We start from the raw sequence: 69,727 nt of genomic DNA on the forward strand, positions 1-69,727 counted from the left end.
CAGCACGAGCTCCGTGGGGATGTACACCATCGCAACCAAGGCTGCTGCTGCGACTCGATCGTCGTTTGTTTCGATTTTGCTCCGCCCGCAGTGGGTTTTGTTTGCGTCTCCTTGCTTGTTACCGGGACGGAATCGTACGTAAGCGTCAAGTTTGTCCCGGATAGCCTCGTCCCACACGTTACGGCAGGATGGCCCTGTGGACATAGGCTCACGGTTTCACTTTTCATTTTGTTTAGAGATAATAAGGTTTTCACTTTTCATTTTGGCGACGTTCAAGACCTCGATACACGGCATGAAAATTGTACTGTAGTTTATAAAGGCTCACTTTTTAACTGTACACTCTACATTGCTACTACTATTATAATATTTTGGTGGGCAGATAAAAAACATGTATCTTTGCCGATGCGTGGCTAATAGAAACAATACTTCACCCTATTTCAAACAAAAAGAAACAATACTTCACCCTGTTTCAGCCCTCCTCAATAGTTTTCGAGACGTTCATTTTATCTGCGTTTCCGTAAATGGGTACGGTTTATTGCCACCAAGTCAACGCACAGAAATAACCTATCTGCGTTTCCAGTTTATATGGCGCCGGCCAATTTTGGAGCCCAATAAAATCGCCGGCAACCCCGTGCCGGCCCCTTCACCAAGGGCGCGAATCGGGCGCGCCGGCGCCTCGCGGGACTGAAATTTTTGGGCGGGGAGCCGCCTGTCAGCCACACATCCCAAAACTCGACGCCAGCGGGAAGTGGCGGGGCCGACGCGTCAGCGGCTCATTCAATTTTAACCTAACTGTCGGCTACCTCGCGACGGGAGTTATTGGGGTGCAGCGGCGGTGCAGTTTCCGCAGACACGCAGCGAACCGTCCCGTCGCGCGCGCCTTGCTCTTTGTGCCGTCGTTAATGAGCGCCACCGCTCCCCTCGCCTCCCTTCGGCCTAAAAAAGGGTTGCCTCTCATCGTTCCTCTCACACACAAACCCTAGCGCCTCTCTCCCCAACCCTAGCCGCCACCATCTGAAAAGACGACGCCATGTCTGGTCGAGGCCGAAGTCATGGCCGTGGTCGTGGTCGTGGCCGTGGCCACGGCAGAGGTGCGCGCATGCCGTCGCCTGTGACGCCGTCGTCTTCATCGTCGAACATGGACGAGGAGGGGCCTATGCTGTTCGAGTTCGTCCTCGTCCTCAAGGGCAACCCACGCGGCATCCAGACGCTGCCAGACGCCTTCGCCGACTTCGTCGCCGGCGACGACCACCCGGGCATGCTGCATCTGCGGGAGGCTGCGTGCGGATACTACCGGTGGATCGTGGACGTGATCTACGACGCGCGCGGCAAGATGTACCTCCACATCGGCTGGGAGAAGTTCGCGCGCCGCCACAGGCTCCAAGCCGGCTTCGTGCTCGTGTTCTCCTACTTTGGCGACAGGGACATGAGCGTCTAGGTGTTCGACGAGATGCGTTGCCGCCGGAACTACCACGGCGACAGCGCCGAGGATAACGACGACTGACGAGTGTTGTTTCTTCCCAGCGAATATCGGCTCGCATGTTTTTGGATGTTCTTCCTCGAAAGAACCAACAGGGGCACCCTCGCCAGCTGGATTTCCAGTTTGGGTGACCGGGTGTGCCCTTGAGTGTTCTTTCTTGGCAGCAAACACATGAAACCTGCGATGACCGGCCTAGTTAGGTTTAGTTTTTTTTTGCAATGTTTCATATTTGTGTCAACCATGGTTCAAACTATGTATTAGTTTGTGGAAAACCATGTTCCAAACTATATCTTCATGTAAACCATGTTCCCAATTATGTATTAGTTTCTCGAATAAAATATTTCTTATTCAATTTCCTATGTATTTATTTATGGTTTTAATTCAAAACATCTATCGGGGCCGCCGTTTTGAACGCGCCAGTGTGGGAACAGTTCTCCGAAATAGAGGATACAGTGCCGGCACCCCCCAAACGGAGGTGCTGGCGCCCCTGCCGTGCCTGCGCCTATTTGGGGGCTGCCGGTGGAGATGCTCTAAGGGGGCGTAGCTCTCCTCTGCCTCACAACTATTGGCAAATGCCGTCACAACTATTGGCAAATGCCGCCAACAGATATGTGGCTTGGCCGTGGGCCGGAATGGGGCCCAAGAAGAGGGCAGTTTCATCTTTGTGGCGGCAAGGCATGTGTGGAAATCTCAACAATCTCGATAAGAATATATCACGAGAGTGATGGGAAGCGATGAGATGGTGCATGTCTTCCCTCCCAACATGTGTACTTCTTTAGCTGACTAGTTACGTTTAATTAGGTCTTAGAGTGGCAAATCACTAACATGCTTTAGAGCATGTACAATGCAGAGTGTACAATTAACCGATTTTTCCTAATTAGGTCTTAGAGTGTACTCAATAAAATTAACCGATTTTTCTTAAGCACTAGTATTTATTTACACTATGTAGATGCCTAAATAAGCGCCAGTCTTATAGAAATAAATACTACGTGGCTATGTGAATCAGTTGATGCATATTTTGAGGGTTGGTAGTAAATTTCATAAGAAATCTGAGTATCCGTTTGAGTGTCGGAGTGAACATTTTAGGTCTACCTTTGTTGTTTCCAAACATTAAACATTATGCTGACATTGCATTGTTGTAGAGGTCGGGTGAGCTTGTACCAACTTGATATTCAAGGAAAGAAAAATGAAAGGGACAGGTTGCATTTTTTGAACGTCTGTTGGAAAAGTGCAACATTTTTCTAAGTTAGTGGCCGGTGATATATGGCCTGCAGGAGATGCTACTGCACGTTCAATAAAGCGCCACAAGTTCACTTGTGGTTCGTTGGTCGAGTCGACCATACAATCTACACATAGAGCGTAGAAGAAAAATGAAAAACCGAAATTAATGGAGCATCACGGATCACTCAGTTTGACACACATACTCCGAGAGTAATCCATGGCCGGCGACCACCGGCTCCTGGCCCTCAAGGCGTTCGATGGCACCAAGGCCGGCGTCAAAGGTCGTCGTCAAAGGCGTCAAAGGCACCAAGACGGTGGTACATATATGAAATAAGGGAAATAAATGCAGTTTTCTGAAATAAGAGTCTATACTATCTCTATCCTTGCCAGGGTGTGGTTGTGTCTGTAATGGCTGATTCCGGAGAGCTAGTGGTGTTATGGTCTTGCGGATTGATGGAAATCGCTTGGCTTCTTTTTTTTGATGTGTTGGCCTGACTTTGGTTGCACTAGCATTGATAGCAATGCTGAGTCTATTTAGGAAACCGATTCGTCTGTCATGCCGACCTACTTTTCTTTTTTTATCGAGGATTACTGGGTGGGGGTGGGGGGGTGGGGGGGATAAATCCTCATTGCTTTTTATATTACTCTAGGTGACTTGGCGGTTGTACCGTTCGTACAGATTGGAGAGAGGTACAAGGGGGATAGGGGGAGAAAAATACAGTCATTTACATATCAACGGACATAATGAACCTACGAGAAGCATCAAGCCGCCCACGGTCATGTATCTTATAACTCCACCTCCAAAGGGAAAGGTCATCGCCAGCCCTACGAACCACGACGCTCGCAGAGGAAGCCTTGGCGTTGAAGACTTGGTGCTCGAAGATCAATAGGGCCAGGCCACCTTTATTCTTCGATGCAGACAAGAAGGCCCCCACACCGCCATCCGCCACCCATCAGGTCCGGCCACCTCGATCTTCCCCGCAGACAACATATGCAATAAGCAGGGGAGAAGACGACCCGCCTGCCCATAGTTTGTGCCAAGGGGCCGCCCAGACCGCGAGCATGCTATGTGACCACCACCGCGCCATCGATGGAGAAGACGGGCACGCGACGCCCCCATCGATGCATGACGCCGGCCTCGCCTCGCCGAGCGCCGCATCCCCGCTAGCCGTCACATCCCGTGCTGCCAACCAAGGAGGGTTGGGAGCCCCACCGCCACCGATGTTGGCCGGGCTTCGGCCGACGACGGCGAGGATTGGTGGGCTAAGGGAAGGGCCTAAAGGGAGGTGACGGGAGAAGGATTCCCAGCTGCTCGTAGGAGTCACATGGAAACCCTAGATCTTTTTTTAAAAAAATGGGGGAATTATAGGACCGTTAGTGGCCGGCCGGTGAAATATGGCCGGCAGGAGATGCTAGTGCACGTTCAGTAAAGTGCCACGAGTTGAGTTGTGGTTCGTTGGTCGAGTCGACGATCCAATCCACACATAGTAGAGAGTATAGAACAGAAAAGAAAAACCGAAATTGATGGAGTACTCCATGGCCGGCGAGCACCGGCTCCTCGCGCTCAAGGCGTTTGACGGCACCAAGGCCGGCGTGAAAGGCCTGGTCGACGCCGGCATAACCGCCGTCCCGTCCATCTTCCACCACCAACCCGACCACCGCCACCGCCACTTCACCGTCCCGGTGATCGACCTGTCCTCCATGAGCTCCCGACGAGCCGCTGTGGTGGCGCAGGTGAAGGCGGCCGCGGAGACGGTGGGCTTCTTCCAGGTGGTGAACCACGGGGTGCCGGAGGGTGCCATGTCGGCGATGGTGGCGGCGGTGCGGAGCTTCAACGAGGAGCCCGTGGAGGCGAAGGCTCCGTACTACACTCGGGACCGTGGGCGGCGCGTGAGGTACCAGAGCAACGTGGACCTGTTCACGTCGCCGGCGGCGCAGTGGCGCGACACGCTCTTCATGGAGATGCCGGCGGAGCCGCAGGAGCTGCCGGCGGCGTGCAGGGGCGTCGCGCCGGAGTACGCGGGGCTGGTGCGGGAGCGGCTAGGGCGCACGCTGCTGGGGCTGCTGTCGGAGGCGCTGGGGCTCCGGCGCGGGTACCTGGAGGAGGAGCAGGGGTGCCTGGAGGGGGTGAGCGTGGCCGGGCACTACTACCCTGCCTGCCCGGAGCCGGAGCTCACCCTGGGAACCATCGGCCACTCCGACACCACCTTCTTCACCGTGCTCCTGCAGGACGCCGTGGGCGGCCTCCAGGTGCTCGTGGAGGATGACGAAGACCGGAAGCAGTCGGCGTGGGCGGACGTGCCGCCGGCGGCGGGCGCGCTGGTGGTGAACGTGGGCGACTTCCTGCAGCTCATGTCCAACGACAGGTTCAAGAGCGTGGAGCACCGCGTGGTGGCCAACAGCGTGGGTCCTCGGGTCTCGGTGGCGTGCTTCTTCCGGCCGGCCGGCGCGGCCTCGTCGACGAGGGTGCTGGCGCCGATCGTACCCGACGGCGACGGCGGCAGCGCGCGGTACCGGAGCACGACCATGGAGGAGCTGATCCAGCAGCACTACAGGCTCAAGGGCCAACGCGGCACCTCTCTGCTCGACCACTTCAGGCTCTGAATCTCATCCAAAATGTATCTCTACTTGATCGATTTCAAATAAACCGTTGGAGCTTTCACATGCTCTTCTCTGCACCGTCCGTTCCCCTGCCGACTTAATTTTGAATCCTAGTTTTTGGTTGGTCTGACATTTTTGTCAAACAAGTTTTAGCAGACTTGTTTATTCGCTATGAGGAGGCTACTATCAACACGGTGATTGCTTGGAGCATCCAATGGAGCGCCCTCACCTTCAATGGCGTTGTGGTCTTGTGGAGTACATCCCTCTGGTCATGCGGCGCTGCATGGCTTTTCCCTGCAATATTCCCTCCTCAACCTCCCTTCTTAATTCTTGGTGTAACGGCTATGATCCATCCTGAGATCTTGTGTGCTCCCTAATCCCCTCTGCCCTCTAATTTTTTTCGTAATGATCCCCCTAAACTGTTTTGAGTGTTGTTATACAAGTTCAAGCTGGCATAAGCCCGCCGTAGCCCGGGTCAAAAAAAGACAGACTTATCTGTTGATCTTGTTCTTCCATAGCTGTCAATATACCCAAGTCATGCAAGTTGTGGAGCTTACACAATTAATACCAATTTTGACATGTCAGTTTCTCCAAATTTAGACGAAATAATAGTTACTACAAGTTCAGTGCATCGATAGAAAAACGAATTAAAGCACTGGATTTGGTGCTTAATTTAATTGCAAGTGAAATTCAGTCATTCTGAACGAGTAGAGGAAAGTAAGAAGAAACTGATCAGAACAATGCATGAGTCTGAACTGTGGACAGCTCGAGCAAGTCTGAGATCAGAAGCATCAGTTCAGAGTTTTAAAAATCCAGGCTGCGATCCATCACTTGCTCATACTGCCTTTCTCGCTTTGTAATCCTTTTGGCAAAAGCTGGCTAGCTTACCATGTCTGATGAGCAACTACCTGTTAATTACAGGTTGAGAGAGATTCTCAGGTTCATTAGTTTGGGGGACCGTAATATTGAATAGCATCGCAAGGTGCCCATGTAGCCCAAAGCGCATCATTTGATCAAAGTGTACTTTCTGAAGATGATGCTGATCCATGATGAATCTTCCTGAGATCAACTGCCTGTCTGTCCTTGATGTGGTGTCATCATCATATTCATGTATGTGTTCTGTTTGTGATGTCCAGCCTCCACCGCGGTTCACCTTTTCTTTCAAATTTTGGCTAAACTTGAATTACTCCTGAAACTTACTCGAATCCAGGGCTTGCTGATGACGGACACCCTGAAACGTCGGTAAAATTTCAGGGAACAATTTCTCTTTAACTTCTTGTGTTAGTATAGTCAACAATCCACTAGCACAGCATACCTTTCATCTTGGAGGCCAAGAAAACCACGCCGGAGCCGGCCAGTAGGCAGCAAATAACACATGGTAAATAACTACCATTCAAATTACTGGATCCTCAGAAAAGCCCGGGAAACCATTCAAAGCATGTCCTATTTTTGGTTTCCTCACTGTCCCCAGCTTGTTGATGTCCATCTAATTTTCCCAGCTCCTCTGCTCTACAAATAGCCCCTTCCTCCTCGGCAGTCGTAACCTCCAAACCATTCTTCCCCCCTTTCGCTGCCGAGGCACCAACGCACCGGTTGGTGCTGGCAGCGATTGACAACCGGGGCAATTAATAATACGCAATGGGTGCATGTGCCAGTCGCCCAAAAGGTTTCCCTGAAGGGGAGAAACCTGTGGAAACTGACACGATGGTCGTCCCAAGGGTCGCTGCACCCGTTGAAACCGATGCTCCGATTGTCGTGGACAAGCACGAGGTCATCGAAGCGCCATTGGTTGACCTCTCGACACCGAAAGCTGGGGATATTTGCAAGGTGAACGAAGAGCTTGCCCCCGGGATCAGCGAGCTGCTGCTGCCGATGGTTGAGGAGGCCGACAAGGATACCGATGTCGTCATTGTCGAGAAGATGATTGTGGCTGCAGAGAAGCAGAACTGACTGTCAGCTAGCTCAGTGCTTTGAGGCGCAGACTAACATTTTTCTTATAATTGTTGTAATGTATGTTCGTGTACTAATATATGGGAAATGGGGGATGGCCAAAATACAATTGACCTGGCTTGGTAATCCATATTGCATTCGAGACTTCATATCATAATTTTCAGAACACTAAGATCTGACTCTGAACAGTCCCCAAAATGTTTGATATCTCTAATGGAGATGATGAACACATTCAGATACACAAATTAACTTCATTTCATAATTATACACCATTAGCAGGTGAGCGTGCTGCATAATACAGTTAATTACATGTAAACAGAGCAAACGAGCAAAGCAAGACACAACAAGAAGGTACAACACGGCGAGCAGCCCGGAAAAAGGAACAGGACCAACACAAAGTACACCTGGAACCTAGGTCTCCTTCTGCTTTGGTTCAGGGATGGCCTTCCTGAACCAGGGGATCAAAACAGAGGTCCTCTTCTGGTACAGCTTGTAGGCCTCTGCTCGGTGCTCCTGCTTCAGCATGCGCCGCTCGACGAGCACAGTGACATAGCCAAGGCACATGCTGTTGACAAGTGCCCCAATGAACATCCACTGCTGCCCCAGGTTCCAGGCGAATAGGTACAGCCCCCACCACCACAGCTGCTCCCCAAAGTAGTTAGGGTGGCGCGAGTAACCCCACAGGCCATCTTCGAGGGTAGGGACCGTCGGTTCACCAAGCTGCTTCAGTTTTTCATTGCTGGTGACAAACTCGTGCAGCTGGGTATCAGCAAAGTAAGCGATGACAACTCCGGCGATGCAGGCAACTGTCGCCACAAGGTCCCATATGACCAATGGCTGGTCGCTGGAGTGAACGGCGTACATTGGCAAGCATATGCCAATCAGAAATATCTGCATCCCACAAACATTCCACTTTGTCGATCAGGACTCAGGAATAGTAAAGCATATACAACCATTAATTTTACCAAAGCTGATTATGTAAACAAAATTCTGCCGCAAGATGTTCCTTCAAACACATTGCATTTTTCAAATCAAAAGGTGCGAAAACAAGCAAAGCATTCTATGATTGGCCGAAGCGCCTGAATTACCTGCTGGGAGACGTAGACGGCGAAGAAGGACATCCACCACCAAGTCTTGCCGTACTGTTTGCGCAAATCGGAGAACCTCCAGTCCTCCCGCTTGCCCAACACCCACCCTTCCCTCCTCAAGTAGTTATGCGTCAGCCTGGCGCTCCAGACCCAAGTCAGCGCCACCACCACCGCCGATCTCACCGCGTTCGCCACGGCAGTCGGGTGGTCACGGAAGTAGTGCAGCAGCATCACCGGGATGACGGTCCAGTACAGGTCGATGAGCTGCAAGCGACACAGACCCCGGGAGCAGCATTTCGTCAAACAGGTTCCGGGCAAGAACGGGTGACCACACCCCACAGGAGCAATCATTGGCGGGGGCGAGCATGTGGTGTCTGAGATGGGATCGCTTACCCAGTTGTTGTTGAGGAGGAGCCCGATGAACCAGAAGAGGACGTTGACGTTGAGGAGGAAGAGGACGTTGGCCAGGAGAAGCGGATGCGCGGCGCACCAGGAGGTCACCGGGCTTGGGCTGCCGCTCTGGTCGTCCTGCGGGCGGACGAAGGTGAGGTAGAAGAAGATGGACGGGAGCGGGACGAGGAAGGCGATGACCATGTTCTTCAGGTTGCCGCCGCGACCACCATCGCTGCCGGCGCCCATGGTGGCGGTGACCGGCTGATCGCGCAGCGAGTGTCTTGGTGGCGAGTGGCGTGGTGTGCGTGTTCGAAGTGTCTCTGGGAATGGGATGTGTCGCTGAGTGCCAACTGACTTCGGCCCCGGTCTTTATAGCGCTGGATTCAATCGAACTTTGAATTTTTAATTCCTCTTCTTTTTGCAGGATAAATTCTTAGTATTTTCTTTTGGTGTTAACATTCCTGTAAGTATCTTGTTCACAGCATGTCTAATGACAATAGACTATACGTATTTTGTTCGCAACATTTCCATGAGATATATTTGCATTGCCACAGAATTGTGACACTAAATTTCAATCCACAAGTTGAAGAATTGAAAACATTAATGTTATTATGAATAGTAAACAATAGCAACTACTATAACAAGCTTGAGCCTGTCATTGTACCATAGGGTCTCCTTTAGCATACGTGGAAACTAGTGGCTAAAAGACAAGTTCTCCGATCTCGGAGTGTTAGAGATGGTGATTGGCAAGATCCACTCTATTTATGATGTCGTTAGGGTTGAATTGGAGTAGCTCGAATTCATGCTACATGTTATTTGTTCTTGTTTTCTGGTTGGCTTTTTCCTGTACATGATACCTGCTACTTATTGGTGTGTTGTGTGTGGTGTCGTGTTTGAAATATTTGCTATCGTTATGCCGGTTTGTGGTCCTATTAATTTAAAGTCTGGCTTTTTTCGAGCCTGTCGTCTAAAAAAGACCACCTGGTTGCATTTTCATTTCTCAGAGTGTGGATTGATTAGATTCTTTCACCGTCATAACATATATATGTTGTAAATGTTATGAAAAAAATCTAATTTGCATAATTATTAGCATGTTAATTCGGTTTGTGCACTAGCGTACAATACATGTCCCTAGAGAAAACAATGGTTCATTTTTTTTTAACAGATAACATGATAATGGATCTACGTGATACAAAAATGTCTTCTCCACAACACAGTGTCAAGAGCTTGTGAAGACCATGAGGGTGAACATAGACGAATCATACCCAAAAAGGATAGAAACTAATTGGTTGTTTGCAACTAGAGCATTAACACACACAATAACGATATTCAACTTGGTTCCCCACCTTTGGCAGCGCCCGTACTACTAGATTAGTTCTCCAATTGTTAGAAGCGGACCGGGTTGCAACATAGCTTGTCGAGGACGAAGAAGAAGCATTGGTATTTATTTTGGCAGCAAGATCCTTTTATGATTCGATGATGGCATTGTCGACATATGTGCATGGCAAACGTCATGGCACATTGCTACAATGTAGACAATACCACGGATCATTCTAGTACAAGCACAATCATTGTCTATACATATCTAGGATAGTTCCTTAAGCAAATGATTCAAACTTGAGGCAATGAATAGAGGGATCGATGAACAAAAAATATCACAAGAACATATCAGAGTGAAGTCATTAAACTAAATAGAATGAAATCCTAAGACTATCTTATTCGAGTAGAAATGGGCGTCATGGCACTGAATTCACACAAACTGCGACCACCCGAGTGCAGAGAAGAATTTGTGTAGTAATTAAGCATCATCCCATCTTTGTGACTTCTGAGATGTGAGTAAGCAAAATCATTGGGTGTTTGTTCTTCTCCAAATTTTGGGTGGTAGGAATTTTCCCTCAACGGCATGATCGAGATAATTCCCAATTCGTGGCCGGGTTGCTATGAAACTTAAGCGTGGTTTCTATCCTGGTATGTTCCTTTTTTCCCAGAAACATAAAGCTCGTATCCCTAATTAATGTACCGATGGGAAGGAGTAATAAATAAGTTCCGTTTATGTTTTTATTTTCTTTTAGTTCTCCCATATGATTTTCTTCAATCTTTTCTTTATTTTTGAAGGTTATTTCACATAAAAGTTCAGTTTTTTTTCCCATTAGAAGTCTTCAATAATTATATTTTTCTCCACAACTTTGAACACGGTTTTACTCCATGTTAATGTCTTGCTTGTTTTGTTAGATATGACCGGCATGTTCCATCGATGTGGTGCGGAAGGCGTTATTGAAAAATATGTTCAGACTTCTTTTATCCATTTGCTCCATTTCTCATCGTCGTTCTGATATTTTTGAACCCCGGTCATCAACTCACCCCTTGCCATGTGCACACACATAAAAAACTGGAGCATTTATAAGGGGTAATTTAGACGACTTTTCACTGAATTGGATAATTAGTGTCACAAATACATAACTAGTAGATAAAAGGTGGAATTCTCTCTTTCATTTACTTATTTTTGTTTCATATTTTCGGGAAGGAGAGGTGAATGGGCTGCCACCTGACACAGTCCTACAATGCTTTCGCACCACTCTGCTCCACTTCTTTCTGAAAAGAAATCCAACAAACGGCCGCTGCCAGGCACAGGTGCCGTGTGATGATCAAGGTAGCTTAATTAAGCTAGGTTTCGGCGTGGGTGTAATGATGGGTTTAGCACCCTTTAGTTACCTAGGACCACACTGACAGGCTCATCGCTGCAGGTGTACGCCTAAGTACCTTCAGTTCTTTCTTTTTTTGAGATTGTATCTTCAGTTCTTCACTGTAGATTATATCTTCAGCAGTGCGCACCCACGCTACGCTCTAGCACGCCGCATGCATGCGGTCCCGGGATTGTTAGCATCAGATCAGGCTATGTAATTTTACTTTGAATTTTTTGCTTACTTTAACAAGATCATGCATTCATGTGTGAACAACTTTCAGGTTAACATGTGTATACTTTATACAGTGTGTATACTTATACAGTGTGGTGCACGCAATGATCACTGATCACTGATCAGGGTGAAGTAGGAACCAATTAGCAGATGATGATTGCTCTCGACGGCGCCGGCCGGGGATCCGAGTGGCCGAAGTCATCACCATGCTGGGGATTTGCTCTTTTCCTGCTCTTTTTTTTTTGTTTATATGGCCATGATTGTTTTTCTGATATAAATTAGGGAGATTGAGGGATCAGCTAATTAAAGGTGCAATCGATCGGTGCTGGCTTGGGCTAACATAATTATGCAAAGGGGGCCGCCATTCAGATCGGCTCATGCTTATCTGCCAAGTGCCACCAAATTTGTAATAATTCAAGTTTCTTCGATGTTAACTTGTACATATGTTAGGCAAGGTAACCAAGTTTAGTTAGATCATACAATAACAACAAAATAATATGTTTCTACATTCTTTGTGCAACCAATATTATTGTATGTGGATGCAGAGAATAGAGAGAAAAATGTCGGTAGAACAACACGGATAACTAGGAAAAGTGTTCCTTTAAAAAAAAGTAGGAAATGATAAATTTGATCCAGATTGAACTCAAAACCAAAGGTAAATTTACGACTCGGTGATTTATCGTTTTCTTTATTTCCTAGATATACATCAAGTGTATAGAAATTCAAGTTTCTTCGATGTTAACTTGTACATATGTTAATCAAGGTCAGTTAGAACTTACCATAAAAATAAAAGCATTTGTTGACATTGAATAGGGGGTCTTCTATCCCAAAAAGACCCACACTTCCGATCTGAGATTTTCTCACAAGTGGTGACATTGAAAATCTTTATTTTTTCCTCTCCCTCTCATTAATCTTGCATCCGAGCGAGGGAAAACAAAGAGAAGACCTAGATCTGTTATTCAACAGAGAAAAAATGATCCCACCTTCGAGTTTTTTTAGCTTGCAATTTCTTCTTAATTTTGTGGGGAACCCTAGATGTTGGACTCCACTAATTTTTTCATATTTTTAGATTTTCTCCAATGAAGTTCGATGAGAATAGCTTCAAGATTTCCTCCTAGTGGAGAAGTTTGTGCTTTGTATGGCAAGCTCACGGGAGAAGAAAACTGGATCCACATGATCATGTGGGCTTAATTTGTTTGTCGCTGCCTCTCCACGGGAGATAAGAAAGCCCGAGGACTTGAACTTCGAGATACATCACTCCATAGTCGGGCCACTTATATCATCTCTATCCTTGTTATAATGTTTCTTGGTGTTGCTTCTATCTTGTTTACCTTGTGTATCTTGTTTCTAGACTACCACTTTGTCGTATAGGATTGTATCACATTGGTGTATTCTAGTGGTACTTTAACACCAAATTTCTCCAAAATCAACAAAAGATAAAGTTGTAGCCATCTAGTCACCACCTCTCTAGTAGACATCCTTGATCCTTCATGTACCTGTTCACATAAATGTTTGAATTTTTATATGCAAATTTAAAATTTTCATAAAAAATAATTTTAAAATGGTACAAACTGTGAATCCCGTAAAAATCATGTTATTTATGGACATCGTAGCAAAGACCACGAGATAGTAGTTGTGATCTAGAAGGTTCTAAGTACCCCAAAAAAATAGGTGTAAATTCTCCAAACTCGGTTGAAATTGTTTAATTTCAGATAAAAGCTCTAAGCATATAAATGAAAGCTCCACCTAGTTTAGTTAGTTTACTGTGATTAATTACTCTTCCGAGTCATATTACTTGATGCTAATATAGATGTACGTAGACATATTTTAGTTGTAGATACATCTATTTTAGGATCAACTAATATGGATCGGAGGAGTAGCTAAAAGTAATGAATGTTTGCCTAGCATTTGATTCATCTTTGTTTTCCAACCGCGGATCTGCAGCTAGCCGGTGAGGGCGAGCACACCAAAACAATGAGGTTGAAGGAAGGTTAAGAAACAAAGAAAAAAAAGGAATGGCTTGGAAGCCCTTGGTTTCGAGAGTTCATGTCAATACAAACTCATGCTGTCCTTCTACCGTTGGATACAATACAACCATCCATAATAGACTATCACCGCAGTTGACGCATTCGTAACTATTTGATTCGCTCACTTTTGCCCTGGTAACCCAAATTCACGTGGATACTTCATTCATGTAACTTATATGTACGAATCTTGTCAGATCCTTATTATGTTCTAGGCACGATTTTGCCCTTTCAGAAACTGGCCACGGGGTTAAAGTGCTCAAAGATAATTAAGTAGTACAAGAACATAGGGTGAAAATAGTGAGACTGAAACACATTGCTTCCAGCACACTGCAGAATCCAAATGGAGCAGGAAGCAAAGTTACATAACATACAAATATGTTTGTATAGTAGTATGACATTAGGACGTGTATATGAACGAAATTAAACCATAAACATGCATATACGCATGATCAAACGCTTACAATATATAATTACTCCAAACGACGACAGAGTAGCGACAGATATGGACCAAATCGACTACAAGCAGGACGTACGTGCACACGAGCTCCTGTAACTCTCGACCATGGTTCGAAATCAGTGTCACCTTGCACCTGCACCACTTCACTTCTCCACCTCCTCCCCGTCCTCGAAGATCTCGCAGTCGCGGATGTAGTCGACGTGCTCGACGATGACAACGTGCACGCCGGGGTCCCTGACGGCGCAGCTGCCGGCGACGAGGACCGAGTTGTTCACCGCCTGGTAGTTGCTGTTGGTGTAGGCGCTCACCTCCACCTCCTCGTCCTCACCGTCGTCGTCCCCGTCGTGGTCGCCGCCGCCCGCCTCGACGACCACGAGGTCCTCCGCGTCGGCCGCCTCCATCGCGGCGCCGTGGTTCTCCCCTGCCAGCGTGATGATGGTGTTGGTCTTCCCGCTGGCCTCGTCGCCAGAGAGGGCGGTGGCGAGGTGGTCGTTGAGGTTGGTGACGGCGCCGTTCACCTCGGAGGCCACGTTGTTGGAAGCCATGGAAGCTAGCTTGGGTGATTAAGCTCGGTGGAAAGATCGAGTAATTGAGTAGCTGGCAATGGCGATGGATGGGTGAACTGATTGGAGTAGTACTGGGTATATATAGCAGAGTTGCCATGGAAGACGCGCAGGTAGCTTGCGTGCGCAAGGAGAGGAAGAATGTCATGGCAGGGCTTGCAAGTGATTCGAGGCTTGAGGGCGCGAGCAAAGGATCGATCAGCTGAGTTCAGATGGACGATTCGATATGTCGTTGGTTAAGTGACTTTGTCTGAAAGCAAAGGATTGTTCTGTCTGCTTCTAACAGGGCCTCACTGGGCCCGGCCAACTTAAGCAGTACGGACAATGGTTCGACCTGTACAGATGGGTACTGACGACATTCGTTCGAACTGTACAGCTGAGTGAAAAGTTGCTTAAGTTTCAAAACCAAAAACAAAAACAGGCCATTTCGTGTGCAGAAATGTCCAGCAGAAAGTAAAAGACATGCTAAACAAAACATTCTATTTACTAGCTTCAGTGCAACTGCAATTTACATTCTCTTGTCTCCTTCAGAAATGCCGAACATACTTTCTACTCCTTGCCACATGATACTGAATAGTTCCTTCCATACTGTAAAATAAAATATACAAAATAAGAGTTTGCATCCTGGCCATGAAAAATTATGGTCCTTTTTCTTGCCGGGCCGACAACCTTTCTTTTACTATTATAAACGTTTATGGGCCCTGTCTCCATGATAAAAAAACAGGATTTCCTGAACTCCCTCTCCCTCCTTTACTCCTCGACCTCTGGGCCTACTGCCATCATGGGAGATTTCAACCTTGTCCGGGGGCCCCGTGACAAGTCTAACGGCAATTTCAACCCTTCCGAAGCCACCTTATTCAATGACTTCGTTAATAACCTCGGCCTTATGGAAATCCCGCTCCTTGACCGCCAATTCACCTGGTCTAACCAGCAAAACCCCCCTATCTTGGCTCGCCTTGACAGAGTCCTGGTCAACCAAGACTGGAGCCTCGCGCTGCCAGATTCCACTCTCACATCCTCAGCTCGCCCCACCTCTGACCACGTCCCCCTCCACCTTACTGCTTCGTCTAAAGCTCCCCGCAGCACCGTTTTCCGTTTGGAGAACTCCTGGCTTACACACCACTCCTTCGCCGCCATTGTGCATGCCAATTGGAATAGTGTTGGCTCCAGACATTCCCACCTCTCTCCGGTTAGCACTCTTTGCCTCAGGCTTAAGAGAGTCCGCTCGGCTGCTAGAGCTTGGGCAAAGGAGCGTAAGCTCCCGCCCATCTATCTTCTAAACTGTCGTGCGGTCATCTCTTTCCTAGATCGTCTCGAAGAGCACCGGAACCTCTCTACCCTGGAATGTCGCCTCCGATCCCTTGCAAAAACCAACCTGAGCCAAAAAGTCACCAACAAAGCCACTTACTGGCGACAGCGCGCAAAAATAAAAAATTGCACCCTTGGAGATGAAAACACCAAATATTTCCATCTGTGCGCCTCCGGCCGCCTTCGAAAAAACCAAATCAAAAATCTTGATGACCTGGATGGTAATGTGGTCTTCGCCCATCCGGCAAAGGCTGCAATCCTCCACGATTTCTTTAAAAATCTCCTTGGCACCCCTGTCGTTTCTTCTGATCAGCTTGACCTGGACTCCCTTGTTTCCTCCACTTCCCTCACAGCCTCTCAAGCCGCTTCCCTGACTCGACCTTTCTCACTTGATGAGATCCGTTCCGCCATTTTTTCCATGAATGACAACTCCAGCCCCGGGCCGGATGGCTTTGGGCCTGCCTTCTTCAAAAAGAATTGGGACTTGGTCAAAACAAACCTCCTTGATTCCCTCTCTAGTTTCCACAACCTTTCTACTGACCTGAGGCCCATCAACAAATCCCATATTGTTCTCCTACCCAAGAAAGAAGGGGCTAATAAGCCGGATAACTTCCGACCTATCTCCCTTCAAAACTGTTGCCTCAAGGTCCACACCAAATGCCTTACCCTTAGGCTTCGTGACCTCATCCCCTACCTTGTCCACCCTGACCAAACTGGTTTTATTTCTGGACGCTCTATCGCGGAAAACTTTGTCTACGCGGCTGACATCGTGCAGAGTTGTCACAAACGTGCAACTCCTGCCGCTGTTTTTAAGCTGGATTTCCGCAAAGCCTTTGACTCCATCAGCTGGGACGCCCTGGACCGCATTCTCCTTGCAAAAGGGTTCCCGCAGCTCTGGCGATGTTGGATAAAAATGCTCAACCAGACAAGCCAGACTGCGGTCCTGCTCAACGGGGTCCCCGGTAGATGGATTCAATGCCGCCGTGGCCTCCGGCAGGGCGACCCCCTCTCCCCTTTCTTGTTTAATATCATCGTCGATGTCCTGCAGCAGATGATCCTCCAGGCCTCCCGCGACGGCCTTCTCCTGCACCCCCTCGTCGATGACCTTCCTTGCCCCGTCCTTCAATACGCGGATGACACCCTTATCATCGTCCGGGCTATCCCCCAGCATGTTGCGAATCTTAAAAAGGTCCTTGATGACTTCTCCGCCGCCACTGGCCTCGTCATTAACTTCCACAAAAGTACCTTCGTCCCAATCGCGACTGACCAATCCACAGCCCTCTCCATGGCCCATTCCTTTGGATGCGCTGTCTCCACCTTCCCCCAGACCTACCTGGGGCTCCCCCTCTCTATCTACAAACTCCGCCCTGGAGATTTCGCCCCCATTATTCACAAAAGCGACATGCGCCTTTCGGGTTGGCGCGGCCGGTGCCTCCCCATAGGGGGACGTCTGATTCTGGTAAACTCTGTCCTCACGGCCATGCTCGCCCATGCCATGGCTGTTGGCCTTCTCCCTGCCGGGGTTATTGAGGCCATCGACAAAAGACGTAGGGCCTTCCTCTGGACTGGCGAGGAAACCTGTCATGGCGGAAACTGCAAAGTCGCCTGGCGGGATGTCTGCGCTCCAAAGAAATTTGGTGGCCTGGGCATCCTCTCCATCAGGGCTCAAAACTCTGCCCTCCTGTCTAAGTTCCTCACGAAACTCCACTCTGACACCACTGCCCCTGGGCCTCCTGGTTTCGTCGACAGTATGGCTGGAACAACTCCAGGGACCTCGGTGACGCGCATTACCTCGATACCCCCGTTTGGAAAGATATTGCTGCTGGCCTCGGGGCTTTTCGCTCCATCACCAAAGTCTCTATCGGCAATGGAGCTTTCGCGGCTTTCTGGACTGACCTTTGGGCTGGCAATACCCCCCTGAGCGAGCGGTTCCCTGCCCTTCACTCTCATTCCACCCGGCTTAACATTAGCGTCGCCACGGCTCTGACCTCTAACCTTCGTGACACCCTTGGACCGCGCCTCTCTCTGGCCGCGGAGGCTGACCTTCGCGCCCTTGCCAACGAGCTGAGCTCTGTGGTTCTACGCTACGACACCCCGGACTCCCGTTGCGACCGCCTCACTAAGGGCATCTCCAACCGGGCGACCCAAACGGACGGCCCAGCGCGTCCGTTTTGGGCCGTTTGCGTGGCCGAACGGACACCCGGACAGCGCACCGCGTCCGCGTGTCCGTTTGGGTCGCACGCTGCGCCCAACGCGCGGACGCACCGCAAATGTAATAAAAAAAACATAAATGAAAATGAAAAATAAAAACAGCACCAAATAAATATAAACTACTGGTTAGTTAAACTTAGCCCTATTTTGGGCAATTTTTACACAAAAGAAAGCCCTATATGGGCTTTAAACTAAAAAAAGAAACCCTAGACAGGGTTTGCGAGCACGGTGGCCGCCGGCAGTACTACCCCCGGTAGTACTCGTCATCGTCGGCGTCGATGACGACGACGCCCCCGGCGGCGACGCGCTGTTCCGGCTCGACACGCCGGAGGGCACCGGGGACTCCGGCCGGGGCTCCCACCGCGCCCTTTCCCGGGCGGAGTGCGGGTTCGGCGGGCTCGCCGGCCTGCGCAGCCGTGCCTCGCGCGCGGACTCCTGCCGGAGCTGCTCCTCCTCCGCCGGGCGCTCCTCCTCCGCCGGGCGCGCGGCCCGGCGCTCCTCCTCCCGGAGCGCCGCCCGGCGCGTAGCCTCCTCCCGACGGCGCGCCGGCTCGAGGAAGGCCCACGCCTCCGCCCGGGCGTCCTCCCGGGCCTTCCCGGCAGCCTCCTCCGGCCGCGGAGGTGCGCAGCGCCTCGGCGAGGTGCGGCCATTTGGCCAGCTCGTCGAGGTCCCGGCTGCTCGCGGGACGCCGCGAGCGCCGCCCGCGGCTCCGGGTCGGCCTCCTCCTGGGGCTGCCGGCCGTGGCCGTGGCCGGGGCGCGGGCTCGTTGATGTAGAGCCCGCCGGGGCGGCGGCCTGCCCGCCGGCGGTGTGCGCGCGGCTGCGCGCGAGGCCGCGCCGTCGCGGATGTGAAGCACGTGCGCCGGCGCGCATCGTGCTCCACCTCGAACCACAAGTCCCGGTTGGGACTTGCGTCGCCGTCACGCCGAGTCCTCGCCGGAGGTCCGCCGGCAGCTGAGCGCGGCGCCTCCGGATCTCGGCGTAGCGGGCGCGGCCGGAGCCGGGATGGGCGGCACCGGAACCCGATCTGGGCTCAGGTGCCAGCCGTGGGGGAGGTGCACGTCCCCCCACGGCATTGGGACGCCGGCGTCCTAGAACATCTGCGCCACCGCAACGGTGACGTAGATCCGCTCGCGTCTGGGAGGCGTCGGCGGCCCCATTGCGAACGCTGGCGGCGCGACTTGCCGGCTGCTGCCGGCCTCGTGGTCGTTGGCGGACGGCTCGAACTCGCGCTTCGGGGCCATGGCGGCGCGGAAGCTTCGAGCTCGCGCGTGCGGCCGGAGTGGAAAGTGGGGACCGGATAGGGACAGGTCCCCTTCCCCGAGTCCACATTTAATAGGACCGGGGCACCGACGGGTGGGCCAGCCACGCGGACGGGCGGACACGCGAGGACGCCGCGTGCCATCCGCGGCCACGCAAACCCGGCCAAGATTTGGGCCGGGTTTGCGTCGTTCCGGACGCCGCGGCCGTCCGCTTTTGCGGTGCGTACCCGCGTTGGGCCGGGTTTTTGTCCGTTTGGACCCATCCGGACGCGCGGGATGGGTCGCCCGGTTGGAGATGCCCTAACAAACAGCTCTCGAACAAAAGTGTCTATCTCAATTCTTTCAGGCATCGGCAGATTGATGAGATTGCTGAGAAGGTCTGGAGGAGCGCGGCCCCCCTAAAGTGCAAAGTCTTCTCCTGGCTCGCCTGGAGGAAGCGTCTCCCCACAAATGAGCGCCGGTTCCGGCATCGCCTTACTACTACGGCTACTTGTCTATCATGCTCCCAAGACGAAGACACAGACCACATGCTGCTCCTCTGTCCCCGCGCTCGGGAAGTCTGGAGTTTCTTCTTCCCGAATTTCGACACCCGTGGCCCCTCCCGCCTTGCCGACCTTTGGGCAACGAGATGCGGGACCTACGAGGCAACAACAATCGTCACCGCTATTGCTTGGAATATCTGGAAACGAAGAAACGCCAAAACTTTCACCGGCGCCGTTGAAGAAACCCCCCTGGTTACCCGCAGGTGCATTGAAGACATCAGGCTTTGGGCTCACCGTTGTACCACCCCCTCTCGCTCCTCCTCTCTAAATAATTGGTGTAATGGGTTCGACCCGCCTTGAACTCTCCTCCCCCTTTTTTTCTCTCTCTCCCTCTAAAACCTTTGTAATGATCCCTGTACGTTCTTGATGTTATTTAATCGTTCAGGCTGGCGTAAGCCCGCCGTAGCCCCGGTCAAAAAAAAAAAGCAAGGTCCCAAACTCTCAACCAGAATATCTTCAAACAGTAGATAAGCTTCCAACTGCAAATCGTTTAACAGAAGGATTCCCAATGCCACCAGCATTTCATTGTCACACTTCCGCAGAGATTGTGCGGCCCCTGAGGTTAAGTAGTTGTGAGGAATGTAATTAGTCAGCTCCACAATGAAATGTTGCAAGGAGAAATAAAAGTAGTTGGTAGAACTGACCATACCCTACCAGGGTCTTTACTCACCCCCACTTGCAATCACAGAAAATTATTGAAGGTTTAGGAAAATAAACAACCCCAAGCAGATAATAATTACCAGAGGGAACAATAAGGAACAAACACAGGGGTGAAATGTTAAAACCAATTATCCCAAATGGTTAACCTGGTGTGGTTGAATAGCGGATCTGTGAGACTCAGGTTTGAGGAGGCTAGAGAACTCAATAACCTCACCAAATCAGCATACATCATGCATTTATCTTTGCTAAGCCTGGATTGCTTAAGCCTATTATCGTACACAATGGGCTGAGATGGTGGGAAACTTGTAAACATATGTTTTAGTTGAGGCTTACTTAGCATATTCCCTCTATGTATCTAATATTTATGGTTTATTTTCAGCATTATATCATTTTTTGGTAGCATTCTACAATGAAATTTTTTGACATGTTCTTAAACCAGAAGATAAAAAACAAAGCCCAATTCTTTCAGTATCAAAAATAGGAGGATGATGTTCAGTATTTAGGCCATCATATCAGCCAGTCAAACCAATAGGGAAATTAATCTCATTCATCATCTCATCTCCATCAACTGTACTAAAAACTAATGGTCTATTGAATAAATGAAATTATTCTACCAAGAACAAAGCTGAAAAAACAATGGTGGACAGGACAAGGAGCACAAAACCATCGTTTTTTATGGAAAAAAGAAGAGAACAGGTTCTTCACTCCAAAATACTATACAGAATAGAACGCAGTAGAAGAAAACAATGTCATCCTCATCTTCCCAAACGAATCAAAAAAAACGAAGAAAGGAAGGACACAAAGAGAATATTGTTGCAGATGCATCAGATCTCCAAGGTGAAAAGAGTGTGACATCACAGAGATGCCTCAGATGCAAATTACCCATATACTTGTGTCTCCTCATCTGCATCAACAATGCTCCTAAAAAGAACAGCAACAATAATGAGGAAAAATATAGTTTAGCGAAGACAAGACAAATCAAGAATTTTGAGGAAATGAGAGGATGATCAGTTTCGGTTCAGTATTTAGGCCATCATATCGGCCAATCAAACCAATAGGGAAATTAAACTCATTCATCATCTCATCTCTTACCCAGTAAAATCGAAAACAAAAGATTTTAGAAAAAATAGTACTAAGAACACAACAAGCATCATCAAAGGGGATGCATCAGAACTCCCAAGGTGAAAAAGACAGCAGAAAAGTCTCAGATGAAAATTACCCATAAATTTGTGCCTCCTCGTCCTCCATCAATAACACACCTTTCATCAAAGAAAGGAATCAGCAATTTGAGAAAAGAGGACTAACGATCAGTTTTCCATCCAAAATATAAAATAAAACTCAAGTAGGGGATATGATCAGATAGAGCTAATACATGATTCATTGGACATCATAGCATCCATCAACAATATAATGTCATCCTCATTTCACCAACAGGAATCAAAAGGGAAAAAAGTAATAACTCAAACAAGCAGAAGAGAACATTATTGCAGATGCATCAGATCTCCAAGGTGAAAAGGGTGTGACATCACAGAGACGCCTCAGACGCAAATTACCCATAAAACTTGTGTCTCCTCATCTGCATCAACAATGTTCATCAAAAAAACAGCAACAAGAAAGGATATGATTGGTGAAGACAAGACACGAAGGCAAAAGAAAACATGATTTTTCATAAAAACAAGAGAATGATCAGATTCGGTTCAGAATTTAGACCATCATATCGGCCAATCAAACCAATAGGGAAATTAATCTCATTCATCATCTCATCTCTCATCAATTAACACCAAAACAAAACAATTTTGTACGGAAAGTACTAAGAACGCAACGGCATTATCAAGGGGAATGAATCAGTTCTTCAAGGTGAAAAGAGTGACATCATTGAAATGACTCAGACGCAAAATAACCACAAACTGGTGTCTCCTCATCTGCATCACAGCAGGCCCATTTCAGCAAAGAAACAAACCAGCAAATTCAACACAAGATAAACCAACAGGTTTTTCCTCCAAAATATAGCATAACAAGCACTGTGGGATAAGATTGCATAGAGCTAATACATGATTCACTGGACAGCATACTAGTCCATCAACAAATATTAGCATCCTCATCTAACCCAAACAAATAAAAAAAGAAGACAAACAAATGATGAGAACGTTATAACTGATGCATCAGATCTCCAAGGTGATAGAGTGTGACATCACAGAGATGCCTCAGACGCAAATTACCCATAAACTTGTGTCTCCTCATCTGCATCAACAACGCTCATCCAAGGAAGAATATAGATAGGCAAAGAACAATAAACTTTTGTAAATGGCCCTTTCTCACTAGTTGGCAAAGATGCAGGCCAACCAATCGTCGAAAAAACAGACAGCTAAACCCCAGATGAAGGTTTTACTAGACTCCCTCCGAACATAAACAATTTCAGCGCATAGCTTGCTAATTATCTATTGTCCAGGTTAAGTCCAGTTCATGCCATCATATGTACAATAAATATTATCCAGGGAACAATAAATGGAAAGCATATCAACAAAATTCACAAAATAGCAGCTCAGAACACCAATATTGGTGCACATCCTAGAAAGCATGCGTTATTTTTGGAGATAAAATACAAGTAGTAAATTGGTGTACAACAAAAAAAAAACAGAACAAAACGCAAAATAGGTACCAACTTTACTATGGCAAGACTACCAATGTTATTAGATAACAGGTACTATCAATCAAATCTTTGATAAATCTACAGAAATGCAAAATCAACATGCCATGTATTATCACCATCAGCTACTAAACCAAAGCAATGAGCAGCCCATACTTTGCAGAACAACCACAGTAAAGCTAAACACTACGTCATCCACTCAAACACTGAAACACATCGGCAATGAGATGCGCACGGTCATCAGATTTTCCGATCAAGTGCTTAAAAGGACAATCTAAACAAAATGTTCTGGATCTTCTTATAGTATGTGATACAATTGGCACAACCTATGGCCCATTAAACACATGTCCTATAGAGAGTGTTAGAGTAAGGGAAGGCCTGTTTGCTGATTAACCTCTTTCCTGGGGAATGGGGGCTGCGGAACCGTTGGAGGCCGGGCAGAGCGCAGGGCCGCGTGGAGGTGGGTACGGGTGGTGCGGCAGAGCCGGTGGAGCCGGCGGCAAGGCTCCGGCGAGGGTTGGCGGCGGTGGCATCTGCTCGGGTATGTCTGAGAGGTAGATGAGAAAGCAGTTGCTCTAGGGTTTGGACTATATAGACCCGGCAAGGTGAGGGTTTTTCCCGCTGTGGGCTGTGGGCTGTTTCGTCATAGGATTGTCCAGTGGGCTCTTGGGCCGAATTATTGGGAGGAATGGTTAGAAAATTCAACTCCGATCCGTTTCATAAATCTTTGGCGTGGCTTTAGTTTGAACTTAGAGTGATCAGAGACGATGGCAAGCAGTTGAAGTGATGTTTTTATACTACTACTATGGTGTGTCTCTCCTCTAAAACAAAGAAAGTGTTCAAATAATTTTCGATCAAACTGGTTTCTGTACCCAATGGTATATATGGGATATGCTAAAGAGATTTTGTCGTCCGAACAAAATGCATTTTGAACCTGAGTCCGGTTGTTAGGATATGATATTGCTAATATAATACGAAATAGGGTAATCTGATTGTTCTACCTGAATTATCTGACCATACAAATATGGTTATCTGGTTTATTGATAACTTTGTAACTATTTACTTGCAATACTTTATCAAAAAAATAACTTGTAATTCGGTGATTTATATTTGTTATGAGCTGGTGCATATGTGCGTTTAGTGTTTTATTTTGGACTTTTACTATCTTGGGAATGTTTTATGTGTGCTTTGTGTGTATAAGTTTGCTCGTTCTGTGTGTATATTTCAATTGGAATGTGTTAATTTACATATCAGTCTGTACTTTGCATAGCCACATATGCAAGTGGTATATGTTTGTTTCTGATTCAAGTGTTATCAATTATTGTACCATGTCATAATCCATCCAATATAATTAGGTACTTGCATCCGCATTCTGCTGCTATAGGTTTCGATATCGAATAAAAAAGGATACAATGCAAACCCTATCTAGCCAATCTTCTCTGATTCACCCATGCTTTTATTTCTGTCACTGGGTCCCCACGAAGAAATGATTTGCCAAATTATGCATATACATTTTTTGATATTATATACATCCGGAGTGACAGTAAAAATCAAAAAAAAAGTAGAAGACATGCTAAGCAATACATTTTATTTACTAGCTTCATTCCCAACGAAATTAACAAGCTCCGTTCTAAAACAAGAGCAGAGAGCACAGCGATGCTGCATGCAGAAATGCCTTGACATACTTTGTACACCATGACATATGCTACTGAATCTACATAGCTCACCACATGCTGCCAAAAAGAAAGAAAAAACAGAACACTCCTTGCATGCAGGCCAATGAAAACTTCCAGACCTCTTTGCTCTACTATTATACAGTAACCTCCCAAACCCTCAACTCTCAACTAACTACAAACATTACATACGCTTAGAAAATGCAAATGGTTTATTCTTAAGGGACGACAGGATTTTCGACGTCACCGCCAGCAGCATTACGCTGCCCCTCTTGGGTGGCTGATGGCTGGCCTGTAGGCTGACTAGATGCCGGAGCTTGCTGCTGCTGTTGTGCCACGCGTGGTCTCCGAGCACGGCGTTGTTGAGCCGGAGCGATTGTCCTCCACCTTAGTATTTCGACGATGATGGAGTTGCCAATCATCCCCACACCGAAACCAGCAAAGGTGGCCAGGATGATGGATATCACAGCTTGCAAATGCAGCTGCAACAGTTCTCAAACATCAGCATTTGCACAACGAATTGCTTAATTAAACCCAAGTGGATGTGAGTGAGCCATGAACTGCGCTTACATATCTGTAGAACAGATGAGTGAAGAATACAACGAAGAGGAACTGGATAGCCCCGTAGATCCAAACGTACCTTCTTGCCACTGCAGAGTTGCAGGCACGCAGGTTAAATTACTATCCATCACATTAAGAAATATATCTAGTTGTCATGCTGTGTGCTAAACTGCTAATTGATGTGTAAGATGATTAGTGCCATACCCATGCTGCTTGTTGTCAACGATGAGAATAGACCTAGGATACATGAGAAGGGCAGTGATATCGCCAGGGCAGCAAAACCATTATGGCCAACCTATCAGATGAAATAAAATATATGATCAATAAATCAATGTAACCGAGCGTAAGGAATTTGTAATAAGAAATTAACAAGATAGAGATGGTTACCAGCAATTGCTCCAAGAAGCAGAAGTAGGCAAGAATGCTTACGATCACAAGGATTGGTGTTCCATGCCACAATCTGTGTAACAAGATGTCAAAAGGAATCACACGTCAGGTTGTATAAACCTAAGACCGTAGTAGTAGGTATGACTAGTATACAATTAGCACACATCATTCTATTTCTAGAGGAAATTTGTATCGTGATCTGGCATGACAAAAAGAATCACGCTTCAGGTTGTACAAATCTATGACAGTAGGTATGACTATTATACTATTAGCATCTTGATCTGTCACGACAATGCATCAGATTGGCCTTCTCAAAGTAGGTAGTCAAGCTATCCATATAATATTTCCAGGTGGTGGCACAGGTGTTATCAGACTCCAGATGAGGAACACAAACGTTTCAAGTAACACCAGCCATTGTTTTAGTTAAATAGTTTAACTTGCCTGTACCGAGCGTGTCGAGATCCGTTGGCGCCACCGTTGCCGACACGGTTCGCCTCGCCACGCACGCTCTGAACACGTAGAAGGGTGACAGGGAGGTTCTGGACCTCCACCTTGCACACCTCGCAGGTCCTGGTGCCCTTGATGCTGAACCACTTGAGGGCACAGTCCTTGTGGGCTAGAGCGAGCTCACCCTTGCAGGCGCACTCCAGCTTCATGGTGCCGCTCCCTTCGGACAGCTCCACCATGCAGATCCGACACACCGCCTCTTCCTCTGCTATGTCCTCTCCATCTTCCTCTCCAGCCCCTGAATGAAGCAGCTAGATGATACTATCAGAATTTAGTAATATCAGGAACTCTGTATAGCAGATACAGTAATATCAGAACTGAAATTCAGACTGAAGCTGTAAACAGAGAGATGCATGATGTTGGACAGTAGAATCCACCCACCTGACACGGTAGGTTCTATGTCCGGAACGACATTGCTCGGCGTGGCGGGGTTTCGTGGCGTGGAAGGGACCACGCGGTACACGCCGCCGAGCGAGTTCATCCTCTTGATGCTTTTCGTCGAGTTGAACTTCTTCATGTTCATGGGGAGGGACTGCGAGCGGTGCATGCCTGCTTTATCCTAGACACCAACAGAACCAAACTAACACAGCTTCAGCACCAAAGCTACAATTTCAGATAACAAAAAGTTGCAAGCGAAATTGAAGCTAAAAATGCTTACAACGGCAGGATCGTTGGGGGTCTTGTCGGCTCCGTGCAGCGAGAGGAAGTTCGGCCGCGAGACCACACTGTTATCATCGTCGTTCACGGGGAGCGACGACGTCCTCGCGATCCTGGCACTGAATAGCCTGGAGAAGGAGGCCTCGTACCCTCTGACCGACGACTTGAAGCTGCCTCCTCCGGGAAGCAGGCTCCTCACCGTCTGCCGCAGCTTGAACGACGGCGTGCGCTGCGGCGCCGGCACCGGCGGCTTGCAAGAACCGGGTGCTCTGCTGCTGCTGTTGGAGCCGGGCGTCGCTGGTGTGGTATCTGCTTCTGCTGCTGGAGCCGGGTGTTCCGCTGCTGCTGCTGTCGGTGTGATGACGGGGTGGCGAGGCATGGCTGCGGTGCTCGCCGTCGGGATGTCGATCGAGAGGTGCGGCCTCTTGGGTTGCTGAGGGTGGTGATCACCAGGGGCAGGGCCTCCTCCTTGCATTGGATTTGCTCCACTGCTACTCTCCTACAAATTCAAAGAGGAAGAACAAGAAGCAGAGTGAAAAAAATAGGCTTTCAGCTCGATTGACAGAGAAAGAGCGGAACTGAATTTAAAATTGGCACGCAGGACAAGATAAATATCTGAGCACACGGCCATGCCGTGCCCTGCGCCACTGACTGGAATTAAAGAACCACATGCTCTTGCTCTGACTGCACTCACTGAACCCCCGCTATTAATGAGACGAACTCAGCTGGAAAAGAAGGAACTAATTGATTTCTAGCTATTGACAAGAACAAACCTGCTCCTTTTTTGGAGAATCCATGGCGTGCTCAAGAACAACTCCTCTGGCTCTTCCTCTTCTTGGTTGGATGGAAAATGGGAGGTGTCCCTCCAAACGGGGCGATGACGATTGGGTTTTGCTGCTAGTGGCACGGGGGAGGCAGAGGAGGCGATTCTGGTAGGCGGTAGTGGGCGATGATTAGATGTGACCGGCGGCCATAAATAGGGGAGGTGGGTGGCGGGGGAGGTGGCGCAGCGGCGGAAGGCAGAGGCGCGATAGGCAGATGAAAAAGGGAGCTCTTTTTCGGATCTCCGTGAATGCCCCAGTAGTGGCGACGCGTATAGGAGCTCAGTACATGAGCTCACAAAGGCACCACGAACACTGAGACTTCTGGGTGACTACGAGTCTACCACGAACACTGAGACTATAGGAGTACTTGCTCTTTCCCCAACCAGTGGATTTTGAAAGGTCGGAGAGAAAAAGGCTTCCAGAAACTTGTCCATTCAAAACAAAAATGAACTCCATACGCTACGAAAATATGCTATGTTTTGTACGAATTCTAACATTTCCACTCAAACATCTTTGACATCATATTGAATACCATGAGTGTTTGCCTATGATACAGTCAATATTCTTTTAATGCTACTCCGTTCGCTCCATAATACGTTTGTGGTTTTAGTTCAGGAACTAAACCACGACACTTACTATGGATCGAATAGAGCACAAAGTTTTGGTGCCATGTTTGCCGATACAACAACATAAAGAGGATCACGCGTTATATATTCCTATGGAATCATCAACTTGCGACTTCTGTTCCAAAGGGAACGGTAGAAAATACGAATCCGTTTGACAGAGATGTGCACTACTAACTACGATTTGAGGACAGTATTTGCAACGCGGGAACTTTAATGCAAAGTTGTGTTAGATTATGACGTGCATGATAGAGAGTATCCGTTGCATGCTTCCTACGGGCAATCAAAATTGCAGCTTGCACGCCAAGTTATTAATTGGAGCGTCCATGTGCCAAGGTTAAATTAGCAAATTGTTTTATATGAAAGTAACTATACGAATTTTGGAGAGTCTGTACTTCAGGTGTTGTCACGGTGGTGGTTGTATTGCTGTTGCTAGGTCTAGAAGGTTGTAGCGGGACTTTTATTTCTTAGTTTTCTTTTCTCTTTTTTGGCTGTGTGCATCCGTACTGCCATTAGAGTGGGGCGTTGTTGCAGAGGCTGAGTGTAATTCGTATCTTTTGATATTAATATATTCCCTTTATCGAAAAAACTATACGAATTTTGTGAAACTAAAAATGATTACTGTCACTTTCATGCCACCTTAATTAGCTCGATTAAGTGAACAAGCATATAATTTCAGTAAAAAAAACGTTGATAAATATATAGAAGAAGGAATGATATACACACATTAAGAAGCTTATACTCCCTCCGTCCAAAAAAGATGCGGGAGGTTTGTCTAAATTTAGTTGTATGTGTACACTAAATAGTGTTTAGATACATATAAATTTAAACGTCTTCACAAAAAAAATTAGACAAACTAGTGACATCATTTTATAGACAAAGGTACCATTTTTTCGATAAGGCAAAGGTAGTATATAGTTTGCTGAAAAATATTGGGCCTATGTGTAAAAAAGATTTATATCGTGTGCATAAAGCGGATGGATAAACAAACGAGAAGACCCACTGATGCACACTTACTAACAAAGCCGCTCAAGCTCCGTGTTGCGACATCAATATGATAAGTCTTATTCTCGGTTAAGAGAGCACAAAAGCAGTCTCATAGATAATGCACAAGACATTGTTTACCAATTGGTGAAGATGCAAAGGGAGCGTGTGGTAGCCTGGATAGACCTTGGCTCGCAGCGGACCAACAAATTTTGGCCCATTTGGTTGACTGGCCGTTCTTGCATCAACCGGGTCTCAAAGCACCCTGGGACAGACTCTGAAGGAACGTCTGGAATGACAATTTCTCCGGGCCAGGCCCGTTGCCGCCAGAAGGCTGCACGCGTGGGGAAGGGAGGCGGAGATGTCGCGTATCTTCGGGAACACCGCCATAATTAGCCTCATCGCTCCCCTCTCCTTGCTCTCACTCGCGATCACACTCTCACCTCCCCCAAACTGTCACATCACCCGGCGGTTCCCCTCCCGTCGACCAATCCGCCGCACCGCCGCACGGAGGAGCACCGATACGGGAGGAGGAGACGTCGGCGAGCAGCACCACGACATCGTCCGGAACCTGCTCCGCAGTCTTCATCGGCATCTCGAGTTCGCCCGCACGACCTCGAGGTCATCCTCGGCCGGAACAATGGCGGTAACGACCTCTCCTTCTCACCTTCGTACTCGTTCTGCCCGAACATGCCATTCTCGGGCATTTGCGACGACATGCACATTAGATTTGCTAGGGTTTTCATTAGGATAAGGTTCGGATTGATGTTTGCTAGGTGTTCCTCGCCATTGCTTGTTGTTCTTGTCCAATTCTTCCTACTCACGGTCTCGATTTTTTTAGATATGTTACTCTAATCTGCAATCGTCGTAGATCCTTCATAGACCTGGCTATGGATTGGTGAAACTGCAGGGTTTTCTTTGTGTTCAGGTTTAGCATGTTGTGCGAAAGATTAAGCTGAGTCGCGCTAGTTTGTTCAGACGCAAGAGGAGTGGGAGGACTTAAAGAACGAAGTAGCTATGCTCAAGAATCTGCACAGAACACAAGCACAAGTGATGAGAGCTAAGAAACAGGAATGGGAGGCAGAAAAAAAGGCTTTGGAGACTGAGTACGGCATATACGATCTGCTTCAAGCGAACTTTGCAATCAATGATAAGCTCAAGAGGATCAGGGCTATTTGTGATCAGTAATGAATGTGTTCTAGATGTACTGTAGGAGAATTTGTAATGTACCCTAAGTATCACTCGTAATATACTCAATTTGAACTGCTAATTATATTGTTTCTTGAGTCAACTAGGCCAATGATTATTACCTAGGATCATAGTATGGGGAGATGATTGATCAGAACCTATGGCATGGCTTAACATGACCATGCCATTGGTTCTGATCAAACATCTTCTCCATATATTCTCATATTATGAGGCCTATGGTACATTGATTTGCATGCTTCTGCTTTCTCAATTGTGCATTGGCCAATGATTGAACAATGGCACAACGGAAGGCAAGATGCTGCCCTCAAACTTAGTCTTGTGTGCCATATTCGTTGCATGGCATGACTTAGTTTGTGACCAGTCCCTCTGCCTGCCGTGTGATCCAATATATGAGGCCTCCTTTTGGTTTGTCTAAGTGCATTGGCCAATGATACAACTATGTCACAACGGAAGGCAGGGTGCTGCCCTCAAACTTAGTCATGTGTGCCATATTACTAGCACACACTAGACTTAGTTTGCGGATAGTCCCTTTGCATGTCGTGTGATCCTACATATGAGGCCTCGTTTTGGTTAAAGTCTAGTGCATTGGCCAATGATTCAATAAAAGCACAATGGAAGGCAAGGTGCTGCTTTCAAACTTAGTCGTGTGTGTCATATTCGTTGCACACTAGACTTAGTTTGGGGACAGTCCCTCTGCCTACCATGTGACCAAATGTATGAGGCCTCATTTGCGGTGGCCAATGATTCAACAAAGGCACAATGAAATGCTAGTTGGTGGCCTCAAACTTAGTCATGTGTGCTACAGTCGTTGCACACTACACTTAGTTTGTGGCCACTCCCTATGCCTGCCGTGTGAGAAAATGTATGAGGCCTTACTAATATTATCAATGTCCATTTTCATCTACACTACTTGTGAGCAAGCACACCTCTAATGGCGTGTGTTCTTCTGGCAAACTGAGAAGATCATGCTTGGTTCACCTGCTGAGATTCCCGGCGAGGGACAATCGAAGAAGCATCGTGGAAGGCCGGCTAAGGCCGGCCACTTCCACGAGGAGGCAGGGACGGACCACTTCCTCCACATCATCTTCAATCCCATCTTTGGCTGGTTCATGATCCCTAAAGCTTTCGTCAAGGAGTTCGGAGAAATTCCTTCCAACATCATCGTCACCACCAACACCGGATGCAACTGGAGGATGACTACGAGGAGAGAAGGCAATGACACATTCATTGATCAGGGATGGACGGCCTTCACAATCGCCCATTAGCTCAAGGTAGGCTAGTTCCTCACCTTCAGAAAGGTGTCCTCCTTGGAGTACAGTGTGGTCATCTTCGACCACACCTGCACTGAGGTGGTGAGCAGGTGCTCGTACCATGGCGATTACACCAGGTGTGTCATGTCCGAGCATCATGTCTGAAGCTAACCTGGTACCATGTCGTGTGTAGTTCCTGTTCGTGTCTAGTGTGTTCAACTATGATCCTGTTTGCCGTGTCCAGAACTATCATCATGTCTGCAAAATGTTGTATCATCAACTTGTGTCGTCTATGTTCACTGCTAAGTTCTCTGTCGTCTATGATTGTGTTCTTCATTATGATGTTCATCGATGGTAACCTCACCACCACTGAAGGGAAGAGGTAAGCAGAACCGGATTATGGATTGCAACCAAACAGTACTGGCGTCGTTCTGGGCTGCTACAAGGCCTGAAAACCGACCTACCAAATGGGCAGAGCCCAAATCTCGACGGTGCCGAAAAAACTCTGTGCAAGCCACCAAACAACGCGCCTTTTATGGCCCATGGTCCGTCTTGGACGTGCAGGGGGCTCCTTCCCACTACGCCAGTGGTGCAGGAATTAGCTGCAGGCTACCAAACGTGTCCAAAGCGAAAGCAAAGATTGCACCTACTATTCGATATAGAGAGTTGGTTGCTCCTTTTGTAGAGGGGGCAGGTGTCCAGCTCAACCACCACATGTGCCAATCAAGCTAAATATACTATGCAAATCGTTTTATGTTAAACAAACTGTGACCGACCCCTCCCACCCCCTCTCCTCCCTCCCCGACCTTCGCCCCGGGTCGTCTCACGCGAGGCGGCTTCGGGTGACGACCCAAACCCTAACCAGAGGCCGACCGATCTCCCTCCTCGTAGCCGCTGCCGCCGTCGGGGACGGCGGTGGCGGCCGCGCCTGGTTGCCAAAGGCAGGGGCGATGGTGGCGTGCCCGTGGACTCCTCTTCGCGTGGAGGCGGGGTCCTTCATGGGCGGCGATGGTGGACGCCGGTTTTGGTGGTGGTGGCCTTCGACTACATCACCCGGATCATGAAGGGGGACGCGGTGGTGTGGCGGATCTCGGCGGGGGGAAGGGCGGCAGCGGGATCGGGCGGTGGTGGCAAGGTACATGGTCGCGAGGCGACGACATTGAGGCTCGGCCAGACTTTCCTGGCGGGCAGCCGGCCGTCTCCGTGTCATGGGCGTGTGTAGCCTCTATCCCGACGACTGACGGCCTCCACCGGCTGGGTTGGAGGAGGAAGATGGACCATGGTTCCCAGCCATGGCGGCGGCGTGGGGGCCAGCCGTTCCGGCTTTCATGGTGGTGGTCCTAGGGTTCTTCTTTCGCGAAGATGAAGACGTTCCAGATGCCAATTTTTCTTCATCTAGCCGGAGTGATGAGTTCCGGAAGGCTCCGACAGCGAATGGAACAGTGCATCTTTTGCCTAGAGTTCACATGATCGGGTGGTATTCGGTCGCGTGCACCCATGCTTTTATTCCGACCGTTTGGTTCCGGAGGGAGCGGCATGAAGCTCTGTTCTGTGTCGACATCAAGAAACTTTTGGTCCATGATGAAGTCAGAAGAAGTGAATAGCACGAAGGCGGGGTTGGGGGATTAGCTAAAGAAGGTTCAAGTCTTCGCGATGTTGAGGAACTTGATTGGTGTTCCGGGACTCACATCAGTGGTATGAAAGTGGGGGTGACATCATAGGTGAAGTTCAGAGCCCTACCTTTCAGAGTGAAAACCCAAGGTCTTGCCTTAACTGGTTGTGCCTGGCAATGACCTTGTTGGAGGCATTGTTTTAAGAGCGGGGACTATCTTCAGGGTGAAAATCTGAGATCTTTGATCGGGCTACGACTGCGTTGGTGCACTGTTCCCTTATTGGAGGCGTCGCTTTTTGGAAAGTTTGTATTTCATGTGTTGTCTTGGTGGTGGATGTACTGTTGTTGCTTTGCTTGGGATACTATGGCGGGACTTTTATTTCTTAGTTTCCTTTTCTCTTTTTTAGCTGTGTGCACCCGTAATGCTATTAGAGTGGTACGTTGTTGCAGAGGCTGGGTATAATTAGTATCTTCTGATATTAATATATCCCCTTTATCGAAAAAATGTGAAACAAACTGTATATATTATTCAAATTAATTGCGATCGTCATCAGGTTCGTCAACCCATGTGCCAGGCTTGGCAAATCGTTTTATATGAAAGCAACTATACGAATTTTGCGGAACTAAAAGCAATCATCAACACATTAGTAGCACCTCAGCTCGATAAATTCGACAAATATATGGAAGAAGGAATGGTATACATGTACTGAGAATTAGTCTTTATCAAAAAAAGAATTAAAGAATTAATCTGATTTATGTCGTTTTCATAAAGCAGATGGAACAAATGAGAGGACCATACTGATGCGCACTGATTAACAAGGCCACTCAATCTACGTGGCAGCATCAGTGTGATTAGTCTGATTTCCTAGTGAAAGTGAACAAAAAGCACTCCAATAGATAATGAGCAAGACTTTGTTTAGCAATTGGTGAAGATACAAAGCGAAAGCAAGATTGCGCCTACATTAATATACAGCGTTGGTTGCTCGTTTTCCAGGAGAGACCTATGTCAAGGAGACAGGTGTCCAGCTCAACTGCCACATGTGCAAACTAATCTCTCCTGCTCTTTGTGACGTGTCGGATAATAAAGTCAAAGCGACGTTGACAAAACGGCATATATGGCTACAGGGAGCTGTGAGAATTGAGATCATTTCCATTTGTGGCCAACAGAGACCACGCTGGGACTAATCTGTAGAGATGGTGCATGACATATGCAAGCTGGTAATTTGACGTTTAGACGGCTGCAACGATTGGTGCAGGATTTGCCTAATTAAAAATGACCCTTCACTCCACCACACGATTTTAATCGGTAGGTTTATCTGGATAAAGAAAAGGGTATTACGGTCAGTGTCAGACTTCGTTTGACGTCATTCACCTGCTCCATCTCCAATTTATTTATTTTTACGAAAATTCCGCGGATTTATTAACAATCATTAACATCAGTACAAACAATCATAGTAAAAACTACAAATATAATTTTGGATCACCTGAGCCGTCTATCACCTGAGCCGGACAAAGTTTATCGTAGTAGAGTTTATTGTAGTAGAAAATCGAGAAATCATCATTCAAGACCCCAACCAACACACCACATCAACAACCATGGCAAACAATAGCGAGTTAGCGACCGTAGATCGGCTCCATGTAACATATTAACATGCCAAAATGAACAGCTGATATCAGCCGTCAGTTTGTTGAATATTTCATAAGTGTCACTTTGTTCCACAATCTAACTGCTTTAGTTAAAATGGCTTATATTGTGGAATGGAGGTAGTATATTTTTTCTCTAAAGTAATACTCGCAATTCTATTGATTTTATATAGTACTATATGCTAGTAGTAGTTATTACCATGGACAAGACGTTTTTGCACCCAATAGTAGATGCGCTGTTTCTAAAATGAGTTATATATGTATATTAAAATGTTAAAAAATTCTGATAGAAACTTTCATGCTTAAATCTTCAAGTTCTATGCGCTCTCATAGTCGTTTCGCAAAAAAACGATCTTTTTTGTTTGTGTGTAAGAAGGCAAAATTCGGTGTTACAAGTAGCATTTAATGAGACATTTCTTTATTTGTTTTACATAGGACATAAGAAATGTCGGTTTCCACGGAAATCGGTGTACACACATAAAATGTCGACATGTATGCACGGAATTTTTGTGCAACTTTTCTAAAATATTTCTCGAGTGGTAGGAGTATATATGTACCTGGGATCAAAAGTGTATTTCCTTTGTATCATCTTCTTTGTAAGAAACCGAGAGTACTTCATTCGTTTGTAAATAGATGACTTCGTAGAAAATTTGCAGTCACTTTTTTCTTGTAAGTTGAAAGTAGTATCACTAGTTTTCTCGTAATACTAATGTTTTAATTGTTTTTAAAATATTTTTAATAATATGTACATGAAAAGTAAACATGTGGAAGACTACTATACCGATATCAAAATGGCATCTCTCTGCCGATGGAAGGAGAGCAGCTATTTGCTGACACAGTGTGTTATGATTGATGATTGGGTCGACATTAATTTCAAGGTCTGACATGTAAAAGGTCAAGGAAGACTTGCTTAAATCAGGGCATTATTGCCCGGCAGCCGACAAGAGATATGAGTTTGCACGTGCTGACCCGTTCGTCCCACACCGAGTTCATGGCCACCACCGGTATAGTTGTTATTAGTTGCACATAATTTATATAGCAGCTGACCTCTTCTTAAGGTCAAGGTTACTGTGCCTTGATGGTCGGCCCATTGAAGATCCCTACTTACTTGCCACCTCGATGATTTTCATCTCAGTTTTGCTAATCCTATGTTGCTTCATTGTTTTTTAAGATATTAAAGTATTGAGACGATGCAATTTTAGCAAAATGATTTAGTCCTAACAGATGTTGATTTTCTGATCTTAGGTTACATATAAAATGGGGCGAAGATAGTTGGATATTGATCCAAAGGTAAAGCAATATCAGGAAGATTTAATAATTTCTCAGTAACTTACAAGTGGAAAATCTCAAGGAAATGAAGTGGTGATTATCTAGCACACACTCACTTTCCAAGTTGCCAACCTAGATGCTTTTGCATCTCTACACCTTTGGCATCAAGAAAGGCATGTGTTCCTCTCAGCTTCAGATTATATGATGCTGGACCTACCACACCCTCTGCTTTAATTCTCATCATCTTGGGATGATTGAGATTGCTACTGCCATTGCGAGCCATTGCTTTCCTGTGGGCGCCAGAAAACTAAATCCACACATATCCTTCCCCATTGCATTAGATACTTTTGTATTTATGTAGGCCATGTGTGTTTGCCTGGTTTGGCCAATCAGCTGGAACTCAACTTTTCTCAGCACAAGATTGCAACCAGAAACTTAAAGTCAGTTCAGCAGTGTCTGCCAACACTAGGACCAGTGCCTTAATATGGGTTTCCCTGACTAGAATGCAACTGGACAATTAGATTTTTGACTGGTGGATCTAGGTTACAGGTTGAGCTCCGGCATCAATTTGAAATTAGAAAAAAAAGAATGTACAAGAATAGCAACACACAGATCTCGATTCAACTGTTGTGCTTACGAGTCAAGTTCATTTGGTACAACAACACGACCAGAGAGAGCTCGGCATGATCCTCAACAAAGGTCAAAATCTCTAGAGTAAGAATACAATGAACAAACAGACTACTCTGTTCACCTCTCGAAAAGCATGACCATCTCGCAGTGCGAGGTGTGGGGGAACAAGTCCACTGCCATAGCTCTCTTGGGAACAAAAGGCTCCGAGCTGGGCATCGACTTTGTCCTCTGCCTTGCGAGGCCGGCACTGCTCATGTTCCGCCATGCACGGTGGCCCTTGTTCTTTTCCCTGTTCTCTGATGTGGGGGTGCAAAGCTCGATCGCGTTGGCAACTAGAGTGTCTGGATTGCAGGAAATGTACCTGGTTGAATTGAAACATAGAGTAACTTCTTAAATTCCTCAAAATTTACCACTGGTCTTCTATAGAAGGAACACTTGATTACAGTACTGGGATTTGAATAATGCAGGAAATGCTGGATTGCAGGAAATGCATCCCAATTGGGCAGTACATAACAAGTGATATGTGTTTCTCTTTCTACCTTTACAGACTGGGAATATGCATGTGTGTGAGAGATGGCATGATAACTTCATAATAGGACGCTCGATTATCTATTCACCACTATAACACAGGAGGGGCATGAACGACTTACACTAGACGACGAATGCGTGGATGAGTCCTCAACACCTTGAGCACCTATCAAATATTCAGAAAGTGAGTTTGATCCTCCACAAAATTTGGTAGTCCAGTCACAAGCAGAATGGCATACAGAACAACTAAACATGTTACGGGTACAAGCAATGTGCCTGGGGTGCTTCAGTCAACTAATACCATGCTACCCACACAAAAAAAAAAACTAATACATGCTAGTTATTAGCATGGACTTCTTTCACAAATGACTAAGTTCAATACATGCTAATTAGGATCATAATGCAGTTCATAATTCAAACGTACTCCGTATATTTTTATTACTACCTCTGTCCATAAAAGGATGTCGCAAGTTTGTCTAAATTTAGATGTATCTAGACACTCTAGTGTATAGATACATTCGAATTTAGACAAATCTCCAACATCTTTTTATGGATGGAGGGAGTATTATTATCACTGTAACATCCCCGATATCTACAGTACCAGGCAAAGCAATTATACCAAATTACTCTAATGATCACTTAGTCTACAAAGAACTCTAAATTTCAGCATAATCTGCTTTGTTTATAGGAAAGTCTGCAACAGACATTTCACTATGCCATTCACCTTCGGCGAAATACTAGTAGCGATGCAAGTCAAAAGTCAAAACCAACGTTGAACCAAGGCTTGTGTGTCATTAACTCATTATGCCACTGGGATTGGGCATATGTTAAACAAAAGCATTTCCAAACATAAAAATAATAATGTTTATGCTAAGAAAACTAATGACTGAAATTTACTTACAGTAGGGTGAAGCCCAGCACGTGGAGGGTCTACAATAGCAACAAAGTTCTTAAACTGACATGCAGTAGCAGCAAGTGTGTCATTGTTAGAAACCGAAGAACCATCCCCAAGTGTTTTTGTGTGCTCCAAGCAGTCAGCTGATTTTGTGGCAATGGACTCCTCACTGATCAACAATGACGCTTCCTCACTATTTTGATTACCATTAGCCACATTGGATTGATCATGCCCACCTTCCAACTGTTTGCTCACCCTATCCCCCAAGTCCCCATTTATCTCATCACTAGAACTGGGACGATCGTCCGACTTGTCTCCCATCTGCTGTCTTTCACCATTATCGTTTTTCTCCGTTGAACTGTCCATAGTTTCACCATTATTCTTTGTACCATCAACTATATCTTCATTTTTTCCTGTAGCACCAACTTCTGAATTACTTTCAGAAACCACAAGGTCCTGCTCTGGTGAACCAAGATACTCCGTGAGAAGAGACCCCATCACATTTTCGGCCTGTTTATTCCCAGGATGGAGATTCAGATGAGAGTATTGTGGTGAGTACAGAGATATGGAAGCCAAAAGTACAATATAACATCATGATCAGCAAGCCAGAGAACAGAATTGATCATAAGGGTAAATATGTCTCACCTTCCCGCAGACAAAACGGCAATTTTTTATACCATTGATAAGAGCATTTCTCTCAGCATCCAGAACTGCTGCTTCATTCATTTCAATTCCAACAACCTAGCATATTTAGCATCGTATATTTGAGAAATACTATTCCAAAGCAACGACTGAGCCATCTAACAGGAAACATATCCACAACTGCATTTTATATTATACTAGAAATAAGAACCATTATTTGCAATAAGATGAAGTGTACACAGGAAATCACCATTCCAACACGGTGTGCTAATGTCAGGCCAATTGTCCCAGTCCCACAGCATACGTCAAAAAGTAATGTGTCTGAATTGAGATTGGCCCAGTCACCAGCAAGGGTGTACAATCTTTCTGCAGCAAGAGTATTGACCTGCGTAACTGTGAGTCAATACCAAATTTAACCACAGAGCCCAAATGTCAAAGTAGTTCGCATTTCAGCCAGACCTGGAAAAATGCTGTTGGTGATAATGAGAACCGAAGATTGCTGATGTGATCGTGAATTCTTGTTTGATCCACTGCCCCCTCTTCTGATTGGCCTACTTTTCGCACCAATAGTGGGATCAGTGGACAGTCAGCTGCTGCTACATTTGATATTCCTGTGTGATCCTGCATTATTAGTGAATGATTTCATTAGCTCCAAATAAAATTTCAAGAATAACAAAGAGGCACAATTCTCGAAACAAACCAAATCTGATATGTCTAAACACGAATGAAAATTACAGATATAGCCATAAAAAGCTCACTATCTTCCTATAGTGATGGCGTTGTGGAAACCAGCATCACAACAGATTTGACAACTTTTGTGCTAACTTTACGCCAATAACAATAGACATTACATAAAACGGAATAGTATGCTTTTGATGACAAATATACTAATATCATCTCCATGTTTTTCTAAGAATGAAGTATCGACTCCATGTGAGAATTATAAATATGTTTGTGTACATCAGTTGGCAAACTTTTATAAGTTTGATTGCACGTGTTTCAAAATGACATCTATTTCGAAATGAAGAGAAAACTGTGTAAATTTCAGTTCAAACAATAAAATCTGCTAAAATTCCTCATAAGTGCAGCAAGTCAGAACTAAGCGGTGAGTGCGCCATAACTGCACGTTCTACTGGGCAGTATGCGGAGTTACAAGTTACTCCGTATAACACACATTAAGTTAACAGACTGCGACTGTGTGATCACAAGAATAACTTAATGGACATAGGCATTAAGGAGTTCCAGAAGGGAAACAAGCACAGAATCATTGTTCTGGAGCAGATGTTCGAACTTACTTGGACTACTATAGTTGTAAGAGGCAATGGAGGTGAGCATGTTGCAGCCCCTTGTATCAGCGTCAGGGACAACTTGGCAAACTCATCTTTCATCAGTAGCTCATCAATACCTGTGGAGCACACCTGATAGTATAGAAAGTATAGCCTGTCAGTGGTACTGCCAGCACAAACTGCATTGAACTGACAAGCACATCTCAAGTTCAGTCCAAACTACCTGAACAATAATCATGACTTCAGATATTTGTATTTCTGCATCTTGTGCAACAACAGCTTGAGCTGGACTTCTTCCCTCTCGAACCTAATATGACAATCATAGTCAATGTAAGAAGTTATCCCCACTTCGACAGACAAAACAGAAGAAATTCAGTTTGCAGAATCTCAATAGAGAAAAGAAATAGAAGTATCCGATAATGATGTAAATGCTTAGCAAGAACACACCGTGAATTGGCGCCAAAATCCAGAATTATCAACTCTGTTCCACACAGGTAAGGTTGACGACTGCAGAAAATCTTGAAACATGAAAGCATATTTAGAGGAAATTCCTGAAACATTTGGGCAGTCCACAGGTTCCTCAACAGCAGTCACACCTTCCCTGAGATGGTGTTGTATCAATCGTTAACGGTGGAATAACATTAAACAAGAAAGAAAGAAAGAAAGAAAGAGGAATCAAACAAACCAACCTGAAATTCCCAAGCATAAACCCTACAGTCTTTTTACCCGCCAAGGAATGTCCCACAGAGAACTCACATTTGTTACGATAACCATCAATCACTGGGGACTCCAGAATGCCTTCAAGCTTGCAAGAAAGACCACCTAGATGATCAAACAGACACTTAGCACAAGCTGAAAAGCAGAAGAACATATACTACAAGAACAGAAGAATGAAAAGACATTCTGCAGACTGCAACAAGTGTATGATGATTCTATAACTGCCCGTTACCTACAAAGAACTGCTTTTCATCCATATGTAAGTGTTAGCCAGAAAACAACCTTTTGTCAGATTTTTTTGTTAATAGCAATGAAATAACATGTGCCAAGTACTCAAGATTACTGAAGGGCAAAGCTAACAGACTCACAGATTATACCAAAGACTCAAATATGGATATTAATAAAAGAAGTTGTAATTTTTTTCAAGAGCTTTGTGTGATGCTAACTGCGTTCACTTTCATTAGGAGAAAATCTGACACACTCTTTATACTCGAGCAAGACAATTTCTAAATAGCACTTTCTGTATTTTGGTCAAGAAACTCTAAATAGCACTGAAATGGTATTGAGACGGAAGCAGTACTGAGAAGTGAGAATAGCACATCAGCAATGCAATATACTAGGAGTAGGGGGTTACCAATTTGCTTTGCTTCAGAAATCCATTCTGGAAGAGAAACACCATATGGGCAAGCTTTCTTAGCATTGCGAGTCTGCGGTATAAGACACACAAGAAGTTATTACAATTTTACGAAATATATGTGTTGATTACAAATTTTAAATGGTAGTTGGGCATGCAATTGATCTTACAAGTTTCTTCAGTAACTGTGCAACTGAATTTTTTTTGTGCTCCAGCTGATCCTTGTAAGTCATATGGGCAAGTGGGGTAACTGCGTCGCGCACAGTTCTTATACTTGCTACTACAGCTGCTTCAGGCGCAGATGTTCCGTCAGCAGCAACACCGTTTTCTGCTGCTGCCCCATTTCCAGATGCCGGTCCTTCTGTGCGTAGCTTCTGATGTGACCTACGATTGGCATCTACTATCTTCATTTCCTTTCCACCAGATCGATTCTCCTTAAGGACCTACTCGGGTTGTGAGGCAAAATTCATTTGTCAATTGTTATACAACCAAACATGCTGCCGGCACAAATCAATGAACAATTACCTCCACAGCATTTGTCAGTTGTTCAATATTTTCAAATGTCACAAATCCAACAGTCATTCCTTTCTTCTTCTTTGCTGCTGCATATGAGATTCCCTGCACAACCATCATTGAAGTTATAGCATTAAGGTAGCATCAAACAGCCAAATGGGTATAATCCAGAAGATACATATGGACCTCTAGCATTTTTAAATTTTTTAAGGCATTTACACAACATGAATATGTTGTTTTCATTTCATGTTTTCAATTTACAAACCAGTAATTTTAAGTTAACAGTTTATTTTTCACCAAGCCAAATCCGCAATGAACTCAGTGGTGGTAGTCATTATTATAGCATATGTTCTTCCATTGATTTACACAAGAGTTTGCGTTAAGGTATGTCAATAGCAAATAAAAAAACTCAGAAGAGGTTATTGGCCCAAAACCAAATTCTCAAATGATGCAACTTACGATGTGCAAACCTCAGTAACTGTGTTTTACAGCAGATAAAAAAGGCAGATTTTTCTATGAACTAATTGTTAAAACATTTCAAGATGAGCAACCCTACCTAATTTATACAATATATGCAACCAAATCTAGCCTCATGTACTGAAAACACCACATGATATGCATGCTTGGCGTCAAAATCATGTAAGCTGGTATTCTGCTGTTAGCTTACACCGATTAATTACAGACTAGCTCATGTTTGGTTATATCCATGATATGCTATCTAAAGACATCTGAACCCACAGAACTCGGTCTTACAAAAATTCCTCATCCTTGAGGCACCCTGCTTTACAGCTCTTTAGTCTAGCCAGCGAATTATCATGGATTGCCGCAGCTATAGTCTTTAGTTGGTCGGGCGGGTCCTTATAATACATCAAAACATAGATTCTCGTTTCTGAGTTCTTATAAAAGACAGGAGGAGGCCTCAACTAGTTATGGAGCATCCCAACTGAAATACTATCGTCAGTATCAGTTCTAGTGATATCAGTTCAACATACAGTTACTCAAGTGAACTACATGGCCACTCCAGTAGACTAGTTCGTGATACAAAGAAAGAAGGAGGTATCAAGATGAGCAACGCTTGCCTGCTCCTCGAGGAAAGACTTGAGCTTGTCGGTGACCCAGTGCCTGGAGAGCCCGAGGAGGCACTTGTCGAGCGACGTCTCGTCAATGGTCACCTCCTCCTCGTGCACCTCCTCCTCGGAGACCTTGTGGAGCCTCTTGGCGCGGCAGGAGGTGGGGTCCCAGGTGCCGTCGGGCCGGGGCCGGAGCTCCTCCTCCGTGTGCGCGTACCGGCACCCCTCCCCGTGGCTGCACCCGTCCGGCCCGCCGCCGCGGCGCCGGAAGAAGGAGCACAGGCTCGTCTTCGACATCGGGTGCAGCGGCCTATCGCCGCCGCCGCCGCCGGGGGCGGAGGCCTCCTCGGCAGTGGGGACAGCGGGGGCGGCTGCTTGTGATTCATCTCCGGTAGGCTTCTCTGGCGAGTCCTCCCTCCTGCGCTTATCCCCGGCGGGGGCGGCGGCCTCCTCGACAGTGGAGGCGGCGGGGGAGGTTGCTGCCGCCGCGTCTCCGGTGGCGGCCTCCGGCGATTCCTCCTCCCTCTTGCGCTTATCCCCGGCGAGCTCAGTCTCCTGCTGCTGCTGCTGCTGCTGCTGCGGCGGCGGCGGCGGCTGTGTGGCGTCCTCCATGGCTGGGTGCAGGGTTGCGGAAAAGGTTCGCGAGGAGAGCTCCGGCTGTTTTGATGGAGGAGGCTTCCTTTTGGGCTTCTTTTGCTGAGAAGCCTTTGGGCCACGTATTTCTAGTTTGGGCCTCTTTTCCAGTGAATGACATAGAACAATTTAATGGGCCGGGTAATGTAGCGCTGCTGTAGCTCTTTCGATAATCTTGAGACTTGGTCGCCTTCTCCGCCGTCTCCGGCGGCTGGCAAGCTCGCCGGCGGCGTGGAGGCAGAGGAACAGCAAACAACTCGCAGCAGTAGTGTTATGTGGTTCCTAATACGTGTGTGTTCCTTATTCTCTTTGTTTTCACTGCCAGTCTCCTCCGTCGTTGGCTCCGATGGTAAGGTTTTATGGAGTTGTTCGCTTGAGCTGCGCTTGGTGTTCGATCACAGTTCTTATCTTCACCATCTGTTGCAGAAGCACATCAAATCAATGTCGCTGAGGCCGACGACCAACGTCAGCTCCGCCCTCCGAACCCGTTGAGTGCAGGGGAAGCCGACAGGGCCAGCATTTTCAATGTACGGATGCTCCGATGCAGAGTGCCAACAGGAGTCGCTGCCGTTCATGGCTGGCGCTGCCGACAGACTGTGCTTGACCGACTTGGGCAGGTCAACGTCTACGCACAATTCACACATAAAAGCGTGTAATTTCTGATCTGCCAGTCCAACATGTACAACTTGGGCATTTCTCTTTGGATGATTTTTTATTGTACAGTCTTATTTTTCGGGTGAAATGCAGTCAACTCTCCTAAGTCTCCATAAGATAAATGAAGTCTCTGCCAAAAATAATAAACGAAGTCAAGTCCACCACCCTTATTGAAAGCTCCATGTTTGGTACTACTTATGTACTAGTAGTGTGTGCCTATAAAATCCGTGCCGAGGAATTCTCTTGGTCCTCACAGATACTATCTCGCTCAGCTTTCTTCTCCAAGGTATATATTCAAAGCCTACTTGCTTCCCTCATTGCCTGTAGGTAGATACTTTGTAGCCAGTACTAAGATTGATGAAACTACTCTGAAATCTCTCATTATATGTATTTTAATGGTTTCACCAATTCCAACTTACTATTTTTTTTCCATTTTTCTTTTATTGTGGATTAATTTATGATAAACATGATAAAAAACTTCACCCCTGAACCGGTGAGTGGACCAGAGGCGGAGCTAGAACATTTTTTGATTGGGTTCATTGCTTTGTAATAGTAGGTTCGGAGTATGAATGAGCACTAAATATGTAGTGATTATAAAGAGACTAATCAAATTTCATTGGGTTCAGGGATGATTTTCAGTAGGTTATCTCAATTGTGTGAATGTTTATCTGAATTCCAAGTTGCTACAAGATGGTTTAGTGCTGCCAAGCTGCATGCCATCTGAACTGAAGACTATCAGGCTTCTGAACAAGTTCCTGATACTGGGGTTTGCTTATCCAGAATATATCAAAAATGTCATTCTCAGTGAATATTATATGTATATTCAGGGGCGACTGCTTCTTCCGATGCCACTAGGTAGATACTTTGTAGCCATTACTAACATGGATGACAATACCACTATCTCTAATTATGTCTGCGTGTTTAGATGTTTTCACAATCATGTCTGGCTTACTATCTTTTTTTTTACTGTCTCCTCTAATTGTGGATTGGTTCATGATATACATGATCAAAGTTCCACCCCTGAACCTGCAAGTCTATTTTGGTAACATTGTTGTATCATTTTTCTTTTTCAGCGAAGTGATAATTTTCAGTAGTGTGAATGTTCTTCTGAATTCCAAGTTGGCACCAAATGGTTTATCGCTCCCAAGCTACATACTACCTGAATTGAAGAGTACAACTTCTGATCAAGTCGCTGACAGGGGTGTGCTTATCCAGGGTAGATAAGAAATGCCTTTCTCAGCGAGTAATCATGGAGCGCCTGGTAATAGACTCTCTTCAGAGAATTTTGGTAACAAAAACTCTACATTTTTATTTATTTCACTAATCTTAATGGTGATAGCGATGTGTAGTCAGAAGTGAGTGAAAAAATTGGTTTCTAAAGCAACCCATGGGAAAAACTCTGTTTGTGTGTGTGGGGGGTATCTGATATAATGGATCCACAACAAGCTAACTTACTGGCTGCCTTTTGTTTTTGAAAGAGAACTGTAAGTGGACTCCTACAGTATAAATAGGATGAAGACTTGAAAGCCAGGTAGTGGGGTTGTACATCCACTCTAGCTCCCTTCTTTACCATTTGAGCAGTAACTGCCTGTTTGGTTATCGGCTGGGGCACATACAAATGCTAAAAATAACAAACTAGTAGCAGATAAGGGAGTATGAACTTTTCTAGAGACGGAAAAACTACTACGTGCAAGTGAATTAACATATGCTTCTGTATTAAGTACTGCTAGTCTGTCCCGTTGGCCCGAATGTACTGTAACACGTGTACATATTTAGAACTAGATATAGATCAAAGACTAGTAACTAGTACATGTAACTGATATTACCTCTGTTCCGAAATGTAAGCCTTTTTAGAAAACTAAGTTAGCTTCAGTACTTGTTTATAGTAAGATGGATTATGTTTCAGCTCAAAAGAAAGGAGAAATATATATTCCATTTTATTTTAGCAAAGCGAGTTGAGATATCGAGTTTATACATGAAGAAAAATATGGCAAGATTACTTTAATTTGTAGTGTTGGAGTATCCATACTACATATTGAAGTATGGGGTATGTATGTACTTGTGACTGGAGACCAACACAATCTTTCAAAGACAATAGTAAGCAGTTTTCTGTAGTATGCTATATACTTATTAAACCGACACATTGTTACAAGTGTCCTGTCTAATTATCTTAAGCATTTTGGGTATCAGGTAGTCAAAGTTTGACTAAACCTGTATCCAACATCTCAAACTTTATGAACTGGAGGGAGCATCAAATAAGTAAAACATTAACTCTGGTGAGAGTTTTCTCTTCAAAGTTTAAATAAAGCATTTAAAATATCACTATCTTGTGAAAGTAATGGATTTCTGCAGCTTAAACATGCTTGCTAAAATCTTTGACTATGTATATTTGTACTAGATGGTTCCAACTAACATTGTATTTATTGTCTTATTCATTTATAAAGCAATGATAGGGGCACCCTTGTATAAGGTTGCTCCTGTGACAAAGATTTTAGTGGAGCCATCCAAGGCATTAAAGTCTCCTTTCTTGGTGAAACGGCAATCACTTTGTAGACCAGATGCAAAAATACTGGAGGATTTATATCATGCTACTACCAGTAATACATCACCTATATGGCAGCGGTGAGTTTGATAGGTGTTATTTTAATATCTATTGGTTTTTTTACTTCATCTGTTGGCTCATAATAGGGTTCCTTATTGCTCTTCCGTCTGGTATGGGTGTTATCTGTATAAGGGATGAAGATATTCAGAAATTAGTGAAGGTTAAAGAAAGCATGGACAGCACTTGGTTAAATTTTGTTGTTAGCAACATGAGGAGACAGGATGCTCACGATTTTAGGAATACCAAGTGTCTGGGTTGGAGGCACTATGTTGATTCAGAATGGACGGAACAATCATTCAGTGCATCTCCAGATCCCGTGGATCTAAAAAATCTATTTTATCGTGGATCAATTCTGTATAATGCTTCACAATCACATATGGTATGATCTTGTCCTCACTCTACCTAATAGAAAGCTAGGGTGAATAAATTAGTTGTGTTATAAAAATGTTCATATATATGCTAACAATCTGGTCTGTAAATTAGTCAAAGAATCAATGTTATGATAACCATTCGAGTTGTATGCATGTGAAACAGATTTATTGAAAATACAAGTTGAGCAGTGTTGTTTGTTTGTATCTAGGTATTCATCCCAGTCTTTCATGACCAACATAATCAATGGACTTTGTACGCTTTCAACATGTGTGATCAGAAGCTCAGTATTCTGGATTCTCTACAAGATAATATCGAAGATGTTACTGACCCTGCAGAGCGTCACCAGAAAACAAGATGCAATGTTTGCGATGCACTTACCATAACCATGAACTTTGCAATTGATTTCCGTAGCTGGGAGTACCAGTTTCCCAGAGTACCTAAACAACAGGACAAGTATGTGTTTTTCATGAATTATTTTCATGGTTAAAAAAAGTGTTGCTAAGCGTTCGCTTAAGTGCTGAGCGATGGCAAAACGCTTCGCTTAGGCCCTAAGCGGCTACTTAAGCGCCGACAAGGCCCATTAGCGTAATTAGGGCATAAGAGACTCATGCTTATGCTCACGATTTCTTTCCTCCTACAGAACTGGCCCAGGGAGGCACATTATCAAACCCTAGTCCGCTAATCCAATCTGAGCTATTTATCATTTCTAATCTGAGTCGTACATCTACATCTTTCATCTCTTTCTCCCACGTCTTCACTTTCACGCACACATGCACAGCAACAAAGATGGCACTACTGCCGTAGCCCCTTCTCTGCCTCCGCCGTCTCTCCTTCCTCGGAGCAACCACCACTCTCCTCTACTTCTCTGCTCCTGGATGCCCAGAATTGCTTCCCTGTTTTCTGTCTGTACGGTTCCATACAAAACGCTTAAGCTTAATTCCACCGCTCGCTTAGCACTTAGTGCTTTTTTAACCTTGATTATTTGGATGTTCTCAAACTTGTCCAATTTCCTAATTTGTATGCTGTGGAACTTCAATTTTAACTTTAGGCCCCACACATACATGTGTCTTACTTTGTCTAGCCGTCAATGTAGGATTCACTTGCCATTACATCCTGCTCTTTTCTGGACATGTAGCAATAACCATATGCCAGGCAGAAGGTGGGCTAGAGGCATAATGTTATGTAGTATTTTGGTTCTATCTGGGATTATGTTGATGTATGACAATTTTTGTTTTGTTAAACTGCTTTTGGTATAATAGGCATCAAATGAGTTTGAAGTCATGTGCTGGTTCATAGAAAACCATGCCAGTGGTATTCAACAATGAGATATCTTTATTGTTTCTTTGTTGTTGTTAAACATAGTTTTGGTTTGCCAAACAAGAAAATAACTTTTCCATAGCTACTTCTCAACAACAGCGTACCACTATTTAGCAACCACATCTGGACCATATTTTTACAGTTTGGCTTAGCATGAAACAAATGTGAGATGGACATATTATGTAAAGGTTAGCTAGTTTCTTGAGTATCATGCACCTAAATTACAGAACTATAGATAATTTTAGGGCTCTTGCAGTTAAGGCAAGGGTGGAAAGAAGCAGGCGGTTGCCTAGGTGCATGGAACTCGCATTGGCCTTAGGTGGTGAGCCTATTCAGCGAGAAAAAGATGTTCTCCACCGCTGATCTGAGCCTGCACAATCACCCATTGCACACCAAAATCAACTCTCTGAATGACATCGATTTTGAATCAGATGTAGGAATCTATATCATATTTTCTGAAGTATTGATTTTCAGCTATGTGTATGATTCTTATCAGCATGGAAATGATCTCAAGTAGCTAGAATCACCATCCTTACAACTTTTGCTCACCTATGAAGCCGAACATGAAGAAGTTCAATGATCTTTGATGGAAAACTGAGTTTGCGGACTTGTCATACTATGAACTATATATTTTCCTTTATATCTTGTGTAGTTGTGTGTAACATACTTTAGCTGACCCTATTTTCTCTCTGCACTGGTAGCTGTGATAGTGGATTTTTCGTATTCAATTTCATGCGTTTGTGGGACGGCTATCAACTTGTTCGATGGTTTCCGACTGTAAGTGGTCACCGACTCACAACCTTAATTTTTTTTTCCTTATTTTAGCCTACATATTGTAGATAACTGGATGTCATATGTTATTAGGAATCAAGGGAGCTGCGGAAGGATTTTCTAGCATATATACTCTCTTGCAAGGATAACAATGTATATCTGCTCAATGAAGTTTCTTTGAAGATTAAAGAACTTCCTGGTGAGATTTTCTGGAAGCTTTATATGTAAAATCGGCCGTAGGCCTTCCGCTCAAAAGATTTTCTGGAGGCTTGATATGTGTCTTTTTTCTCATACTGTGATAGACATACACATTGACACACACACTCTCAATACACTCACTATCATGACGCAGGTGAGTGTGCCCACTTGCGCACTCTGAATTCACTCGCAAATATAGGACAATATGATCGAGGACATACATTATTGTACCACTGTACTTGCCTGTGAATACTGCTGGACTGAACCCCAAACCCCTGGATTCAGTTCTGCGTATATATTAATGGTTGATATGCCATTCTCAGGATAAGTTATTTCTTACCTAGGTGGCAGGTGAAATATTTGTGCTAAATCAAGTAGTATCTTTACCAAGGAGAAGCGTTTTTTTTTTTTTTGAGAATTAGAGCTATACGCGGACGCCAGCCAGCTCGGAGTCTACCGTCCCATAAGCCTAATACATTTGGTAGCTAAAATCTTCGCCAACGTACTCTCCTTACGCCTGGCGCCCAAACTCGACGATCTAGTCAGCCACAATCAATCGCGGGCCGCAGCCTCTACGACTACTTTGTCCTAGTGAAGCAATCTGCACAGATCCTGCACCAGCTGGGAGCCCCGAGCAGATTACTTTGGGCTCTCCTATCACCACCAGAGCAGCGGGATGTCATGGCTTCTGGATGCACACGGCTCCAGATGGTCGCTCAGGATATCTTGTGCCGGGCTGGCTGGCAGCATATTAGTCGACTAGAGGATGCTTAGTCGATTCATGTTGTTCTCCTTTTTTCGCTGGTTGATTCTTGTATCGACTTTACGCGATCCTTGAGATGTAATAAGTACTGAACAAAGACTACTGTTTTCTCAATAAAAGGCTGTGTGCATCACCACGATGCAGAAGCCGGGTTTTTCCCTTTTCAAAAAAAAAAAAAGCTGGGAGCCCCGAGAGTCTTGCTCAAGATCGACCTTTCCCGAGCTTTCGACAACATATTGTGGCCATTCCTCTTTGAGGTTCTGCGCCAATATGGCTTCAGTGACAGGTTCTTGGAATGGTTGGCCATCCTGCTCTCGTCGGCAAGTACACGCACACTCATCAATGGCGAGCCAGGACCACCAATCTGGCATTGACGAGGCCTACAGTAGGGCAACCCACTATCCTCACAGTTTTGTGCTCGCTGTGGACGTGCTTAGCCGGCTGATCAGAAGAGCCACGGAAATGGGCATCCAGCAGCAGCTCCACCCCAGGCTCTCAATTCCGGTGATATCCCTGTTAAGCTTCATGCACTAGCCAACACAGCCAAAAGTCACTTTAACACCCCCACTCATGTGTTACGGGAAAGACAAGTCAACACGTGTTGTGACTCAGAGGTATCGCTCAAGAGGCCAATACGTCAACACCGAGGGGGTAACAACAATTTTAGGATAAATTGTGAAAGCCAGGAATCGAACTCGCGACCTTAGGTTCTGGTACCATGTTAAGCTTCATGCACTAGCCAACACAACCAAACGTTCAACCTGATGGAAAGGGCTAGTGCAATCCACTTATACACTTCAACAATCCCTATATGCTGATGACATCATGCTATTCTGCCACCCAAGTACAGACGGCGTCGCAGCGGTGAAGAGCATCTTGCAGCTTTTTGGCGTCGCATCATCCTTCGGGTAAACTTCACGAAGAGTTCTGCAACTCTAGTTCATTGCGACCTGGAAGAGACCATGCCCATCAACGCACAGCTTGGATGCCCAATTGTGGAGTTCCCCATCAGATACTTGGGCATCCCGCTCACTGTATGGCTGCACAGCTGCAGCCGGTTGTCGACAGCCGGTTGTCGACAGCATCTCCGATGATCAAGCTGGTCAAATCTATGCTGGGAGCAATCCCCGTGCACCAGCTGCTGGTATACACACCGCCAAAGAAATGTCTGAAGCAAATCGAGAAGATCCAAAGGGGATTCTTATGGGCAGCTCGTGCTGATGCCAATGGAGGCCACTGCCACATGAACTGGCGTCGTGGTTGCCGTCCCATCTCACATGGAGGCCTTGGCGTCGATGACCTGGAACGTCAAGGGCTTGCCCTTCGTTGGAGGTGGCTCTGGCTCTCTAGCACCGATGCCACCCGAGCTTGGAGTGGGCTGGACTTGCAGTTCTTTGTTCATGAACGCGACCTGTTCCGCGCCTCAACCACCATGATCATCGGAGACGGCACGAAGGCTCTGTTCTGGGATTATTCATGGATCGAGGGCCGGTCTGTGCATGAGATTGTACCACAGCTCTATGCCTGCATCCCCAAGAGGCGGCGCAAAATCAGAACAGTTTCTGGTGGCCTACATGGCAACAGCTGGGCATGTGACATTCATGGGGTTTTAGGCATACATGAGATAGGACAGCTGCAGCTTTGGCAACTGGTACATGAAGCCCACCTTCGGGAGGAGCCAGATCGCCTGCAATTGAGATGGACAGCTGACGTCACATACAAGGCCAAGTCTTGCTACCTCTCCACCTTCCATGGATCCATGACCTGCTTCTCTTGGAAGCTCATCTGGAAATGTGGGCGCCGCAGCAGGTAAAATTCTTCCATTGGCTTGCAAGTCAAGACAGATGCTGGACCGCCGACCGCTTTGCACGGCGAGGCTTGCAACATCACCCACGCTGCCCACTTTGTGACCAGGAGCCTGAGACCATGCGACACCTACTACTGGAGTGTTCATTCTTTCGGGAAACCTGGCACGAGGTCCTGGTCTGGCTCAGGATGCCGACGAGAGCGCCAAACCAGGAGGCCTCGTTGATGGCCTGGTGGCAGCAGGCAAAGTTGGACATGCAAGGGCCATCCGCTGCCCTGCTCATGCCATGGATGATCTGGAAGAAGCGGAATGAATGCATCTTCGAGGCCAGGATCAAAGACGAAGCCGCCCTTTGGCAAGATCTGGGCGCCAAAGGGCTACGAGTAATCTTACCAACGAACTGGGATGTCCACTAATTAACCCACAATTCTGATGTACCATGCCTCCTAGGAGGATTGTAAACTCTTATCTATTCAACAGAATGAAACGCAAAAGTCTTTTGCGTTTTCACGAAAAAAAAACAGCGGCAGGAGCTACTCCAAACCACGAATTACATATTTTATTCTCGCAACCTAACTTTGCTAAAACATGTGCAACTTCATTCGCTGATCTCCGCACTGCATGCACCAAAGAATCGCCAAAGCCCCTTAGTAGGTTTTTCATTTCCACGACCAATGGCCCATGAAAGGGCCTGTCCTGATCAACCTTCTGAACCTTAGCTGCCACTCCGACACTGTCCGTCTCCAGCACCAATCTCTGAACCTCTACCTCCTGCACTAACCTGAGACCCCTTCGACAAGCTAGAAGCTCTGCCCCTTACGCATCACCAACATGGGGAAAAAACTGGCGTGCTTCGCACTGGAAGTCGCCATGATGGTCTCTGATGATCACACAGCCCCCTCCATTATCATCTGCAGTTCTAAATGCCCCGTCAACGTTTACCTTGATCAAGTCCTCCGCTGGTGGTTGCCAGTGCTCCACCGGTTTTGCAGCTGGGACTGTAGCAGGTTTCTGCAGGTTACACCATTATTCAACAGCAAAAATTGTTCTAAATGCCCCTGGGTGCACCTGCATCTGATGGATGGTAAAATGAAAAACAAATTGAAAGATTTACTATGTAAACATTGAGTCTCTAGCATTTTTGTAAAGTTGCGTGAACAAAGAAACATTTCTATGTCCTACGAAAAGTAAAAAATAATGCTGTAGAAATACAAAACTTATTTTTTTTACGGGTGTCAAACCAATGTTTTACATGAAAATTTTCAAATACACTATGGACTTGAGTATTTCCATATGTATTTTAAAAAAAGAAAGAAACTGAAACTGGGAAATAGTTTGTTTTTTTGTCAGGAGCAAGGTGCTCCTGGCTGCAGCATGGAATGGCCTTATTGCCCCCCTTGTCATATTGTCAGCAAGTGCCATTCGATAAAAGCTCTAAATTTGGGGTGACATTCAAATAAAAAGGGGGATCTCAATGGTGGTAGCAATAACTAGTCCCAAGTTTCCCTAGTGGTTGTCACAAACACATGACAAGTGTTGAAGTGTAAGTGCATTGCCCACCTTTCTCCATCAGTTTAAGCTTTTGGCTCCCAAGTGAACCTACACTCAGGATGAACAGTAAAATGTGTAAAGAATAAAATGTCAAAACATTCCTATAAAATATTATGCATGTGCATATTTGAGCCTTTATCATGCAAATTTTCATGTCGAAAGAAGCAATTCCATGTTCTGGACAAAAGCACATTTTAATTTTCTTAAAAGGTAAAAAACTCTCCTTTTTTAATTATGATGTAATAAATATCTTTTTGCGTGAACTTACAAGACTCCAACGTTGACATCTGTGATATTTTTAAAAACTTGATAACTCAATTGGTTTTTACTCGGGAGCAGGTGTTCCTGGGTGCAACTTTAAATTGCTGGTTATCATGGTGCATATGTTTGTATTTCATACTTCTATGTATGCTTTCTCTGCCATTTACTATTTTCTCAAGTGAACGAGTTGTCTTTAATCCCATCCGTCGATTATTATATCGATTGACTGAACTGTGTATGTGACTCTTTTTCTCAGGAGAGATGATGGATTGCATATTGCAAGAGGTTGGGAGGGATGATGCTAGACTTAGTACTGGAAATCAGGGAGAGCATGGCGGTGTTGGTCCATCAAATAATGCACCATCTGATCATGCAATTAACATTGTCGCAGAGCCAGAGGTATCTACAGAAAACTCCATAACGCTAGATAATGCTCATTCGAGTTCCAGTAGAGAAGCGTCTGCAGTGTCGAGTGCTCCTGATCCTACATTAGCATCCTCCGATTTTCTCAGTACATGGCAGCGAGTCACCTCTGATGGGGACGGGTTGCTCCATATTGCTGCAAGGTTTGAAAATTATAAACTAGTGAATGACATCTTGTTGAACCATAAAGACCTAGCAAAGGTGCTCTTGTTAGCAGTGAATAACAGAGGAGAGACACCACTCCACTGTGCGGCTGCTGGAGGGAGTGAGAAAATGGTGACACTTTTTTTGGGGTATGAGTCTGAAAGGGATACAGATGAAGTTATTGCCAAGCTTATGAGGGCCCAAAATCTCAAAGGAGAGACATGCTTACACGAGGCAGTGCGCCATGGAAATGAAGACATTGTAAACATACTGATTTTAAAGGCCCCCCTAGTGGTGCAGATGGTGGACAATGAGAGTGTATCTCCACTATATTTGGCTACCACTTTACGAAGGACTAAGATCGTTTCTATCCTCACAGAAAGGCCATACAATGCGGCATCCTGTGCAGGCCCTGCAGGAAAAACAGCATTGCACGCTGCCGTGGTTCTCCTAGACAAAGGTATGCATGTTAATTATTGGCAATTTTACTTCCCTCCACTTTTTTCTAGTGCATTCAGTAGTGTTGTTTTCTTTTTAGTTTGCCTCGTCTCATTAATTACGAAGAAAGTTGTCCAGTTAATTGGAGAAAATATAGATGAAAACCAGAACTACAACAAGCAAATCACCCTTATCAACAAGGGATGACAGCAAATGCAAACACAAGCTCGACAATTTCCTTCTGGCATTACTCCTGTCGACAGCGTCCATAGGCGTCAGCATTGTCACCCATTGGTGCGGTGACCCTCTGACTCTGACTGCGGAGATTGTGGAAAACAGCCAACATGCAGAACAACATAGCATCCGTTTAGGCTGTCAACGAGGCATGCTTGAGCAAATAGAGCTAGGCTCGGCTCGAGCTGGACTTGCACTACTAGCCAATGGGAGAGCTCGAGCTCGGCTCACGAGCTTAGGGACATGCTTGGGTTCGACTCGTCGAATGTTTACGAGCTCATAAAAGCTCGGTAGTTATTAATCAGTATAATATTAATAATTTATTTATCCAGCGCCTGATCGGCAGTACAAGAAGCCAAAATTCTGTTGTCGTGAACAGCCCTGATGAGCCCTCTTTTATAGCAGTAGTTTCAGCTATTTTCTCCATCTGCCGTCGAGGTGGGACTAAAGCAGTGCACGCCATGTTTTGCTGCAGAGCACATATACTAGTGATGGGCCAATGGGCTGTACCAGGCTGCCTAATATTTCGTTGTCTCAAGACATGGGCTCGTTTTTTTGTTTGTGAGAAGAGAATGGGTATGTGAGTTGCCAGTGTTATGTTAGTTGGACTGCGAGAAAGGAAGAATGACAATGGCATAATATTACGCAAATAAATATCGGCCACCTAGTAAATTTGTTCGTAACGGGCTTTTACCTGATCTAAGAAAAACTAACAAGCTTTGACGAAATGTTCGAGCTCATCCAGCTCGCGAGCCTGAGATAGGGTTTGAGCTCGGCTTGTCTAGCCCTTGAGCCGAACTCGAGTCGAGCCAATAGAGAATCAAACTCTCTAACAGTTTGTCGAGCTCAAATATTTTTGACAGCCCTACATCCGTTCTAAGCCTATGCAACCAAAACCTCCACAACCGCTTGCATCTGTAGCACTTTCCAAACAAAACGATGTCCATAACGCATGCAACCTGCAGCTCTGACCTCGAAACCTTAGGACATGCCGCCGCAAGCCTCTGAAGAATAGCCGATGGATGTCGCTCACCAATAATGAAGGTGGAAGTGGAATTACGTCCCCGGTGCCCTAGGAGATCAGACTTCACAGCAACTTGCTTCTCCAAAGCACATAAAAAATTGCCTGCCACGCCAAGCTCAGAACCATGGCTAGTGCAGATCCACACATTCAAAGTAATAAAACATCCTTTATCGAAAAAAAGTGCAGATCCACACCGACGTCAAAGCCGACCAACACGAAGCGTCACCACTCTTGCGGAAACCTGCGGAGGCTGCCTAGCCAAGCAAAAGGCAGCCCATGGCCTGTAGCCACGCCTGCGGTAAATGCGCAGCCGGGATCAACAATTTCCTGCTTGTGGCCTCGTTGCAGAGGTCATGGCTTTTTGTTTTTTTTTGTTCAAAATTTTCAAGTTTAAAAAACTCAGGATGGACTGTTCATGTTCATGGACATAGGTTTATATTAAACTTTCACCACATCACCGATCAATAAAGTTGAGAGAATTGTATGGACCCCAATATTTGTAAAAGGTTTTCTCTGCTTTTCTTATTTGCAATTTAAAATTCGATGACCGAATTCTAATCAACCAAAAGATGCTTAATCTTGTTAATGATAATTGCAGGGCTGATTAAGACTCTCTTGGATTGGAATGCAAGTCTTACATCACAGAGAGATGAATCTGGGAGCACCCCTCTGCATTTTTTGGCATCACTCTACTTGAAACGTAGGGAAAATAACATTTTGGAATTCTTCTGCATGTTTCTGGGTAAAGACCCACTTTTTTTGGCAGACTCAGGTATCGTAGAACTTATTATGGATAAAGACCCACTTTCTCCCCTGTACGCGGACTCTACAGGATCACTCCCCATACACATCGCTGCTGCACATGGTAGACTCCTTACAGTAATAAAGTTGCTTAAAGAGTGTCCGTACTGCGACTCATCACGCAATGCTTCCGGCCAGACATTTCTTCATGTTGCAGTCGAGAAGAAAAAGCCTGAGATAGTACGTTATGTTTGTAAACAAAAGAAAATTAAAAGAATTCTAAACGCGATGGATCAAAATGGGAATACAGCCCTTCATCTGGCCGTACTTAATGCAAGTGAGGATGTGGTAAATAATTCTCATGAGGCTGCCGTAAATAATGCAAGTGAGAAAATTTTCTGCACTTTAATGCGGAACAGTGATGTTGACCTCAATTTTGCTAACAAGGAGGGGCACACACCTCTTGATCTGGCATTCTTGAGCCTTCACCCAAAAGTGATCTCCATGAAGGTATGTTATTATCACTAGGCTGTTTGGCTGGTCGCTAGTATACTGAAGTAGAGTAGTATTCATTAATACTGGCCCTCTCTTTTTTCTTTAACCTGTACACACATTTGACCAGGGGCTTCGGGAATGGATATTTTTTGACTTGTTACACGGAAAAGGTGATTTTGGTGTCTGTAGTTGGGACCGCCTGGCTGGAAATGTCGTTGAACCAGACTGGGAGAAGGAATCGGAAAGAGTGGGAAAGTCAGCGTCTATGCTGGCCGTGTGCGCCGTACTTATTCTGAATGCAGCACTCTTGGCGCCCTTCAACGTGCTCAAGCAGATGGACACAAGCACGACCTTTAATGTGTTTGCTTTCCAGACATTTGTGGTTTCCGACTCCATCGCGTTTGTTTGCTCTGTAGCGGCCACGTTTTTCTGTGCGCGTGCTGGTTTTGCCATGTCAAATGGGTGGGCGCGCCTGAAAAACCTGATTACTGGGACATTTGCCCTTGGTATTGCAGCCCTGGCGTTGATCATCACTGTGGCTCTAGCACTCTTCCTTGTGTTACCTGGGGGTACTGGGTTTACGCCCATTATTATTGCAGGCGCGGTTTTTTTTCTCCACATGTTCTTGAGCTTCGTGGGATCCTGGATGAAATCCACCTATGGTCATCTGAGAGCTATATGGGCCCGAGCTGGTACTCTACGACTGATCTGCATCCTGCTGTTTCAGCGCAGTGCTATACTGCCAGTGTGGGTAGTTCCTTCGGGATCGACTAGTTTGATATGGTCAGTAGCATTTGTTGTCGCTACATTTGGCATAACAATCTCGGTTAACAAATTTGGTGGTGGGCCGTAATTATGTGTTAAGATTTCCCCCTCATTGTTGGTATAATCTCTTTCCCAGTCAACTTATCAATAATGAATACTGAAACGTTGGTACATCTTGATCTCTTGCTCCTCTCAACCGAGGCTGTGAGCAAGCCGGAAAGAGCTAAGTATGGCAAATGTTGTACGAGCTCTCGCTGTCTTGACTTTTGGCCCCATTGCATTTGCCTTCCTCCTGCACTTGCTGTACCTTCTGCAGCACATTTATGCTTGTTCTCTGAAAGAAAATGTAATTATTCTGGCCTGCTGTTCGACAGCATGGAAGACTGGTTATCTCCGTCAGATCAATGTTATGTTGCTGACACCAAGGTATAGACTGGCTGTGACCAAAGGTGCACCTCCCCAAACAGTTGCATCGCTGTTTTCATATGGGACAACAACGGGCTATGGGCAGCAAGAAAATACAAAATAGTGCCAGAGCTTCTCGGTGCCTCGGAACCTTCGACAGCACTAGCTGATGTCCGGCTATATTCTCTCCATCTCCATTGGATGTCGTCAAACAGGAGCAATGCTATTCCTCTCGTCATGTTGCCTATAGATTTTGTTTCATTTATGCACTTGCTGAATAAATGGCAATGCAGCTTGCACATGTTCATGCGACAATCGATGATTCAGTCTGCATAAGTAGGCAGCTACTTGTTAGAGCATGTATATTGGTTTAGATAGCCGGTGTCTGTAATACTACTTCGTGTCATATATAGATAATCAATTAGACCGTGTATACAATGATCTGTTTGTAAGTTGTCTATTTTAGCCATAGCTATATGTAAGTATAAATTACATACACCCTTCATACAATAATAAAAAATGTTATCTGTAAATTGTCTACTGTACTTTATAACTGCCCCTTACAGACAGATGAGTCATCACTATTGTACATACCCTTAGTAAGCTTGTGCACATATTAGTTTCGTCATGTGTTTTCAGTTTCAGAGTCGTACACTGAGTCTCGTCTGCGTACGAGTAGGGTACAGGATCCATGGCTTATCCCTTTAGTTTCGTAGCTAGGTGGGACTGTGACGCGCCACGAACTGGTTCGTGGGATGGCACAATCGAAGCGGATCGTGGGGCACTCAGCTGTCCATCGTTTCCGTTGCTTTCAGTTGTAAGAGCATCTCTAGCAGAGCCCGTAAAAACTCGAACTGAAAAAGGCGAGTTCAGTTCACCGAACTCGCGTATTTGGGTTGTAAAATGGCTGGCGCATTCTGTTTTACAGTTTTGGTTTACGGGCTCTGTTCTGCGCCAGCGGCATCCGAACCCGTAAGAGCACGTCCTGGACGACGTTGGTGGTTGCTTCCGGTGGCGGCGTTGGCGTTGGCGTTGGCGTTGGCGTGGAGGGGTCCGGACGCGGGGCACCACGATTCGTCGCCGCCTTCACTTTCGTCCTTTTCGGACCCGTGCTCTTCGGTCTCGCGCGGGGTGCCTTCGGCTTCGTTGCCACCGCCGAGACATCACCGGTGGACGCGGCGGCACCGGATTGCGGGACCACATGAGTTCCCGCACGCCGCCGCTTCACCCCGCTCGTCGCCCCGACCGTCGTTGCTTCCTCCGCGGGGGTCGCAGGGGTGGCAGGGGTCGCCGGGGTGGTGGGTGGAACGACGGAAGCTCCGGCGACCACGGGAGAGGGTGGCGGCGCTTGCGAGGTAGCAACGGCGGCCGGCGGGGTCGATTCGAGACTCATCGGGGAGAAATCGGAGGGTGACGGCGCAGAGGAAGGTGAGGGCGCACAGATCGGCGGCGGCGGTTGGGGGGGCGGAAAGTTCCCTCGCGCGCAAACTAGGGATTGTGTTCGGGCTGCGTTCGGTTCGCTCCCTAGGCCCCTACAAATACAGGCCGACGGAGCGAACCGAACGCAGCCCGTATTTTTTTTTCAGTTTTCACTCGTTTACGGTCACTGATCGGCGCCCTTTTTCGGCCCGAATCCGTAAACTGGCGGTTATTTTTCGGTTTTGGGCCTTTTACGGGCTCTGCTAGAGATGCTCTAAGGAGACTAAAAGGGAAGACAAAACTGAAAGCCCTAAGGTTTTACACGGCACAAAACCTCGCGATCATCTCTCTGCTCCTCCGTGTTTTCTGCTTTGAGTTTCGGAGAGAAGAGTGGCAATTGGTATCAGAGCTCCATGTTCAGGACCTGAGGATCATGGTGGGAGAGAGCGGCTCGCGCACGCTAGGAGGCACATCACGCGCGGCGGAGGACGCGGGCTCAGTAACTCCGGTGAGGACACGTCGCCAAAGTCGCGGCAGGAGTCGCTCACGACGGAACGGCAACGAGATCATCGTTCTTTATTTTTGCGGGTAACGAGATCGGCGTTCACGAGCGAACCGTGTGTAGGAGCGGCACATCGAGTGGGTTCTCCTCCTGCATATCAACATGGAGGCCTGCATCTTGTGGGATGCGGTGGAGGGAAATCTGCCAAACGTGCCGACGGACAAGGCAACGCTCGAGGTGATACTGCGAATAGTGCCGCCAGAGACGGTGGGCACGCTCGTGGTGAAGAAGACGGCCAAGGAAGCCTTGGACGCCGTCAAGGTCATTCGGGTTGGAGTTGACCGCGTCCGTGAAGCCACTATGCAACGCTTACGCAAGGAATTCAAGGTCATCACGTTTCGCGACAGCGAGACGCTGTCGAATTTTTATTTTGCGTACCGATCTTGACATTCAGAGCTGGAGTGATCTCCTCATTTTTTTGCGCATACGAACTTTTATGTTTACTTCCAGTTCTATCAACCTCCTTATTAGTATTCTTGTCGTACGGTTTTGTATCCGCATCATCTCTGTTATCCCCATCATCTCCAAAATGAATAGAGCCGACCGAATGGGGGATGCTGCTGGTGCAGCCGCCACCATGTGTCTAAACATGTGTCCGAACGCCTCCATAGTGGCCTCTATTTGGGACTAGCCGGGCACTTTTTCTGTGGGTGCAGCTTAAAGTGAAAATGCTCTTATTAACAAATATTCTGGTCTTCTAATATTGATCGACAGCTCTGGGAAAAAAAAATCTGCCTTGGTTACCTGTAGAAAATAGGCTTGAGTGCTTTGCTGGTCCTGTGGGGTGGCGGTGTATGGTGAGTGGTGACCATCCTCTAGAGGAAAGCCAAATAACGAGCAGCTGCATCCTTTTTAATACGCAGACTTCCTCTTCCTGGCTTCCTCTGCCATTTTCTGGTTAGCAAGTCTCCTGCGGATGAGGGTAAGATGATGATGCATACTAGTATGTAGCTGCATAATTCATTTATTCTTTTGGGTTGTGATTTGCGCTGTAAACTAGTCGATTTCTTCTTGTTTATTCATCTACTTCATTTTTCTGTTCTCTCTGCTCTCTTCTCTCTACGCTTGAAATTGACATGTCAGGTTTCTGTTCTTCTAACTCTGCTCTGGCGCCTTGCAGAGGAAGATAAGGTGACAAGATTCAGCCAGAGTTGTGGTTAGCCAGGGAGCTGTGCAGTGCAGATGCCGACCATCATCGTCAAGGTAGACCTGGGATGCCGCCGCTGCCACGCCAAGATCACGAAAGTGCTCGACAGGATCAGAGGTACTTGCGATCGAGCTGTTCATGTCTCTTAATTGCACCGAGCAGGCTGACGAAAATCTTGGGTGCGCGCGGGTGCAGACAAGGGTGAGTTCGTCATCGACGACATCGAGTACGACGAGAAGAAGAGCCGGGTGATAGTGTCGGGTCCCTTCGACGCCGACAAGCTCGCCGACAAGCTCTGTTGCAAGGCCTGCAACATCATCAAGGAGATCGAGATCGTGGAGCCGGACAAGAAAGAGGAGCTCAAGCCTCCGGGGCCGGAGGACAAGGTGAAGGAACCGCCGCCGTCGCCAACAAAAACGAAGAAGCACAAGCCGCCGCCACCTCCACCGCCGCCTCCACCGACCAAGGTCGTAGAGGTGCCATACCCGTGTCCGTACCCCTACCCGCTCCCAGCGTGGCCGTCCGGCTGCTGCTGCCACCACGGACACGGCGGCTGCCACTGCTGCTCGTGCGCCAGGCCGGACCCTCCGCCGGCGCCAGCGCCACAGTACATCATGCTGCCGTCGTATCCGTGCGGCGGCTACATGATGGTCTGCGATGAGGACCCGTCCGGCCCATGCACCATCATGTGAGTATTGTGTGAAAATTGTACAACCATAATATTTTGGTCCATGCACCACCATGTGAGTATATATGCTGTGAAAATTGTAGAACCTTAATATTTTATTTTTGTATTACCATAACCCTTAAGGGATATGTAAAGATGTACAAGGGGAGAGAGATTTGGAGTATAAGAAGATCCATACAAACCTAGTCTATCTCTAACTCGTACAATATATACATTGTAGCATCCCATTAGTCGTAGCGGGAGTGAATCGGATGATTGCAACTGGATTTGAAATCTCCTGCTTCCGTCATCATCGGCGTCCCCTTCTGGTGCCTTCTCTCCCCCAACGGGAGTGTTATGGATGCAAGTAACGACGCGGGCGCTGTTGACTGGAGTTTTTAAGTTGCCATACATGTTTTCTTGATGTCGATGTCAACGTAGCCAATCGTAATGTAGCCATAGTCGAGGTAGTCGTGATCGATGATGTAGTCATCGTAGCTCGTGTAGCCTCATTCGCCAGAGACGAAAAAAATTGCCGGGTTTCTCCTTTTTTCAGACGATGCTACTATCATGGACGATGTTTTGCATCTTGAAAGGTACCGTCGGAAGTGTCTTGCAGATGTCAGAAAACGCGGTCATAAGTGAGATCACCAATTTTATTAGGATTAGAAGATTTTGCCTGTATGTACGGTTGTAGAGGCATCACAATTGTAACCTAGTGATGGAACACTTACATGATCTATGCTGACCCATTAGGCTTTACCTCCACGGCAATCATGCTGGTGCAATTAATTATGGAGTGTCAGTGTCAGCACTCCCGCTTTATTTATGTTGCATTCTGTCACTTGGTTATCTCCACCAACTTTACTTTGTACGTTCGGATGTTTACATTTGTCATGTGGAGCGATAATGCGGCATTCTGCTTTTTCGTACAGTGCATTATTATAATTTGTCATGTAAAGATTGGGCGAAAGAGACGCTTGATCAGATTGGAGGGAGGAAGTGCACACGCACGTAACGCTGAGGTAGTGATCCGTGATCGAAGAGCATGAGACGAGAGAATATGAAGGAGCAGAGAGCGAAAAGGACAAGAAACCAGTCGCGCAGGATGTGTGTGGCCACCCAGCCCAACCGGTTTCGATCCTTGGGATCGGCCGGGTGTTAACAAAACTTGCAGGTCTCTCCCACACGTATACTACATGCCAAAGGAGAGTACGACGTGCCCGTTGTTCCGGAGTGTGAGGCTTCAGAAGGACATGTCCTATGGGGAAACTATCATTTTGCAACTAGTTGCATCCGCAACTTATTTTTGTTGTGACACTTTCAAATTTTAAAAAATGCAAACTAAAATTTTAGACATACATTATGTTGTATCTTGTGTATTTGTGAAAAAAAAAGTATCTTGTGTATTTGTGAAATTTCATTCAAAAATATATCAATATATGACCTGTGTACAAAAAAAAGACATAAGTAAATAGTGTAACGTATTATTTACACATCATTTGTTCTTTTTTATGTAAGTTACATATTGACATATTTTAGGATGAAACTTGACATATGCATACGACACTACACATGTATGTCTAAAATTTTAGTTTGCATTTTTTTTTGAAAACTTAGAAGTGTCATAACAAAAATAGGTGCGGACGCAACTACCTCTACGGGAAAAACTGCCGTTGCCGTGCACTATATCTTGCCGTGTGTCCCCGCACGGCAATTTGCCGTGCGCACGTTGAAAAACACACGGCAAAGATTTTGGCCACGGCAAACACAGACACGAGCGCACGGTAAAGATATGATTCACGGCAACGACGGAATAGAGCGCACAGTAAAGAAAGTTGCACTGCAAAGGATCAATAGAGCGCACGACAAAGATAGGCTGCACGGCAAAGGCGCTGGCACACGACAAAGCACAAAAGGCATCGCCGTGCACGCCTTTGCCTAGTGTTTTTAACAAACGCACGGCAAAGCAAGTCTTTGCCTAGTGGCCTTAACAAACGCACGGCAAAGCAATTTGCCGTGTGTAAGCGCACAGCAAAGATGTAAAAAACTAGATTTGTTCTCAGCTCAAAAGGTATGGCGTGGCATAGTTATCAACAAACAAACACTTACCCTAGTGTCAAGGTTGCATGCTTTCCCTACTCTGCATCCTAAGTTCGAATCTTAGACCACCTAGTTTGTAGCTTTTTTTAGATAAAACATGTTTAGCACACGGTAAAGAAGCGACCTTTGCCGCGCGGCGTCACACGGCAAAGCCTTTGCCGTGCAACGTTGGCGAGGCGCACGGCAAAGAAACCTTTGCCGTTAATCGCATTGCCGTGCGACATCTCACGGCAAAGCCTTTGCCATGCATATAGGTCCTTTTGCCGTGCAAATAGTTGCAGGAGTTTTTTCCTAGTATAGTTGCGGAATAGCCGTGTGAGTTGTGGTGTGTGTGGCTCTGTGTCTGAACAGATACCACAACTTGTATCCTTAGTTGAGGCTAAGAAAAACCCGATGTGATAGTAGTGGACGTGCCATACACACCCTTTGCGTCCATGTCTGATTTGGACTTGCCACCATCCTCTTTTTGCTTGACTTCTGTTCTCGTGGGTCTTTGGGGCTTCTTTTCTATACTAGATTGTCAGACAATAAGTAGGTACGTTTCCATGTAAAATACCTAGGCGTTTCTAAAAAGAGAGTAAATTACCTAGTCCCTTTTAGAGATCGATGCGTGCTTACGAGTTAGTTTGTAGCAGTTTAAAACGTCATAGCAATTTTACTTCTCTTTACGCAGGCCTTAGAATTTTCCCTGTTTCATTTCAGTTCTTCTTCCCTTCTTCCTTGTTGTAAGTGCGTGTTTAAGTCATACGCAACACCTGGTCCACGGACAAGGAACGGATGATCTTAGCTGTGACTGTTTGGCACTTGTGGACTTCACGGAATGGTTTGAAAAATGGTGAAACTATGAAGAGTCCACACTCTGTTGCTGATCAGATAAAGGCCTATGCGAAGATGATTGAGCTGCATCTATTTAAACCGGGTCCATCTACTAGGTGTGAGACTAATTCCTCTACAACACGTTGGTTTCCGCCGCATGAAGGTACGGTATTCATTAATGTTGATGCAACAATTTTCCCGTCTTCACGTCAAATAGGGATGGGCGTCGTGATTCAGAACCACAACGGTGAGTGCCTCTTGCATGCAGCGAGGTCCGACAGGAAGTCACGGTGCCAGAGTAGCTGAAGCGTTGGCAGTGCGCCACACTCTCTCCCTAGCTGTTGATGAAGGTTTCCGCAAGTTGCTGGTGGTCTCGGACTGCCTCTTAGTGATCCAACGTATCAATTCTTCGGAGTTGGATCGAAGCCCTGTTGATGTCGTGATCCAGGATGTGAAGGATCTCACAAATAATTTTTCTGATATGTAGTTTAGTCATGTCCATTGTCATTGTAACCAGTCGGCACACATTTTAACCCACTCCGTGTTTTCTAATATGTACCACTAATGGATCGAGCCTTCACTTGGTCCAACAACAAGAATAATCCGAGTCTCGGAAAAATTGATAGAGCATTTATGAACCTAGACTGGGCGTAAGCTTTCCCCTCATACATTTCATCACTCACTTGCGTCATATCATACCACGTCCCTATTATCGCCTCCATCTCAACCTCCGTAAAGGACATGCCTCACGGCGGTCGTGTCGCCGATGCCTACGAATGAAAAACCTGCCCGATTCTGTCCTCCAGACGCCACTGGCTCTATGGTGGGTGCCAACTGTCGTTGCCTAATCGACAATACCCCGGAGGAGGTACTCTCATAGAAGGGGGAAGAAGATGGGGCCATAGGGCAGAGAGCTATCGGGACGGTGATACACGATTTACCCAGCATCGGAACACGCTGCACGACGGCAAGGCCCACTGCTGTTTGTATTGAATTATATGAACCCTTTCGCGTAGTTACAATGAGTTGTGATTGTGGCTCTAGGGATCCCGAGGTCCGGCTTATAAAGGTGCCTAGATCCTAGGGTTTCTATGGAGAGTCCTACCCGAATACAAGTTGTCTAACTACGGAAAGTTACATTGTCGTACACGTCAAGAATCCACATATTCCTAACTTGTCGTCATGGATCCAGCTTCCTTCATGGGCCTTCATCGATCCGACTCCTGGCACAAGTCAGGTTGGATTTGGGTCCTTATTACTGGGCTGGATATCTTCTATCTTCAATCAACATCAACCGGGCTGCCCGGTGGGCTATATGCTTCCACCACCATATGTGGGCCACCCGATCTTGCTGGATAATTGACCCTGCTATGGGATACATGTTAATCACACTAGTAGGAAAAGCTTTATAGGTGAGATCTTAGTTTTGTGGCGCACCATCCAACAATGCGCCACAGAAAGTTGTTTTGTGGCGCACATGGCACGGTGCGCCATAAAAATAGCTTAATTTTGTGGCGCACCAAGAATCCATGCGCCAGAGAAACTAGGTGGGGCCCACACCCTACCACCCCCAATCATTGGTTTCACTATTTCTATGGCGCACTACGCTTGGCGCGCCACAAAAATAAGTTATTATGTGGCGCACTAGCCGTGGTGTGCCACAAAAATAAGGTATTCTGTGGCGCACTGGATCCGGTGCGCCACAGAAATAAGGTATTATGTGGCGCACTGTGTCCGGTGCACCGCAGAATTAGCGAACCAGAAATACAAAAGTAGAGCCAACCTCCCACCTACCACACTACTCAAGCCATTCTTCTTCCTCCATCTAGCTCGTCCCCCCTTCTCTCTCATCCCATTTTGTCCATACTTTTCACTTGCTTGGGTACTTATTGCACTTACTTTGGTTGATACATAATTGGTGTTGAGGAGAAGGCTCTCCATACTCTCTCCTCCTCTCCAACTCATCGATCGCGGTCTTGTCTCAGTATGCATGGATGTTTGGCGAAATGTTGATTCATTTCCGTTTCGGAATTTTTTTGCACTACCCATATGTCCTACCTTGAGGAGAGGTCATGCCGAATTTTTCCGCTCAGTGTATACCTTGAGGAGAGGTACGGCCCATGCATTGTGTGCATGTGTTGCGGTTCTAATTTCCTGTTCTATGTATACCATTGGCAGGCAAGCATGGTCCTCTCGATGAGTTCCGCTCGAATCTCTAGATACAAGATAGAAGCGAAGGAGGACATGATTCGGAACAATAGGCACCAGATAAGATGTCCGTGTCGGTCATGCAAACTCGAGCGCTGGATCAACCCTGATTCCAGACAATTGGAGGAGCACCTACTGAGGCGCGGTTTCATGCAAGACAACCAGGCACGGCCGGCCCCATCAAATGGTGCGCATGAAGACCATGGCGAGCGAGACGATGAAGACTTATCATCATGAAGAAGAAGTCGGTGGAGAAGATCGTCATGAAGAAGAAGATGTCGGCGGAGAAGATCATCATGATGAAGAAGAAGATCCCGGCGCGACTGACATAGGCATCCCCAATGGGCCTGCCGAAGATGGTACCCGGGGTTTACTGAAGGCCCACGACCCGAAGGATAAGAAGAATCGGAAGCCCAAGTTGCTAGTTAAGGAAAGCTAGAGTTGTATTAGGAGAGAACACTTGTAATATTGCGGGATGAGTTGGAAACCCTCCCGGACTCTGTAACTTGTGTATCACGAATTCCTCGGCTCCACCTCCTATATAAGGGGGAGCCGAGGGACAAAGAAAGCATCGATTCATTGTCTCACAAACCCTAGTTTTCATATCGTCGAGTACTTTTCGGCTGAAACCTTCGAGATCTACTTGCCCTCTACTTCTAGCTAAAACCCTAGTCTACAACCCGTAGGCATTGACAAGTTAATCATTTGTCAATTGGCGCCGTATGTGGGAATTAGAGGTGTCAAGGATCTGATCTCGATGGCACGTTCAAGATCGTCGACTTCGTCAACAACAAGCAACGCGATGGATCGAGGTAAACAGATCGAAACTGGTCCTATCGATTTTGTTCCTCACCCGCCCTCCCGTTTGGATGCATATGCGTATCTGGAGGAGCCTATGGAGATGACGTTCGGAAAGTTCCACTTTCGCGTCGAGAAAGAGGGAGCGTATCGTCTCGAAATTCCGATCTCGTCGGGATTATCGCGCGGTCGATTCCGATTTTTCGAGCTCAACATCGTCAACCGAGTCAGGCGACGAGGAGACTTCATCGCCACGCTTCATCAGCACCAGGGCAAGCGAAAAACTCGCCAAGATCTTCAGCGACATGTCCTTCGAGTCATCTGCGGACTCAGATATAAGCGATGACTCGAATAGCTTCGACAGCTTCAACTTCATCGATAGATCCACTACCGTTGGCAAGGTCTTCACCAATCTCTATGATGGTGTCACCAAACCCAGCAAAGATCTGAATTCAAAATATCATCAGATTTATGCTATCGGAGAGACAAGCCGCGATCAGGAGGAGACGTCAGAGGCTTTCGACGATTTGGGAAATCCATACGTCGATCCCTCCGACCTAAGACGAGGTTTAGGCAATAAATACGTCGGGCCTACACCACGTGTTAGGGTTCAACTTCCACAAGCAGCATGGGATAGAGCCGCAAGAGCTATGGATGGTTCAGAACCAATGTCCACAACCGCTACGACAGAAGAGTTGCAAGCATATCAATATAGGCTCGCTCGAGCCGCAAGGGAATTGGAAAAACAGACAACTGCTCTGAACAGGAGAAGGGAGGCAGCTTCCACATCAAGCAGGCGAAGGGCAGAATTAAGTCGACATTCAGGAACTTCGGGAGATAGCCACAGAGAATCTCGGAACAGAGCAAGATCTAGGCTGCAAAACATACCTGAAGCTGATAGAGAGAACTTGGTTCAAAACCTCGATATGTCCTTTATGTCGATAGACACGAGAGGGAACATTATCCCTAA

General features: G+C 46.2%; 6 protein-coding genes, 6 non-coding genes and 3 pseudogenes across 12 annotated transcripts; 2 read left to right on the forward strand and 13 right to left on the reverse strand.

Annotated features, from left to right (window-relative positions):
- Positions 1–4,237: 4,237 nt before the first annotated feature.
- On the forward strand, positions 4,238–5,379 carry LOC124676905 (1-aminocyclopropane-1-carboxylate oxidase homolog 1-like). Its single transcript, XM_047212917.1, has one exon. It carries the CDS (start codon positions 4,238–4,240, stop codon positions 5,303–5,305), a length of 1,068 nt encoding a protein of 355 aa, XP_047068873.1. The 3' UTR covers positions 5,306–5,379.
- Positions 5,380–7,515: 2,136 nt separating this feature from the next.
- Positions 7,516–9,016, reverse strand: LOC124678274 (uncharacterized protein C594.04c-like). The gene is made up of 3 exons (XM_047214189.1): positions 8,734–9,016; positions 8,341–8,604; positions 7,516–8,143 (listed from the first exon to the last, which is right to left on the reverse strand). Exons 1-3 carry the CDS (start codon positions 8,977–8,979, stop codon positions 7,664–7,666), a joined length of 990 nt encoding a protein of 329 aa, XP_047070145.1. The 5' UTR covers positions 8,980–9,016; the 3' UTR covers positions 7,516–7,663.
- A 4,954-nt stretch (positions 9,017–13,970) lies between these two features.
- LOC124678875 lies at positions 13,971–14,740 on the reverse strand. The gene has a single exon (XM_047214731.1). It carries the CDS (start codon positions 14,675–14,677, stop codon positions 14,276–14,278), a length of 402 nt encoding a protein of 133 aa, XP_047070687.1. The 5' UTR covers positions 14,678–14,740; the 3' UTR covers positions 13,971–14,275.
- Positions 14,741–21,163: 6,423 nt separating this feature from the next.
- On the reverse strand, positions 21,164–21,238 carry LOC124679968 (annotated as a pseudogene).
- Positions 21,239–21,493: 255 nt separating this feature from the next.
- On the reverse strand, positions 21,494–21,590 carry LOC124679954. The gene has a single exon (XR_006995368.1). It is a non-coding gene; the product is annotated as a small nucleolar RNA Z101 (small nucleolar RNA).
- Positions 21,591–21,678: 88 nt separating this feature from the next.
- On the reverse strand, positions 21,679–21,764 carry LOC124679962. The gene has a single exon (XR_006995374.1). It is a non-coding gene; the product is annotated as a small nucleolar RNA Z102/R77 (small nucleolar RNA).
- A 72-nt stretch (positions 21,765–21,836) lies between these two features.
- On the reverse strand, positions 21,837–21,928 carry LOC124679961 (annotated as a pseudogene).
- A 98-nt stretch (positions 21,929–22,026) lies between these two features.
- LOC124679971 lies at positions 22,027–22,107 on the reverse strand (annotated as a pseudogene).
- Positions 22,108–22,164: 57 nt separating this feature from the next.
- Positions 22,165–22,262, reverse strand: LOC124679953. The gene has a single exon (XR_006995367.1). It is a non-coding gene; the product is annotated as a small nucleolar RNA Z101 (small nucleolar RNA).
- Positions 22,263–22,357: 95 nt separating this feature from the next.
- On the reverse strand, positions 22,358–22,443 carry LOC124679964. The gene has a single exon (XR_006995375.1). It is a non-coding gene; the product is annotated as a small nucleolar RNA Z102/R77 (small nucleolar RNA).
- Positions 22,444–22,513: 70 nt separating this feature from the next.
- LOC124679956 lies at positions 22,514–22,608 on the reverse strand. Its single transcript, XR_006995370.1, has one exon. It is a non-coding gene; the product is annotated as a small nucleolar RNA Z101 (small nucleolar RNA).
- Positions 22,609–22,831: 223 nt separating this feature from the next.
- On the reverse strand, positions 22,832–22,927 carry LOC124679951. Its single transcript, XR_006995365.1, has one exon. It is a non-coding gene; the product is annotated as a small nucleolar RNA Z101 (small nucleolar RNA).
- Positions 22,928–25,096: 2,169 nt separating this feature from the next.
- LOC124674424 lies at positions 25,097–28,072 on the reverse strand. The gene is made up of 8 exons (XM_047210473.1): positions 27,883–28,072; positions 27,111–27,608; positions 26,834–27,011; positions 26,387–26,690; positions 25,946–26,018; positions 25,763–25,853; positions 25,568–25,647; positions 25,097–25,479 (listed from the first exon to the last, which is right to left on the reverse strand). The coding sequence occupies exons 1-8, from the start codon at positions 27,904–27,906 to the stop codon at positions 25,216–25,218; spliced, it is 1,512 nt and encodes a 503-aa protein (XP_047066429.1). The 5' UTR covers positions 27,907–28,072; the 3' UTR covers positions 25,097–25,215.
- Positions 28,073–37,139: 9,067 nt separating this feature from the next.
- Positions 37,140–44,647, reverse strand: LOC124673330 (zinc finger CCCH domain-containing protein 24-like). The gene is made up of 15 exons (XM_047209428.1): positions 44,487–44,647; positions 43,449–43,962; positions 42,382–42,474; positions 42,027–42,299; positions 41,857–41,929; positions 41,195–41,327; positions 40,953–41,106; positions 40,729–40,812; positions 40,515–40,637; positions 39,679–39,840; positions 39,470–39,604; positions 39,223–39,318; positions 38,584–39,087; positions 37,805–37,848; positions 37,140–37,515 (listed from the first exon to the last, which is right to left on the reverse strand). Exons 1-15 carry the CDS (start codon positions 44,645–44,647, stop codon positions 37,272–37,274), a joined length of 2,793 nt encoding a protein of 930 aa, XP_047065384.1. The 3' UTR covers positions 37,140–37,271.
- Positions 44,648–62,165: 17,518 nt separating this feature from the next.
- Positions 62,166–63,038, forward strand: LOC124678819 (protein PYRICULARIA ORYZAE RESISTANCE 21-like). Its single transcript, XM_047214671.1, has 2 exons — positions 62,166–62,282; positions 62,361–63,038. Exons 1-2 carry the CDS (start codon positions 62,201–62,203, stop codon positions 62,855–62,857), a joined length of 579 nt encoding a protein of 192 aa, XP_047070627.1. The 5' UTR covers positions 62,166–62,200; the 3' UTR covers positions 62,858–63,038.
- Positions 63,039–69,727: the final 6,689 nt, after the last annotated feature.

Source organism: Lolium rigidum, chromosome 7, assembly GCF_022539505.1.
Source record: "Lolium rigidum isolate FL_2022 chromosome 7, APGP_CSIRO_Lrig_0.1, whole genome shotgun sequence".
NCBI lineage: Eukaryota > Viridiplantae > Streptophyta > Magnoliopsida > Poales > Poaceae > Lolium > Lolium rigidum.

Coding starts and splice junctions, on each gene's coding strand:
- LOC124678274 (XM_047214189.1), bottom strand. CDS start 8,979: ATGGGCGCCGGCAGCGATGGTGGTCGCGGCGGCAACCTGAAGAACATG. Junction 8,605..8,733: donor TCCTCCTCAACAACAACTGG/GTAAGCGATCCC, acceptor TGTCGCTTGCAG/CTCATCGACCTGTACTGGAC. Junction 8,144..8,340: donor CCGTCTACGTCTCCCAGCAG/GTAATTCAGGCG, acceptor TGTGGGATGCAG/ATATTTCTGATTGGCATATG.
- LOC124678875 (XM_047214731.1), bottom strand. CDS start 14,677: ATGGCTTCCAACAACGTGGCCTCCGAGGTGAACGGCGCCGTCACCAAC.
- LOC124676905 (XM_047212917.1), top strand. CDS start 4,238: ATGGCCGGCGAGCACCGGCTCCTCGCGCTCAAGGCGTTTGACGGCACC.
- LOC124674424 (XM_047210473.1), bottom strand. CDS start 27,906: ATGGATTCTCCAAAAAAGGAGCAG. Junction 26,019..26,386: donor TCTCGACACGCTCGGTACAG/GCAAGTTAAACT, acceptor CTTGTTACACAG/ATTGTGGCATGGAACACCAA. Junction 25,854..25,945: donor GCTTCTTGGAGCAATTGCTG/GTAACCATCTCT, acceptor TTCATCTGATAG/GTTGGCCATAATGGTTTTGC.
- LOC124673330 (XM_047209428.1), bottom strand. CDS start 44,647: ATGAACGGCAGCGACTCCTGTTGGCACTCTGCATCGGAGCATCCGTAC. Junction 39,319..39,469: donor TAGCACACCGTGTTGGAATG/GTGATTTCCTGT, acceptor TAAATATGCTAG/GTTGTTGGAATTGAAATGAA. Junction 37,849..38,583: donor GTGCTGGGCTTCACCCTACT/GTAAGTAAATTT, acceptor AATATTTGATAG/GTGCTCAAGGTGTTGAGGAC.
- LOC124678819 (XM_047214671.1), top strand. CDS start 62,201: ATGCCGACCATCATCGTCAAGGTAGACCTGGGATGCCGCCGCTGCCAC. Junction 62,283..62,360: donor AGTGCTCGACAGGATCAGAG/GTACTTGCGATC, acceptor GCGCGGGTGCAG/ACAAGGGTGAGTTCGTCATC.